The sequence below is a fragment of the Antechinus flavipes genome, chromosome 1 (genome assembly GCF_016432865.1).
Source record: "Antechinus flavipes isolate AdamAnt ecotype Samford, QLD, Australia chromosome 1, AdamAnt_v2, whole genome shotgun sequence".
NCBI lineage: Eukaryota > Metazoa > Chordata > Mammalia > Dasyuromorphia > Dasyuridae > Antechinus > Antechinus flavipes.
The window spans coordinates 334938535-335010623 of record NC_067398.1 but is presented as its reverse complement, the minus strand read 5'-3'; the positions used below and the strand labels follow the sequence as shown (position 1 = coordinate 335010623).

Sequence of the window (72089 nt, the reverse complement as noted above, 5' to 3'; positions counted from 1 at the left end):
TGCACATTTTCTGTGGTCTTCAACAAGTCTTTAATTTTTCCGGACCTCAGTTTCCTCCTAAGTATAGTCCTAATCCTTTGAGCCTATGGTGCAGACTTCCCAACCATCTTGTGGGACTACTACTAAGGACTTTCCTTCTCCATGGAATGGGGAGAAGGATTGCCCTTGACCTTCTCATCTTATCCTATCTATCCATCCTATCTATCGCCTTGCTCATCTTACCTCCTTTGAAAGCTTACCTAACTTACTCTATTGCTCAGTCTATAGCACTTCTATGGTATAGTGGACAGAGAGTTGGACTTAAAACCAGGAAATTCAAATCCTGCCTCTGACCCTGGGCAAGCTACTTAATCTCCCTCAGCCTCAGTTCCCTTACTGATAAAATAAGGAGATAGGATTTGATGGCTTCTGATGTCCTTTCAGTTCTAAATTTGTCATACTATCATCTATGACTCCTTCGTTCAATTGGAGTCAAACTGTGTTATTCTACATTCTCTTATCTTTTCCTTCCCTTTCCTAGTTTTGGGTATTTAAGTTCACTGTCCCCCATCATTGTACTGTACTCCTTCCTTATTTCTACCTTTGATCTGGAAGGATCTTAGAGATCATCCAATCCAACTCCCTTAACTTAGAGAGGAGAAAATTGAGCCTGGAGAGATGTGATTTGTGTCAAGTTCCAGGCCAGTTTGTGTCTCCTTCTCATGAAGGTCTTTCTTGATTCCTCCTAGCCACTAAGGGAAGCTCTATACTTTCAAATACCTGTTGGTTCAGTTCAAGTAGGATACATTTAAGAACTTTTTTTTTTTTTTTTAATGCTGTATTAAGAGAACCCACACTGATGAGACTGATGTATTGGAGAGTATGTCTAACACTGTGCTTAATAAGAGAGAATTAAGAAAAGGCTCCTGATCTCAAGATTATGCTCTACTATTCACTTTTTTGTATCCCAGTTTGTCTATGTAAAATGAAGATAATATTAATATGTGAACTCCTTATCTTACAGTGCTGTTGTGAGAATCAAATGAGATTGTGGATGGAAAAAAATCTTTGTAAATGTGTCTTCAATGTAAGGGATTAAAAAATGCTTGATACATATATTCTTTTATTTTTTTCCCCCCAAAGCATAACACTGAGGTAAAGCTCCTTAAGTGAACTCTCCTCAACCTCAAAGTGCCAGTCAGACACTGGATAAGCAAACCTAGGTTTACATCATGGCTTTCCTAGTTACTTCCTCTATTAATGGAGGTACTTCCCTCCCCTGGGGTCATGCTCAGCCCTGAGTTTGCATTCAGCTCATATAACCAAACTTTTTGCCTTATCTGATTGTTTCTTCCTTCCCATTTCTTATGGGAAGCTACCCCATCACAAATCCTCATCCCTTTCCACCTGGACTGTTGCAGTAGCATTCTGGTTGATCATAATGCTTTAAGTCTCTCTCTGCTCCAATCTATCCTCCATTTAACTGGAAAAATTATTTCCCTAAAAAAGTTGTCACTCTCACTCAATCAACTCCAAGGGCTCTCTCTATCTCTAGGAACAAATATAAAATCCTTCTTTACAACTGACCCCCTTTTCAGTGTTTTTCTACTTTACTCCTTTTTATATATCCTACCAGCCAAACAGTCAACTGGTATTTATTAAACACCAGGCAATTTGCTAAATGCTGTATTACATAGAAAGACAAAAACAAACCCTGCTCTAAAGAAAGTCACAATTCAGGGGGAGAAACAAGATGCAGACAGACATATATTGGACATAATCTACAGAAAGAAAACACTAAAATAAAGTGGACTGGGCAAGGTGTCTTGAAGAATATAGAATTTGCCCTTACCATCTAGCTTTGTTGGTCTTTCTACCTCTCACACATGAGATCTCATACCCTGGATCTAGAAGGCTTTTTCTCCTCTCTCTCTTGACTTCCCTAGCTTGATTCAAGATTCAGCTCAAATATCATCATTATCAAATATCTTTCCAGCTTCTTTCCTCCACCATGCCTCCTCTCAATGCTTTGCCTCTGGGATGATTGGGCTTTTCAGGGAGAATCAACACCTCTAGTATGAGGGCATGCCCAGTTTTTTCAGGACTGCAATTCATTTTGGGGGTCTATCTGTCCCCTAATTCTCACCTATAGGTTCAAGAAACTGTAGTTGGTGCATCAGCCCCATCCTGGCAAAACCATCTTGGTTGATAGGCTAAATCAGGTTAGAGATTTAACAGGGGTCCTCAAACTACAGCCACTGGCCAGATGCAGCAGCTGAGGACATTTATCCCCCTCACCCAGGGCTATGAAGTTTCTTTATTTAAAGGCCCACAAAACAAAGTTTTTATTTTTACTATGGTCCGGCGCTCCAACAGTCTGAGGGACAGTGAACTGGCCCCCTATTTAAAAAGTTTGAGGATCCCTGCTAGAAGAATGGACAGATGAAAACAATTTGTACCAATGGCCATAAAGGCTATCCAGAGTTAAAGAGGTAGCCAGCACAATGGAGTACTTACAACTTGGTCAAACAATGAAGATGCCAAGATCATCACTGCATCATTAGCCATCTTGAATTTTATCTTGCCACTGGATTTTGATAACTTTGAAAAGAGAGTAAGACTGACAATTTTCTTTCTTTCTTTCTTTCTTTCTTTCTTTCTTTCTTTCTTTCTTTCTTTCTTTCTTTCTTTCTTTCTTTCTTTCTTTCTTTCTTTCTTTCTTTCTTTCTTTCTTTCTTTCTTCTGAGGCAATTGGGGTTAAGTGACTGGCCAAGGGTCACACAGCTAGAAAGTGTTAAGTGTCTGAGGCTAGATTTGAACTGAGGTTCTCCTGACTTCAGGGCTGGTGCTCTATTTACTACATCAACTAGCTGCCCCAGACTGTCAACTTTTTGCCACTCTCTGTCCCCAGTTCACAAGCAGATCAAGAACTTACTCCATGATGTCATGGGTCTTCTTAAAAAACAAAGGACGAACATTTGTGTTGTATATATCTTGTCTACATTTCTTTTGCATGTTGTTTATTTCATTAGAGTGTAATCTTCTTGAGGGCAGAGATCATGATTTTGCTTTTTTGTTGTATCACCAAAGCTTAACATAGTGCTTGACACATAGTAAGCATTTAATGGAGGGAAGTAGAAAGGGGAAGAGAATAGATATTGTGTGCCAGAGATTATGCTAAATGCTTTATAGATATTATCTCATTTGGTCCCTACAAAAACTCTAGAAAGTAATTACTATTATGCTCACTATTTTATAGTTGAGAAAAGTAAGGTAGATACAAGTTAATTGACTTGCCCAGTCACAGAGTTAGTAAGTGTCTGAGGCTGAATTTGAATTTCCGTCTTCCTGACTCCAGCCCTAGCACTCTATCGAATTCACTCCTTAGATGCTTCTCAATAAATGCTTATTAATCGACTGGTTCCATGTTGTCAAGAGACAATCACATATGATGGAAGGAACCCTAGTTTGGGAGTCAGGAGACATGAATTCAAATCCTGTGACTGATACATAATCTTGAGGAAGTTATTGTGCTTTCTCCCTCAAGGAAATGCCTGAGGATCAGGTGTTTTGTAACTTTAAAAATGCTGTGACTAAGTATTTATCTTGGTGTGCACGCGTGTGTGAGTTTATGATTTTGGTTGAGGTATCATCTCTGTATTTCTTGGAGGACCAAATGTGAGCTGTTATTCAAGCAATGTTTGTGAAAGAAAGAAAAATTCACAAGTGATGAGAATGAAGCATGTGGCTCTCTCATATATTGTTAATACTCAACAAGGAGAGTGAGATTTTTAGCATTGCTGATGATCCCTCCCTTCCTGGGACTGCTTTCCTTGGCTCTCACAGGGGCACATCCTTTTAATCCCCTGGAATCTTTCCTGTTCCTCATATATGACATAGTCCATTTCCACTTACTAAATTGTAAGTTCCATGAAGGCAAGGTATATTTTATCTAAAATAGTTATCTTTTCCTGTCACTAACAACAGTACGGGCACACATAGCAGGCAAGATATTGACAATAAAATTGACATTTTTATTTGTTTATTGGTCTGGTCTCATGATTCCTCATTAGACTGGCAGTTCTTCAAGGGCAGGATCTATCTTTTGCCTTATATTCCCACAGTTCCTGTACCTGTTGTTGTTGCTATTGTTTAGTCATTTTTAGTTATGTCTGACTCTTTATGACCCCATTTGGGTTTTTTTGGGTAAAGATACTAGAGTGGTGTGCCATTTCCTTCTCCAAATTATTTTATGGATGAGAAAACTGAGACAGAGTTAAGTGACTTGCCTGGGATCACAGAGCTAGCAAGTGTTTAAGACTGTGCCACATAGCTGCCCACCTGGTACATAGAAGACAGTCTGACTGATTTATTTTATTGCTTTGGGAAATTCACAGGGTAGAAACTCCTATAGTAATGAAGATCGACAGTTTTATGTAATTTAGCGTCTTAGAGAGTTACTTGGGACATTGAGAGATTCAGTGTTTTCCTGTGGCCACAGAGCATAACTTGAACTCAGGTCCTCCTGATTCCTCTGTCCATTGTCCCATGCTGCCCTTTCTTTATATAATATCTCAAAATTTGCAAAGCGCTTTAAATATATTGCTCATTTGAATTTCACAGCAACCCTGTGAGATGAGTACTTTCAGACGATTATCATACTAATTTATATAAGGAAACAGGACAATATTTTCAAATACATTAAATAAAATACCTAAGATTAAAAAAGGAAATTAGTAAATTCACACATCCCAATTTACTCTAATTATATAATTTTATAGATAGGAAAACTGAGTTCTCAAGGGGAGAAAAGCCTAGCAAGACGTCATGTTATATCTAGAGTTTTCAAGCATATTCCATCATGGATGAGACAGAGATTTAGTGACTGTATAGGAGAAGCAGCCAAGGCTGTTTCAGAGAGTCTTATCAACCGACCCTTTCTGCCCTATCCCACAACCAATAGAGTGATATCATGTACATTTTTTTTTTTTGACTAGGTGAAAGAAATTCTCCTATCTCAATTTCCAATCTAGCCTTAATCATCGAATGGGTGTGATATCAGTCAAACTGAGACCAGTTCAAGACCTTAGTTTAAAAGGCTAAGGTTTCCCACTGCATTCAGGGCCATTTCCAGTTGTCCTGATGTATCTGGCTACTGGATCCAGATGGTTCTGGAGGGGAAACTGAAGCAGGTGACCTTGAACAGCCCTCTCTCACTTAAATTCAATTCTCTTGCATGTCATGTACCTCCTTGATTCTTAGAGAATGGGCAAACAACAGCCATGTAGATTACAGTAGCATACAAAATGCCAAAGGACTAAATACACACACACATACACACACACATACACACACACATAGAGGTATCTTAGGGGTTTATCTTCCTAAGGGAAGAGATATACACAGAAATACCTATGGCCAGGATAACTCCTTGGGGCCCCAAATAATAGTCACATCTTTCTTGAAACCTAAAAACTCACCTAGAGTTATATCATTCTGCAAGCAATTAAATTTTCTAGAAGGTTACAAAGGAGCAGTCAACTTTTTTGTTACTCCTGGCAGTAAGAATTTTCTTTCCCTCTCTAGTATTTTGAAAAGAAAAAAAAAACCCCACAATCTGTGATTTGGGGTTGAGGAGACTCTGAGATGTAAAGTTATTACTTATCTCTCCAGTAACTGAGACTAAAATGTATCTTTTGCTCTAAATCCCTTTTTCCTTGTCTTACCATCATCTACCAGGTGTTTCAAGTTAGACTTTATGCCTTTTCTTCTGTGAGTTAAAACATAATAAAGACTAGCTTCTTTTGGCATCACTAGTTCATGCACTCCTTCAGCAAAAACCTTTTGAGTTCCCAAACTGCTGCAACAAAGTGGAATATCCTCTTTGAATCTTTCCTTTGAATGCTACCCTGTGTATTCACAATAGCCACAAAGGACAGTTCAAATTTGAACAACTCTGCACTCTCTTTCAACTCTGGTGCTGACCCAGCTCCTGGCGCCCAGTTTTATCCCTGACCTTGGTGCTGGTGAGTATCTCAATGAGGAGCAGGGTTGAATTTAAATGCCCCAATCCAATTCTGGGATTAAGAGTATAGTCCTAAAAGTCATTGAGGCAGATAGAGACTGGGAGCCAATGACACCTGGAAATTGATCTAGTGAGTTTTTTTTTTAAAGGTCTTTAATAGATGATGGAATGAGGGGCAAGAGTTTAATTTTTGGATATAGTTGATGTGAGAATTTGTTTTACTTGACTATTTATACACACATACATGTGTGTGTGTGTGTATGTGTGTGTGTGTGTGTGTGTGTGTGTGTGTGTGTGAATTGGGATTAAGTGACTTGCCCAGGATCATGCAGCGAGTAAGTCTAAGGCCAAATCTGAACTCAGATCCTCCTGACTTCAGGACCAGTATTCTATCCACTGTGTCATCTGATTGCCCCTGACTATTTTTATGAGGATTTTCTTTTTTCTTTTCTTTTTGTTCAGCTGGGGGAAGCATGGGGGAGAAAAAGTAAATGGTAGTTATTTTTAAGTCTGTATTTTTTTAAAGAATGAAACTTAATTGGAATAAATTTTGGGTTTTCCATTTAGGGATGCAAACCATAGTGGTCTTAGGGGATCATAGATGAAACTGAATCATCAGTGTGACAAATTCTGCAAAGAGTCATCCTGTAAAGTTTGAAGAAGTGGTACTAGAAAAATCAGTTTTCAGTACTCTATGAAATAGATATTTGAATTAGATGATTTTTAAAAAGGTTTTATTCATGACTTTAAAAAATATTGCTATCATTTCCTAATACTTTTGGCAATACTCTCTTTTGAAACAAAGAAGCATAATTAAGCAAAACAAACCAACATATTAATCATATCTGACAACATGTACTTCATTCCAGACCTGTAGTCTATCATCTCTTTACTGAGAAGAGAGAGGAATGCTTCACCTCTGGAACACATACTATATATCTCTTTGTATGTATGTATGATATATGCATGTATACATATATGTATAAAATAAAACATAATAGAAAAAGGAGCAGAAAAGAAAAATAGATACAAAGAGAATATACTTTATCATTTCTTGATTACAATGGCCTTTTTTATTTCATTACTAATCTTTTTTTGATCTGTCAAGATCAATTTATTTCTAGGGGTCAAGTCATCAAATCTCCAGTCTTCAAATCTTATAAGCACTATTTTACTTTTTATTAGAATATATATTATTTCATAGGGTCATTGGAAAGAAGTTTAGAACTAGAAGGAGTCTTAGAGGTCATTTAGTCCAGATCTTTTGTTACAAATGTGTAAACTTACTGAAATGTGAATCTTCCTGAGGCTAAGTGATTTTGCTTAAAGTCAACCAACTTTCTTAAATTCATCAGCAAGGCACCCTGAAAAAGAGACAGAAGATAGCATAAATAGGAAAATTAAATCACCACCACTATCTTGGCCACCATCTCTCTTTAGATCCTGAAGAGGACAGCTCCAAAGCCTTGGGAATAGTGGTGTCCCTCAAAACCAGATCTTCTTCTAGCTCGTTCCCCAGAGCTATTGTGGAAAGGAGAAACTATAAAAAAGGGGTTAATCTATCTCGTTATCATACACAAAAGCTGCTGGGCAACTGCCATCACCAGCCAGACAGGCACAAAAGTCCTGGGTGTTGCAGTGCCACCCACATCTCTGGTGCTCATTCCAACCTAGCCATCATCTGGGGAAGCAACTCTTTGGAAAATGGGAGCCAATAACTGCCAACGAACTACTACACACAGGGAAAGCAAGCTGGCCTACCTGAGGCAGTGGGGTATTCTGGGGAAAAGAAAATTGCCAGGCAAGTCAAATCAGCACTTTGACAGCCATTTCTCTTCAGACCCTGGTAAAGACAGTCAAGGACCCTAAAACCCAGGAGCCCTGGGAGTAGTGACATTAAATAATGATGTTAAATATTAAAGTATTAATATTTGCTTTGTAGTATTCTAAAGACTATTGGACTCTTCTATCTGATTTGTAGCTAAAACCTTCCTTATGTGTTGTCTCTTCTATTAGAATATGAGCTCTTAGAGAGAAGGAACTTTTTACTTTCCATTGCATCCCTAACACTTAGGACAATACTTTGCACATAGTAAGTGTTTGATAAATGCTTTATCTATTCATTCCTTGGAACTGATTGGTCATTTCATCTGCCTGAATTCTAATGGTTTTTAGTATTGTTTTTCTTTATATTATTTTGGCCACTTAAGTGTTGGTTTTCTCTTGGTTCTACTTCTTTCAGTTGACAAGGTCTTTCCAAGTTTCTCTGAATTTCTTATATTCAGTTTTTCATACTGTATAATAATATCCCATTACATTTCTATACTACAATTTATTCAATCATTTCCAAATTGACAGACATCTGAACTTTGTTTCCAGGTTTTTTTTTTTTGTTTGTTTGTTTTTGTTTTTTACTACTACTACAAAGAGTGCTAATAGGGCACAGTACTTGTGTGTTCCTACTTGAGTTATATCTCCTTACTCCTCTGGACAACAATGCTGAACTGCCTGCAGAATTTGGTCACAGATTTGCAAGGCAGTCTGGATGTTCTATCTCTTAACAAAATGTCACAATACTGAGGGTTCCAATCCCTTTTTTTAGATTGGGAAAGATTAAATACAGAGGCCAAGGAATGAGGCCTTGATGGGTAGAAGGCCCCAAGGCCTCTCCCCTTACAACATAGGTATAAACAGCTTAGTCACTTTTATAGTTTATGAATGAGGTGATTTCTCAGGTCTCTTTCAGCTTTGATAGTCTGCAATTATATGACTCCAGAAGTCATTGTGCTTTGGACCAGCTGCTACAAGTAGCATATGGTTATAATAGGGACATTTGGGATAAACTACCAGATCTTTTTGTTGGTGGGGATGGACAAGTCTCTTCCTCTATTGGAGCCTCAGTTTCCCTATATGAAAAATAAGGGAGTTAGACTTAATCTTTCAGGCTTGTGCTTTGTGAGCTAAAATTTTACCTAGAAAGTCTGGAACACAGGTTTAACTTCTTCATTTTGTAGATAAGGAAATTAAGACCCTATGAGGCTTAATGACTTACCCCAAATCACCTAGGTAATAAATAGCAAAGGTGGGATTTGAAGCTGGGTTCTCTGATCCCAGATCTAGCACGTTTCCCAGGAGAATGTGTAGCAAGACTCTCTGGCTCGCCTTCTTAGAACCAGGTAGCCTATCTCTGCCTCACTCCTCTTCCCTTTAATCACTTAACATCAATTAGCTTTTACAAAGGTGTATTTGCTTGTCCCAAGTCCTCTCCTCTTGCAACATTGACTCTCACAGGATGCTGTCATAGAAGGAGCCAAACCATTAGAGTTCAACCACAGAGAATGAGGCAAAAAACTGGGATGAGGTTGACTCATGTCTTTCTGAGACATCCTGAATTGTGACTATGTAGCTAATTAAAGCAGGCTTCTCCAAACCACTTGGTTAACAGACAGGAACCAGTTACAAAATGTCTACACGTGTTCCACAGTCTCTCCAAGGCAGTTCTGTTCACATTATCACAACTCTCCCAGGAGAATGTTCATCAGTTTCTAGGGGGAGATGTTTTCAAGGTCTTTTGTAGTTGTTACAAATGTAAGCTTTTTGAAGGCAGGCACTATTTTATTTTTGTCTTTTTATGTCTAGTTTTTAGCCTTGGGTAACTATGTGGCAGTGGATAGATTGCTATCTTGGAGTCAGGAAAACATTTTCATAAGTTAAATTTGACATCAGAAACTTACTCGCTCTATGATTCTATTTGTCTCAGTTTCTTCATTTGTAAAATGAGCTGAAGAAGGAAATGGCAAGAAACGCCAGCATCTTTGCCAAGAAGATCTCAGATGGGATAATGAAGAAACACCCCCCCACACACACACACAATTTAGCTTTGTGCCCAGCCCATTAATAAAAATAATACTTGTGAGTAAAAAGAGCTCCCATGAGCTCTATTGAAGACCAGCATATTCTCTCAAATGTCATATAAGCAAGTTGCCAGAGGCACTTAAAGGCTAAATTACCTAACCATGCCATGTAATCAATATATTTCAGAGGTGAGACTTGAACTTGACCAGGTCTTTTCCATTAAGTCATGCTGCTTCTCATGATAGGAGCCATGCAACCTGATACATAGTAAGCACATAATCATCCATGAATTATTACTATAGAATCTAGAGAAGAAGCTTTGTAGTTTATGGTTAGGAAGATGAGACCTAGAATCTATGAAGAAAGAGAGGAAATTGGGAGCTTAAATTTGGAGAAGAGAAAACTTTGGGTGTGGTGTGGTGGGTAGAATTCCACAAAAAACTACGGAATTTTAGAATTGGAAGGGACCTTAGTGACCATCTTATCCAAATCAGACCTGACTCAGAATTTCTATCCTTGGGAGAATGTTTTTCTTTCTTTTAAAAAAATTTTAAAAATTAATTGTTATTTTTTCTGGTAATGCATGTATATTAACTTTTTAAATGCACATTTCTTTATGAATCATGTTGGGAGAGAAAAATCAGAATAAAAGGGAAAAGGTATTCCTGGTTTCCTTGTTATGCTCATTATCAGTTCACACAAATCTTTCCAGGCCTTTCTAAAATAAGCTTGTTTATCATTTTTTTACAGAACAGAACATTTTACAGAACAATAATAATTCATTACCTTCACAACTTATTCAGCTATTCTCCATTTGGTGGCTATTTACTCATTTTCCAATTCTTTGGGAAAAAAAAAAAAACTCTTAATAGATTCAATACACTTTTGGACAGCAGCTAGGTAGTGAAGTCTATACTGCCAGACTTGGAGTCAGGAAAATCTGAGTTCAAATTTGGCCTCAGGCAATTTCTAGCTATGTGACCCTGGACAAGTTTTTGTTTTGTTTTGTTTTTTAAAACTCTGCCTCCTTTTATTTATCTATAATATGAGCTATAGAAAGAAATGGCAAACTATTGCAATATCTTTGCCAAGAAAACCCCAAATGGGGTCATGAAGAATTAGACATGACTGAACTAACTAAACAACAACAAAATTTTAAGGAAGTTTTTCCTTTTAACAAATTTAAATTTTTTTTCTCATCCCCTAATGCTCCTTGTTCTGGCAAGTAAATTCCTCTCCCATAGCACAGCCCTTTAAGTACTCAAAAGCAGCTATTTTCGTTTTGAAGGGAAGACCTTAATGCCTGGGTTTTTTTTAAACCATCTATGCCTTATGATCTGAGAAGCTTGTCCATTTTAACTCTACTATTTTATGTTCTAATGCCTCTTGCAGTTCTGAAATTCTATGTTCTGTGTTCTAAGATTCCTTTTAGTTCAGACTTTGTGTTCCTTGTTCTGAGTTCTCTTCAAGTTTTAGTAGGTTGTGGCTTTATGGTTTTCTGGAACATATGGATTGAGGACGGAAAGAAGGGTGGCCAATTGCCCAATTTCCTCAGAAAGCAGAACAGAGAAACAATATCCAAATAAGAATGAAAGGAAATTTGATTAGATGAATGAACTTCCCTCTAGATGGGAAGGGTGAAGAAATATTGGATGAGGTTGACAAGAAATCACTTCTGGAACTTTAATTGTTAGCCAGGTCAATCAGGAAGCTGTTTTGAAAAAATCATTAAGACCACATAAATAATAGATGTAAAAAGACTTTGAAAGGTATTGGGTGCCATTTCAGAGGTAGGGCTTCAGTATGATGACACATACCTGGGAACCTTATAGGATAGGGATAATGGCACAGTACAAATCACAGGGGATTTCTGTGGTCTTAAAGACAAAGATTGTTAGATCATGCAGGGAACTTAGAATGTTAGAGCTCAAAGGAACCTTAGAGGAGACTACTAAAATTGAAAGGGATATGAAATATTATCCAGTCTAAGATCCTCATTGTATGGATAAGGAAACCGAGATCCATATGACTGAACTCATAAATTAGTGACAGGTTGAAGACTAGAATCCAGCTCTTCTGACTTCTGTCATAGCATCCTTTTCTCTAGTTTTATTTATTTGAGTTCAATTAGAGCAAAACTTCCTGAAGATACAAAATTAAACTGAATGAACTCTAAAGTCCCTCCAACCCTTTGACTCTCAGGACCCCTCCAACTGGTAACATTGAGGGATTGAGTACATGGGATAATTCTATTATTACCCAGCATACTCCTTAAACACTGCCCCCCCCCCAATCCTTATTTTTTCCTTTCCTTCCTTGACTAACTATACTACTAACTTGCTATGTGATTCTGGCTAATCTTTGCTTTGTGAAAGGTGGTTTAGAATCCAGCTTTTTAAAATGTGGCTCGTCACCCCATATAAGAGTAAGGAGGGAAAGATATGGCTCAGGGCTATTCCTATTACAAGGAAGAGGAGGGATTCAGTTATGTGATCATAGCACCTGAAATGCTTCCATAAGTAATTCATCCCTTTGATTTAGCATTATTCTTCATATTCTTTTTAAATTGTAAATATTTCCTGGAACTGTTGAAATAAGCCCTAGAGAGTCATTAATACCTTGGTAGGAATTTGATTTACTAGATCCTTTCTCAGGGCATGGGCACTGAGTAAAATCATAGAATCAAAGGATCTCAGGGTTGGTAGGGGACCTCCAAGGTCTTCTTACCAATATTTGCCCAATCAAGACTCCGATAATAGGACATCTCCTATGTGTGGTCATGATAGGGTGTGTGTGAAATTGTGTTCCCTTTAATCTGTATAATTAACACTTCAAAATTGTGTACCCTTTGATCTGTAATGAAGGGTGATTTGCTTCTCAGGCCCTCCTGGGAAGCATATCTCCTCAGACTCCAGAGAGTCTATGAGAGACAGCATATCTTCCTGGTTGGCCTTTTCTAAGGCAAATCACTCCATTGATACCCTTTTCAGGAAATTCCAAATTTTAGAAGCCTTCAAAAATGATTTACCATTCAATTGGAGATCTAGACCTGGGGACTTTGGATTTCTTTTCAATCTGAAACCAGAGCCTCAAGATGCCCTATTAAAAGTCAATTTTAAACTCATTTTTTGGCAGAATGTCCAAAGCAGGATTATGCCTTGTCCCTTGGTATAGCTGCCTGTCAGGACCCTGCCCACTGAGAAGACATTCTCTTCTCAGTGCTAGCCTCCATTTCCCTAATAGGACTTTGCCACTATGAAGTCAGTCTATTAGCAAAGCTGACTTCTCATCCAATGATAATTTCCATTTTTGCCACCTAAAACTCTTTGGGTTTGTGAATTCTTTCATGAAGAACCTCCAACCAAAAGTGGATTTCCACAACTCTCTGACTGCCACTAGAATTCCATCAAATCCTACTTCCTCTGACAAGAAATTCATGACTCTCCACTTTGGAGGTCCACTTTGGGACAACTCAATTGCTGATCTCATTTGTTGAGTCCAGATCTGTTTTCCCTTGACTTTCTGGTTACAGTACTTAATTCTGCCATCCAGAGGCACATAAAACAAGTTTAATATCTTTTTATCCTGATAAACATTTTTTAGATATCTGAAGCTAGAGTTGATGTTTCTTCTAAATCTTCTCTTCTCTGGGCAAAACATAGTTCACTCATTGATTTGATGATTTATCTGTTCTTTCAACAGACATTTATTAAGTGTTTACTGTGTAGAGTATCAGACTAGGTACTAAGGGAGATACAAAGTTTAGGAAAGACAGTACTTGTTCTCATGGAACAGTCTAGTAGCATATATTGGGGTAGAAAGGGTAGAATATGAACAAACACAGATAACTATCTGAGCAAAAAAAAATGCTATGTGAGGTTGACTTGAGTGAAAACTGTGTAAAATAATCACTAAAACCATGTTCCCTGTGATCTGCAAAGAAGAGAGATCAGGTTTTCCCAGGCTCCAAGGAGTCTAGAGAGGGGGCTCATCCTTCCAGGATGAGACAAGCAACATTATTCAAGGGCAAATCAACTCCCACAGATCTTTTGGAAAGTCACATCCTCATTCAGGAAATTCTAAATTTTCATTCAATTGAGAAATCCCAGTCTGATTATCAATTCAAACTGCCCCAGATTTGCTCTTAAAGTGGGTCTTTGCCAGTCATTCTTTGCAAATATTCCTTCAATAAGAAATAAGCCCACTAAGAGGAAAGCCTCTTAGTGTAAAATAAAATCTCTTTTTGCCACAACCTCTGAGGCTAGTGAATTCTTTCACTTCTGAAACTGTCTCCCAGCAGAAGGGATCTCATTCATTCATTCACACATCTCATCAAGGTCAAAGGAGGAAGGTCATTACCAATTAAGGATTATGAGGAGAGGATTCATGGAGGAAGCTTGTCTGTGACTATCTTTAAAGACAAAAGATGTTGAAAAATTTCACTATCTAAATAATTTGCTCTGTGTTAATCTGGATTCAAATCTTGTTTCTGATACTGAATAGATGTGTGACAATAGTAAGTCTCTTTGAGTCTTAGCTTCTTTATGTTTCTCTTAACCTCATCTAAACTGGAATGAGAAGAATAATTCTTTAGTACTTACTTCACAGGCTCAAATTAGATAACATGCAAAATACTTTGTAAAATTTAAAGCATAAATTCCCAGTTTTATTATTTAGACAAGTTCTATGTTTTCTATCAAGCTATTTTTTAAAGTATTATTTATTTTTAACATTTAGAAAAAGAATTTGAGTTCCGAATTTTCTTCCTCCATCTAATCTCTCTCCCATCTACCAAGAAGGCAAATAATATAATATATAAAACATACAAAATCATACATGTAAAATCATACCCAGACATTTTTCAAAATGCAAAGATAAGCAGTTTCATTCTTTTTTATTGTAGTAAGAAGGGGACTCGAGTTTGAATCATAGATCCAGTATTTATTTCCTATGTGAATTTGAGCAAATCAATTTAGCTTTCTGTGCCTCAAATTCCCCAGGTGTATAATGGAGGGGTTAGATTGATAATCTCTAAGATTCCTTTCTGCTCTAAATTTTCTCATACTAATGCCAGGGGTAGGATAGGAAGTAGAATTCTCTTGGTCCAGTATTCTCTTGCAATAGAAAGCCCAGTGCTTTATAGCTGGGACTATAGAATGTCCCGAGCAAGGTCCCTTGGGAGAATTAGTCCTTGCTTTTAGTCTTTATGAAATACCAGTCAACCACTTAATTATTCTTGTAGGCCTGGCTCAAATGCTACTTACTTCATGAAACCTTTCCAGAATCCTCCCATCTTTATCTCTCTGATCTCTATCTCATCCCATCTCATTACTCTTTGCCTTCCTCTTATGCACTGATCATATTCTAATGTGTTTTCTTGTTATCCATACAAATCTGGGTCTAACCTTACCCCCAATTAGATTGTGAAGTACTCAAGGGCAAGTATCATCTTTTATCTGCCTTATGTTTCCTTTCCCAGTTGGAAGGAAAGAATTTTGTAAGCCTTTTAGCATTATGCAAATGAGAGCAATTGAGAATAATAAAAATTATAATTGTAATTATAATAGTAATTATTCACAGAGGTGGAAAAAATATGGGTGTGGAAAATTGGATATAATCTCAGATGTTTTCAATGTGTTAATTAGTTTTGCTAAACTTTACCCCCTCTTTTATCTTCTTTGTTATTGGGCATGGAGAAGGGAGGCATTTATTGGGAACTGTGATACAAAACACAAAAGGTGCAATTAAAATTTATTTTTTTAAAACAAATCAAGTGAAAACATTCATTATTACCATGATTATTTTGATCTTTTCATTTCATTTTGGTGGAGTTCATATAGCAACAGTGCTGGGATAGGTTTTGTCTTTTTTTTTTTTTTTTTAAAGGTTAATGTTTGACAAACAGCTGAATAAAACATCTGGGTTGCTTTTTTTTTTTGTAATTGAATTACATTATTGTAAACATGTTCCTCTTATCATCATCTAATCATAATTATTATTCTCAAAGGCCTAAGGTTCAAATTGTTCTTCCATTTCCATTGAGGGCCCTTGGTAGTCCAGATTCAGGATCTTTTTCAATCGTGAGGTCCCATATAAACCTGGCCATATGTACTTCAGAGCTGATGATAGTTGGTCACAGATGGTGCCCAGGGACCAAAACACAACTTCAAATAGTGCAGTCTTCCTACATAAGCTTCCATGTGGAAGTGGTTACCACAATGCTTAGAAGTCTAGGAGTTACATAATGTCACCTAAAGGCTCAATAGAAGAGAAAGAGCTATGGGTTAGATTTCTTTCTAAAAGACCATACTTTAAACCCAAATAAGTCTGGTTCTTGTTGATTAGCCAATAAAAGATCCTGGTTCTTAAAAGATAATAAAAAATATCTTTCAATAAAAGATGTCTCTCTCTCTCTCTCTCTCTCTCTCTCTCTCTCTCTCTCTAATTTTAAACTAGGTCCCAGAAGCCATTCTCTGGCTCATTTCTTATGCAGCCTTAATTAATCACTGAATGGGTGCAACCTTAGCCAAACTAAGACCTGGGAAAGACCTTAGGGTAAAAAGGCCGTTTCTCCCACTGCATCCAGAGCCATCTCCAGTCATCCTGATTTATATCTGGCCACTGGATCCAGAAGGCTCTGAAGGAGAAACTGAGGCAGGTGATCTTGCATAGCCCTCCCTCACTTCAATCCAATTCACTTGCGTGTCATGGCGTCACCTCCCTGAAGTCTTGGTCCTTTTTGAGAATGAAAGGCAAACAACAACAATCCAATAAACCAGTGCTGTGCCCTGCTCCCCAATGTGATTTAAGAGTCTGGGGAAGGCCAAAGAACTACTGAAGGTTTTCTGCATCAAATCCTTTGAATGTTAAGTGACCATATACCCAGAAGCAGCCAAGAAGTTCATCATCCCCAAAGGCCCAAGTGTTGAAGCACCCAATTTTTGGAATCTCCTGGAGGTTTCTAGTAGAGTTTAGGACCTACACTCTTAGGGTAATTCCCATTGTCCAATTCAATACTCCACTCTGTAATTATTACTGATTAGAAAAAGCTTTAGGCTAGGTAGGAGTCTAGAGTCAGGGTGTGAGCCCTAGGGATCTACTATTGTGTGACTTTGAAAAAAGTCTTTTATCTCACCTGTCAAATTAGGGCCTACAAGGCATTTAATTAATTAATTAATTTAATAACAGGGAAGTCTTTGTAGTGACAACAATAATTTTATCAATTCCCAAGGTCAAAGCGCTTAAAGTTTTAAAAATGTGGAAAGATGCTGGGAAAATACATTGATTTATTTCATTAGTCTGCTAGTTAGAAACATCCTGTCATAACTGCTGGTCATGTGGAGCAGCACTGGGCCTGCAGGAAAGGCCCTTACTATCCCTTCACTTCTAGTACACTATCTCCCAAAAGGACAGTGAAAATAACCTTCCTTTTCCTAATTAGGCTAGGGAATAAGATACTTTGGTCTCTCTTGCTGGACTTTTCCCATTCCTCCTTGGGATTTAAGGAATAGCCTCTCAGGGCAATTTTCCCCAGGCTGCTTCTGAGAATTTTCTCCATAATTCCCTCTTACCCTTTTCTATTATTTCTGGACTATCCCTTATCTTCATCCCCTCTACTATCCCTCTGGGCAAGGCTCTTTATCTATTATTTCAAGGCTGTCCTGCCCCAGAACCTGTTCCATTTTTGGGTAGCTGCCTGCTGCATTCATCCCCACTTCAGTTTGCCTAGAATCTGGGAATGAAGCTGGTTAGGGTCCCTTTAAGAAACTGTATTTCCTATTGATCTGTGATTCCTTTCAGATTCCCAGCGCCTCCTGGCTGAGGCATATCCTCCCCAGACAAGTTGTCTTTCCCGGATGCCAGAGCCTCTGATTCACAAATCCTGGTCAAAAGCATCCCTTTGAATTCCAATAGGAGATCTGGGCTTGTACCAGCCCCCAATGGTTCTGATCTGCTCGGTTTCCCAACCCCTACCAAGACACACCAATATAATGAGCTTCGATCAACTAAAGTCTTTGCAGACGGACCTCAGTAGCTCACTCAGCTACCAGGGCTTTCTGTCCACTAAGAACTGCATTCTCAGTACAAAACTCTATTTTCTATAGATCTGCCATTATAGAAGTCAGTCTCTGGGTAAACTGATTTCTATCTAACAATAAACTTTCATTTTGCAACTAATATTTAGGAATAAGTGGAATTCTTTCACTCCTATAACCTGCAGCTTTAAATGGGATTCTTAACAACTCTCTTGTAGCCACTAAGCTGTAGACCACCAGGGCTCTAGACCACTCAAACAGCATCAGAATGAAGGCCTGTTAGGGAGAGGAGTTGCTTAGGGTTATGAGTGAGAAAGAGATAATGGGGTTAGAAATGGGGCAGGGTCCTGGGTTTGGAGGTGGGAGTAATGGCAAACACTTAAATGTCTGGAAGAAAACAAAAAATGTCAGATCTCGAATAGGTTGTAAAGATCAATATTAGTCCAATATTCTCATAGATAAAGAAACTGAAGCCTAGTTAGGGACTTGTACAACTTTATGCAGCAAGTTAATGGTAGAATTTCCTTTTTACCTTTGCTGTTTGTTTGTTTTAGCTTATGGTTCTCAAGGGTTTTATCTATGTGATCTCATTTTCATGCTAGTACTATTGTTAAAATTTTACAAATGAGGAAACTGAGGAACAAACAAATGAATGATTTATTTAAGGTCCATAGGATTTGGACCCTACATATTGAATTCCAGTGCTTTTGTGGATAAGAGTAGGTGCAGAAAGCAAGCATCTGGGACACAAACTTTAAAAGAATGGAATGGCTCTTTTCCTCCTCACCCGCAAAGTCTGCTTTCTGTCCATCTGGCTGTCTGCCTGTCTGTCTGTTTGAGAGTAGAAAAGGTTAGTCAAAGGACAGATCCTGCCACAGATTTGACCATAAGTTTCTCCCGCCCATTTGGTCACAGCTGACTGGTTACTGGTAAACCCTATTGGGGAAAAACCTCCAACCTGAGCTCACAGCAGACATAACACAAAGCCCAAACCATCCCCAATTTCCCCCTAATTACGTCCCTCCCTCCTTCCTTCCTCCTCACTGATCAGTGTTGAGGTCATACTAATGAGATCATAACAAGTAAGCCCTTTGACCCTTGGAGGGATGTGTTTTGCAGGTCTGAGAAATCTTAGAAACTTAGTGCTCGGAAGGGCTCAAGGCAGGGCCCTCAATCCTTTCATTTGACAGGAGGGAAGGTCAGGATCAGAGATGGGAAATTACTTGCTCAGGATCACATGAAGTTAGTGGCTCAATTAAGACTCAAGCCCAAATCTTCTGATACCTTGGTCAGTGAATAAGAAATTTCTGCTATATCATGGCTGTCTCTCCTAGACTAATGTCCAAAGTGGGGAAGGGGCTTCCAATTCTTCCTTCCCTCATGACTCCCAATCCTTGCTCCCCTACTCTACACTCAAATTTTCCAAACTAAGAGGCTGCTGCTGGTAAAGTGGACAATATACTGTGCCTGGAATAAAAAAGATCTGAGTTCAAATCCACTTACTGTGTGACTCTGGCCAAACAACTTAATCTCTGTTTGCCAAAGAATTTATAAAATAGGGAAAATCACAGCATCTATGTCCCAGTGTTGTAATGAGGATCAAACCAGGTAATCATAAAGTACTCAGAAAACTCAGCACCTCAGCACACAGTCAGTGCTATATAAATGCTTATTTCCCCATACCCATTTCATTGTTCCAAGAGTTGAGGACATCACTGTGGTCTGGGCCTTGCCCACAGGTCTCCATTACCCCCAACTTTCCTAGTATCACCTAGGATCAGTGCCCTCCCCCATGGTAGATTCTGACTCTTATCATAGCTTCTTAGTCTCTTCTCCCACTCCCACTCCCACTCCCACTCTAAAAGGTTGAGGAACAAGTGACTCCTCAGAATCTGGCAAATGATTGGTCCAAGCTCCACCCCTGCACACCTAGAGCAATAACAACAGGAAGGAGACCAGTTGGGCCACTTCTGGGAAGGTGTTCAAACTCTGGAGAAGGTGTCCTGCCAACCAGGAGGTGGCCCCGGCTTCCCTCCTGTGGGCTGAGTTTTGGAAGTTGGGGGACCTGAATCACAGCTTTCTGGGAAGTGGGCTAACGGGATTCCAGAGCTAAGGGTTGGGTCAAGTCCACTGAAACTGAGTCACCTAGGACTCTGGCCACCAGAGGCCAAGGGGCCGTTAGAGGTCAGACCTAACCCTATCCCACCCCCTGCCTCTATGTCTCAGAAGCCATCACTCCTTGTACACATGGGCGCTTTCATGCATGCACACACACCTACTCTGTTCCTCCTGTTTTTTAGCCCTTACTCCATGGCTCTTGTCTCTTTCTCCTTTGAGAAAGGTGTCTATAGGTGGCACAAAGCCAGGAGGGATAGTTAATATATTGTATAATAAAGATCTAAAAGTCTTGTTTTAGACTAGACTATAATGCCAAATCTAGTCAGATTAAATTTAATATGCATAAATGTAAATTCTTACGCTCATCAACTTTACAAGCATAAGTTAGGGGAGGCATTACTAGAGAGAAATTCAACTGAAAACATTTCCTAGTGGAATTCAGAGCTCATTATGGATAGTATGCTGTGTGTCAACTTAAAAAAACAAAAACAAAATACCAAATCCCATTTCTTAGGCTGAATTTAGGGAACTAGGGATGGTGATAATATCAATCATCATTGATCAATCAAGCATTCATTAAGTACCTACTATGTTCTGGACATTGTGCCAAATAATGGAGATATGAAGACAAAAATGAAACATTTCTCATTCTCAGGACCTTTCATTCTATCTCTAAAGACAGTGTCTTGCTTTCTTGGTCTTTGCAAGGTCTGCAGAAGGAATCACCTTTTGGAGAATAACCCATAAGAAGGGCTTACAAATCACGTCATAAGATTATTGACTCAACACTAAGCTCAACTCTTACCTTTTACTATCGACCTTTTGTGTCCCTTTCTATTTTCTGCCTCCAGTGCTTTCTTCCTGAGATCACTTCCCATTTACTTGGTCTCCCCCATTGGAACATGAGCTTCTTGAGGGCAGAGACCACATACTTTTGCCTTCCTTTCTATCCCTAGCACTTAGCACAATGCCTGGCGCAAAGAATGAAAGTAATCAATGTCTGTTGACTGGTGAAGGAATTGGAAATGTTCAGCTTGGGGAAGAGATTTATCACGGAACATGATACTTTGTCTTCAAGAATTTGAAAAGTAGCCACATGGTAGAGGGATTTGACTTGTTTTGTTTGATCCTTACAGAACAGAACTAGGAACAATTGGTGGAAATTGTAGAGATAGACTGAGGTTTGATAAATAAGGAAAAATTTTGGAAGGACTGGAGCTATCCCAAACTGCAGTGAATTGCCTGAAGTAGGGAGTGCCATCCCCTCATTAGACCAGCAAAAGCTGAGTGGCTTTTTAGGGTGAATTCTTGTGCAGGTATGTGTTGACCTAGAGAGCCTCTAAGATCCCTTCTAACTCAGATATTCTGTGATTCCTAGACTCTAGCATCTGCCCTCCAGCCTCTGCTGGATCACCTTTTTTCTGGTACTAGCTAATCTCCCTAGCATCCCCCTCCTTGAATCTTTTCTGTACCTAGTGAGACTGTTACAGGCTAGGATAGGAGCTAATAGGGTTCTCATCATTTTCTGGGAGACACTGTGGTAAGGTGGATCCAGAGAGCCAGAAGATATTCTCCCTGTTCTACTTGACTCACTATGATATGTTGGAAAGACTATTGGCTATAGAGGAGGTGAGTTCAAATCCTTCCTTAGAGGTTTATGAACTTTGTGAGCAATACACTTCTACTTTCTAGACTTGTTTCCTTACCTATAGATCAAGGAAGTTCACATAGGACTATGTGGAATACCTTCCAGCTCTAAATCTATGATTCTAGGGTTCTGTCTATGGTAAAATGGATCATGGGCCAAATCACTTCATTATTGTAAGCCTCACTTTCTCCATCTATAAAACAAGGGTGTTTGATCAGAAGGATCACTAAAGACTCTTTCAGTAATTAATTTGACTGGGCTCTGGCCCTGGCTTTGTCCTGTTTGAACTTTGGCAAATCCTTCCCTCTCTGACACTCAAGTTCCTCTTCATGTCCTCCTAAAATAGGATTTGGGTCTAGATTAGGGGGTTTTTAATCTGGGGTTCATGAATTTCTTTTTTATATTTTGATAACACTATTTTAATATAATTGGTTTCATTTGTAATCCTATTTTCTTTTATGCAACTAAAAACATTATTCTGAGAAGAAATCCATAGGCTTGACTAAATTGTCAAAAGAATCCATGACACAAAAAAAGGTTAAAAACTCTTGAACTAGATCAGGGCTTCTTAAACTTTTCCCCACTTGTGACCCCTTTTTACCTGAGAATTTTTTACATGACTTGGAGTATATAGGTATGTAAAATAAGTATATAAATCAAACATTTACTAATAATATATCATAATTTCGTGACACCCACATTCAGTTTATGTGGTCAGAACCCACATTTTAAGAAGCTTTGAACTGAATGATTTCTGAGCTCTTTTCTCAAATCAAGTTAGAGAACATTTATTCAGCATTGTAATGTGGCTGGGTACAGTGGATAAAGCCCTGAACCTGAAGTCAAGAAGATCTGATCTCAATCCGAGTCTAAGAATTTACTAGCAATGTGAGCAAGTCATTTAATTTCTTTTGGCTTCAGTTTCCCCATATGCAAAAAAGGATAAGAATAGACCTACCTCCCATGGTTGTTGTGAGAATAAAATGAGATAATATTTGTAAAACACTCTTTAAACCTGAAAAAGTGTGTGTATATGTGTGAGAGAGTGAGAAAGAGAGAGAGAGAAAAAGGGAGAGACACAGTGAGAGAAAGGAAAGAAAGAGGAGAAGAGACTGGGGGGAAGAGAGAAGAGAGAGAGAGAGAGAGAGAGAGCGTGCGAAAGAGAGAGAAGAAGAAGAAGAAGAAGAAGAAGAAGAAGAAGAAGAGAGAAGAAGAAGAAGAAGAAGAAGAAGAAGAAGAAGAAGAAGAAGAAGAAGAAGAAGAAGAAGAAGAAGAGAGAAGAGAGAGAGAGAGAGAGAGAGAGAGAGAGAGAAGAGAGAGAAGAAGAAGAGAGAAGAGAGAGAGAGAGAGAGAGAGAAGGAGAAAGAGAAAGAGAGGAGAGAGACAGAGAATTGGAGATGGAGACAGAGAGGGAGACAGAGATAGAGAGACAAAGACAGAAAATGTGTGTGTATACTTGTTATAATTATTATTAAGTGTCTACTATGTGGTAAGCATTGTACCAAGCAATAAGATTACAAAGAAAGACAGAAAACATTATTTTCTCTCAAAGTCTAATTGGGGAGACAACAGAAAAAATAACCACAAGACATACGCACACATATGTATAAATATATATATGATGTATAATATATATGTATATATTTTTAGATGTATTATATATTATGTATAATATATATGTATATATATACAAGATGTATAAATATATACACACATATATACATATATATTATATGTACATAATATATGTGTATATAAATATATATATGATTAATTGGTGATAATAACCCAGTGAGAGCATCAGGGGGATCAGGAAAAGCTGCTTACAGGTTGAACATTTCAAGGTCCCCTTCTGGCTTGGAGTTCTAAGGTTCCTTCCAGCTCTGACTTTCTATTTTACTCTCTAAGGCCCTGTCCTAAGTTGACCTTCTGGGTTCTAAGGTCCTAACTTAACCTTTTTTGGCCTTTGCTTCTCCTCTTCAAGGCCAGGGAGCTTGCCCCAAAGCCAACCATTCCATGGGCCTGAGGCAGGTGGAGGAAGCTGGTTCTGCCCAAGGCCACATTAATGACCCACAGCCTTGGGACAGGGCCTTAACCAAGAAGACATTGAGTCAACTGGTCCAACAGCATTCCACCTTCTCCACAGATAAAAACCTAGGGCCTGCAAGCCAGGCCACACACTCAGTCTGGAACTGACTGGAACACACAGCTCCTGTCGCCTGGTGCCAGGGCCCTGAGCCCTCCTTCCTCACTTAACCATGGGATTTTCCAGCAACTGCTGGGGCTGGTTCAGGTTTTTGGCCTTCCTGTTGCTCCTGATGCATTCAGGTGAGTTACTGAGTTGGGTTCCCTAGGCTAGACTTGCCATTTCTCTCTGATCTCCCCATGTCACCTTCCTCTTCTCTTCTGCAGCGTTTTCCTCTTTTTCCCTTGAAAGCCCTAGCTCTAGCATCATCTTCATAGCCTTCTACCTCAACTTCCCATTTCTGACTATCTCTCATTCCTTTTACTCCTCTTTCTCTCCTTCTTCTTTGGTCCTCTTTTCTTTTATTTTTAATTTAATTTTTATTTATTTCTCTTATTCCCTTTTCACTTTGGTATCTGTTTTCATTTTTCTTTGTCTTTGCATTTCAGCTTCATGTTGTCTTTAATTTTATTATACTTTCTAGCTCTGTGTGTGTGTGTGTGTGTGTGTGTGCAGCTGTGGTCCAGGAGTCAGAAGCCCTGGCTCTTAGTCCCGGCTCTGCAGTTGACTAAATGTATGACCTTGCATGAGACATTTCCCCTCCTTGGGTCCCTTCCAACTGTGACATCTTATGAGTCAATGAATCTGTCAGTGTCTCTGTCTCTGTTTTGACATATCCGCCTTTCTGTAATGTCCCTCTATTGCTCCTTCTTCTATTTTCACAGAACGCCCACTCTTTTTTCTCATCTTGTTCTTGCCCCAACTTCCATCTGAAAGAGGGTAGAGATTCTGAAGAGGCATATTAGGCAGACTCAGCCAGAGGAAATGGATTATTAAAATTCTAGAGAGATACTATATTGCTCCAAGGGACATCTGAGGTAAAGAGAATAAATGTTGGCAGTTAAAAAAAGTCTATGCTGGAGACTCAGACATAGGAGGAAGGTCAGGAGGCATGGTTCCCTTGCATCTGATTCCCCTTGCATCCATCTCTGAATCCTTTCAGAGAGCCTGTAATCATTGAACTGAACAACCTGTAGATGCAAAGGTTTGGTAGGTAGAGAGCGAATGGACAGAAAAGTACTTGGAGATACAGAGGTGTAGGAATACCAGGATATGTTCCTTTCAGCCTCCAAGCAATATCTCTCAGAGGATTCCTGCCCTTTAGTCCCTGAGGTGCTTCTCAGATGGAGAGGAGCATGGGGAATGCACCTGTCTTTGGGACAATATGCATGGGTTTAGAGCCACTGGCCCTGTTCTGTTCAGTCATCCTGACTTTTTCCTTTTTTTTTTTTTTCCTAGTAGTCACTTCAGAAGCTGCTGAGATGCCAGGTGAGTAGGAAATATCAAGATATCTCCATGAATGGGAAGGGAAGGAAAGGAAGAAATAGAAGAAGATAGAAGATCAAGTGGAAAGGTCAAGAAAGTTTGAGAAAAAAAGAAAATTTAAGAAAAGTGAAAATGTAGAAAAAAGAGAGAGGGAGATGAAAATGGGGGATACTGGGGAGGGAAGGGATGGAAAGAAAGAGAAGTATGTTCCAGGTATTGTACTAAACACTATACACATAGCTATTAATTGATTCTCATAACAATTTTGTGAGAGATGCTATTATCCCCATTTTGAAGTTGAGAAAACAGAGGCAGAAGTTAAATGACTTGCCCTGATTCCAGTTCCTATACTTTATCAACTCAGCCACCTAAGCTTTCTCTAAGGGAGAAAAGGGATTCTTATTACAGGATGAAGGAGATCAAGAAAAGCTCAGAGAGAAGGATGGAGTAAAACCTCAGAGGAGGTAAGGGAACAGTAGCTAGTGAAGAGAAAGGAATTCGAATTTCTCCCTTTCCCTCCAGCCTGTGGAAAACCTCAGCAGCTAAACCGAATTGTAGGGGGTGAGAATGCCATGGAGGCTGAATGGCCGTGGATTGTCAGCATCCAGAAGAACGGGACTCACCACTGTGCCGGCTCCCTTATCACCAACAGATGGGTAGTCACAGCTGCCCATTGCTTCAAGGAGTATGTTTTTTTCCTATCTCCTCTCCCAGAAACCAGTCATTCTATCTCCAAGATCTCTCCTTTTCCTAATAAATACAACTATTAGTTATTTTAGCTAGCATTTAAAAAATAATTTTAAGGTTTATAAAGGACTTTACAATATTATTTCATTTCTATTCTATTATTTCTCATAACAACTCTTATGGTTATATGCTTCTATTATTCTCTTTTCATAGAGAAGGAAACTGAGGCTGAGTTGTGACTTGTATTTGAGGCAGGATTTGAATTCAGATCTTTCTTACTTCAAATACAGTATACTCTCCACTATTCTATCTAGCTATTTCACAGGTATCCTGGCATCCAGACCTATGTATCCTAGATCATCTTCCTTGTTCCTTTGTCTTCCCTCAGACCCTAAGAAGTCACCTAACCTTTTTCCCTAGAATCCAGGATCCTGTTCTTCACGCCTTTTTGCCCTAGAACCCAAATATCTGTCTTCTTGTTCTCCCTCAGAACATAGGATACTTAGAGCTAGAAGGCACCTTTGAGATTACCTTCATTTTACAGATGAAGAGCTTAAGAAGCAGGTTAAGTGGCTTGTCCAAAGTCATACAGATAGTAAGTAGCAGACTTGAGATATAGACTAAAGGTCTTCCACTCCAAATCCAGGGATTTTTTTCATTATACTATACAACTTCTTTTATGCTTTGGCATCCTGTCCCCTATATCTTTCTCCTAGGAAGCACATTCCTTGTCCCCACCTCCTTCCTTAAAAACCGAAGCTTCCTCTATTCCCAGACTCCAGTACTTCAAGAACTTCAGCATACTGCTTCCATTGAGAGCAGGGGATGGGGAGAGGAGAGAGTACTGATCCAACTAGTACCTGACCATAATCCTCTCTACATCACTCCTGACCAGTAGTCATCCTTCATTCTCTTAAAGGCTTTTAGGGAGGAAGAATACTCTGAGATGGCTTATTTTACTCTAGAGTGTAACTTGTTTGAAGGCTCTCCTTATATTAGTCCTGTCTCATCTCTCTGAGAACTAAGAATTTTGTCCTGTTGTCCCTTCAGAGCTATCCCCGACCCCTCTCCTCTCACCAAGATCCCAGGCATCCTTACTAGTTCTGAACCAACTATTTTTCTTTTTCCAGTTCTGTGGAGCCATCTCAATTTTCTGTGCTTCTGGGAGCCTGGCAGCTGGGAAACCCTGGTCCTCGGGCCACACGAGTGGACATGGCCTGGGTATTGCCTCACCCTAAATACATTTGGCGGGAGAGCAACCAAGGGGACATCGCCTTGGTGCGCCTCGATCACTCCATCAAATTCTCTGAGCGCGTCCTGCCCATTTGTTTGCCTGACAGTACTGTGAAATTCCTTCCTGGTACCTCCTGTTGGATTGCTGGCTGGGGCAGCATTGGAGATGGAGGTGAGAGCCCCCATGAAACATCCATGTTCACTTAAAGGAGAAAAGGGAAGCTTTTATAGGTAGCTATGGGTGCTTGGAGGCAGAGCAAAAAGAGGGGAGATGATTCCAAAGCTGTTCTTTCCTGCCTTGGTCATACTGTCTCCAGAGTAGGGTTTAATTCTGGATTTCATTTTAAGAAGGACTTGGACAATCTAAAGCTTACCCTGGGAAGTGTAAATAGGAGATTGAAGACATTACTCACCATGTATGAGACTGCTTAGAGGAACTGGGAATGTTTGAAAAAACTAGCGGAGAACATGATAATTGCCCTCTAGTATTTTGAGGATTGCAATATGGAAAAAGATTTACAGTCATTCTGCTTGGCTTTAGAGAGCAGAACTGAGAACAATAGGTAGAAGTTAGAAAAGATTTTAACTTAATTTTAAAGGAAATTTTCCCAACAATGAAAATTGTGACAAAGTAGAAGGGGCTGCCTTGAGGGGAGTGATGTAGGAAATGTTTCATCACTGAAGGTTTTCAAGGGGACTTGAGATGATTACTTGTTAGAGATATTGCAAAAGTAGTTTATGCTTCAAGCAGGGAGTGGATTAGATGACCTTTAGGAATATTTCCCACTTTGAGATTATGTGATTATTTGAAAGATGTGAGGAGACAGAGCAGCAAAGACAGACTTAAATATTGCCAAAATGTCAAGAATTCAAGGACCAGAGAGCCCCATATTCAGTTGACCTAAATACAAAATTTATTGATAGTATTCAAAGCTCCCAGTCTAGACACACACAAAGGATATAAGGAGACATGTTGTAATTCAATTCATTTCCACATGGGTTTCAGTGTTGGTTCTGATCCAGAGGTAGGGAGGCAGTAAAAGTTCTGGTTTTAGGAAATCAGTCCTTCCCAGAATAATAAGGTGATTTTAAGTGGCTAACAATCATTAGAATCTGCATAGTTTTATATCCCAAACAGATTTCAATTTTACAATTGTCCAGTCACTGAGCTTATATCAAGACATTTTAGCTGTTTCTATCTCTCTCTTTTTCTGCCTCTCTTTCTGGAGACTAAGTGGGAAGCAGCCTTTTTAAATCAAAGTGTCTTAGGTTCAGAGAAGCAAAAATATGGGAAATCTACTTTATATCCTTGCTTTTAAATGTTATGGCAAAATGATAGAATGTTTAATCTGGAAGTCATTTTTCAGGCCTTTTAGTCTAACCCTGACCTAAATTGGCATCTTAAATAAGATCTCGAGGAATGGAAAAAAAAATGCTATTGCATTGCCACTCATTCTTTCTAAGTCTGATCTTTTTGCTGTTGTTTTTTAATCCTTTTTCAGTCATATCTAACTATCGTGACCCCTTTTCTTGTAAAGGTACTAGAGAAGTTTAATATTTCTTTCTTCATATCACTTTACAAATGAGGAAACTGAGGCAAATGGATTTAAATGATTTGGCCAAGGTCAAAAGTGTCTGAGGCAGTATTTGAACTCAGAATTTCCTGACTTCAGGTCTGGTGGTCTATCCACTATGTCACGTAGCGGTTGTTCTGGTTTTTAGGGCCAAACAATTTAAGTCTAGTCCTTAATCCTCTCCATCTCTCTGTTGCCCATGACAGTCCTTCTTATATTTGAAAAGCACAATCATACTCCTTTTAAGTCTTGTATCAAGGCAGACCATTTCTGTTTGTCATAGTTTTGTGTCATCATCTCTTCATCAAATTAAGTTAAAAAAGACTTCTTTCAAGGAACTGCACAAAGGGCTAGAATGTAAACACAATCCACCTGGTATCAGCTGCCAAGGAAGAGATATGGGCACAGACTGGAAGACACAGAGGAAAGGAAAGACATTCAGGTCTAGTACTAAATATAGGGAGAAAACAAAATGGGCAAAAAAATGAAATAGACAAATCAAGATTCTGAGTCTAGAATGGGGCATCGGGAATAGCCTTAAATTCTGAAGTTTCTTGCAGGGAGTCTTCTCCCAATCATCAGTGATAAGAACCTGAGGTAGAGACCCTGCTGCTGAGGGATGTGTGTGAACTACTTATTGTCCTGATAGAGATGGGGAAAATCAAGGGCTTCTAGGCAGCTGCTAGGGATGGAGAAGACTAGGTGGGTGTATTTCTCTCTGAGCCTGACTCACTTTTTTTTTTCCACCTTTCTCCCTCTTAGTTCCCCTGCCATATCCCCAGACTTTGCAGAAGTTGAAAGTTCCCATCATCTCTTCTGAGACATGCAGTCGCCTCTACTGGCGGGGCGCCGGACAGGAGGCCATCACCTCAGACATGCTGTGTGCTGGCTACCTGGAAGGCAAGAAGGATGCATGTCTGGTAAGCTCAGTCACTAGGGCAGGTGATTGATCCCTCCTGGAGGGAGCCCTTTTCCCTCCCTCCCCCCAACCCCGGAGCCTGCTAGAGGTGCCATTGCAGACACACAGGGACAAGGATCAGGGGCAAGAGGCTACCGGACCAGAGCCGGCCAGTTTAGCCAAGTGATAAAACCCATAAAGGGGACTTAGTGTATTGTAAGACTAGAAAGATCAGTTGGGGTCAGATTCCAAAGGGCTTTGACGTAAACAGAAAAGAGAAGTTGAGTTTTGTGAATTTTAAAAATGGTCTCCCACCTGATTTTCTTTAGATACCATAGTGACTGCTTAGCTGTTCTTGTTACTAATCTCAGAGTATGTTAATAGGGTTGAGGGAAGGAAAGGTGACTGGGCCCCAGAGCCAGACATTAGAATGGCCTGGAACACTCAGCTGACTAGGTTCTACTCCAGATGGTCATCCTTTCACCTCCTAAATGTATGCAACTTTTCTCCATCCCCACAGGGTGACTCGGGGGGCCCCTTGATGTGCCAGGTGAATGGGTCCTGGCTTCTTGCCGGCATCATCAGCTGGGGAGAGGGCTGTGCTGAGCGTAACCGGCCTGGGGTCTACATCAGCCTCACTGCTCACCAGGCCTGGATCCAAAGGGTAGTGCAAGGGGCACAGTTCCGAGGACAGCCACGGGGAGACGGCGATGGCGTCAGGCCTGGGGGTGGCAGGGATGGGCGAGGATACAGGCCGCAGCCCTCCTAGGGGTGGGAGACGAGTCTGGGACCCGGGGACCAGCTGCGGGCTCAGCTAGACGCCTGGATCTTTGACTTCTTGTTGCAGTTTGTCTTATTAAACACGACCTACCTCTGAAGGATGGCAGAGTTCAGGTGCCCAGCCAGCCTCATGCCCCAGCTCCGCTGCCAAGTAGCTTTCCCCTGGGCCTGTATCATCTTTCTATGGGATTAGGCACTCTCTCTTCTGACCTTCCCTAGGCCCTTGGGAGAAAGCAGGGTTATGGGTAGGAGGTGATGAGCCTGAACTGCTGGGCCCTATCCCGGCTGGCCGGTGACCCAGAGCTGCTTCCATCTCACACCATGGTTGGGTAGAGAGGGGTGAGGAAAGAAGACTATAAGGCTCAAGAAAGCTTATGTTTGAATGTTAACTGATAATTAATTTTTATAGTTATTTGTAACCACTTTCATGTATCTAATTCTATTTATTCCTCTAATTTCAATAAATTTTTTATTCACCTATTCTGGGGTTATTCTTCTACCCAAGCTTTCTGCTTTTCATGACCTGGGATCTTGACCATAACAGAAATATCTTTTCCATTATCCTTAAGTGAGAGCTTCCAAGGCCACCAAGATTCTCCTAGAATCCAGATCAACAAGTCCCAATGTCCAGAAATATTATGGAACACGGAATAGTTGGACTATACTAGAGTTCTATCTCAGTTTTGTCACTAATCAATTGGGCAAATTCCTTTCCCCCCAGGATTCATTTTCCTCATCTTTAAAATAAAGATGTTAGACTAGATTATTTATTTATTTTTTAAGTGAGAGAACAATAGTCCTCCCAACCCTATTGTTCTCTTACTCCAAACTGTCCTAAAATAAATTACATTACTATTATGGAACACAGGGAATAGTTGGACTATACTAGGGTTCTATCTCAGTTTTGTCATTAATCAATCAGGCAAATTCCTTTCCCCCAGGTTGCATTTTCCTCATCTTTAAAATAAAGGGTTCTATCTCAGTTTTGTCACTAATCAATTGGGCAAAATCAATGAGATCTCTGTCTTTGGGATGTCAATGGAGACTATATGCATACTATATATAGAAAGAGGAAGAATAATGACATTCTAGAGACTGGAGTTCTAGATGATCTCTCAAGGAAGTTTATCTTGTGTCCCCAAAAAACCTGTTTGGTAGTCCTTTGAAATCTACTATTTTCTGAATAATTTTTTTAAAGTACAAAATGAAATACATTTGATCACAAAGAAAAACATTCAGTGAAAATAAAGATGTAGAGTTTTCTCCTCATCCTGCTTTACAACCTTTTAAAATCCATTCATGGATCCCAGGTTAAAACTGGTTAGGTGTCTAAGTCTCTTCAAACTCCAAAAACTTACTGGCTCATATAATTTGACTGAAATATCTTTCAAGGCCTAAATTTAGGGTTGGGGTCCTTGATGATATTAATGGTCATTTGATAATTTTGTAGTATTTGTTGGTTTACAGCAATAGATAAGGCAACAAGATGAGTGATTTGCTTATGTTTGAACAGCCATTCAATGTAAGAGTCTAGATTCAGCTTCAGGTTTCCTGACATCAATGCCAGTTCTTTTCCTATTCTCTCCATCATCACACCATAAACTGCCTTTCTCAAAGCATTCAAATTAAACATTTATTAAACACCTACTTAAAAGGTATATGCAGTTGTGAAGCATTGTGAAGGACTAGGTACTGAGAAAAATATAAAATTTCCATGAGATCTAGGATTGCCTTCATGGAGCTTAAAGAAGTGCTTTTCACACAATACCCCCATGAAGTTGAACAAAGCAATATTATTCCCATTTTATAAATGTCATGGTCTCAAATTGCTAAAGGAAATATTATTTCAAAGGTGTTGCTTTGAGGTGGGAATAGATCATCCAACATTTCAATTCAATAAGGAAAATGCGCTAGGGACAAAAACCTACCCCCCAAACCTAAACATTACTCAGGAACTACATGTTCTGAAACCAGTTCATTAGGGATGATTCTAAAACGGTGGAATAGATTGGTAAATTTCAAGCTCTTCTGATTTCCCCCATAAATAGAACAAATTTGTGTCTCAGGGAGAAGATAGACTTGTGAAAAATCAAGAAGACTTGGGGTGGAACAGGGGTCCTCCCGACATAACCCAAGGAGATCTGAAGAAAGACCAGAGAAGATCCCAAAAAAGACCGTGGCTGGGATTAACCTGTTATGAAATGCAAGCATCTGGGGATAGTTCCACAGAAACAGCAAGTGGAGAGTCCTTGGGCCGAGCTGGGTGTGGCTGGAGCCTGGGCAGAAACCATAGAGACTTTCACCTCCTGAGTTATTGGTTGACTTGGGGTCTGAGTCTGGGAAGACTGAGTGAACCTCAGCCAATTAGGAATGCTAAGTCCAGTTGTGCTGCTAAAACGCAGTTGGCTAACTGGCCGAGAAGGAACCTGGCGAGTGCAGATGAGTGGGGCAGGGACAGTTGGCTGTGGGCACTTGCAAGAGGGGGGAGCTCTTGGTTTGGGGTTCCTGGTCAGAGAGGAGAGCTGAAAAGAAGTCATAGACACCCTCCTTTTCCCGCCCAGGGTTAGAAATGCTTACACTAATACATCTTATTTTTTAAAAATGAATCGGCAAAGAAGAAAGAACCCCACCATAGAAATATATTACGGGAACAGGCAAGACTAGGGTTCGTCTTCAGAAAACACTGAAGTTAAAAAAAAAAACAAAAAACTTTCTCTCCAAAGAGTAACGTCAAATGGCTCCTTGCCCAGAAAGAATATATTGAAGAACTCAAAAAAGAATTTAGAAGTCAAATGAGAGAGATTGAGGAAAAACTAAAAACTAACTAAAAACCATCCAAAAAAAAAAATCCAAGAAGATTATGAAAAAAAAAGTTAACCAGCTAGAAAAGGAGATATACATCCTCAAAGACTAAAATAACTCTGAAAATTAGAATTGGGCAAGGGGAAGCCAGTGAAACTATGAGACCAAGAAATAACAAAACATATGATAAAGAATGAAAAAATAGAATATGAAACATCTTATAAGAAAAATGACAGATCTAGAGAATAGAACAAGAGAAAATATAAGAATAATTGGATTTTCTGAAAGTTGTGACCAAAAAAAAGAATCTTGACATAATAATGCAATAATCCAAGAAAATTGTCCTGGAGTGACAGAACCCAAAGAGAAAGTAGAAATAGAAAAAATCCAGCAATGACCATCTCAATGAGATCCTTTTTAGAAAACAAATAAGAACATTATTGCCAAATTTTGAAACCCCCAGATCAAAGAGAACATTTTGCAAGAAACAAGAAAAAAACAATTGAAATATGTTAGAACTACAATTAGAACTATATAGGACTTATCAGTAGCCACAATAAAAGACCACAGGTCCTGGAATCACATCTATTGACAATCAAAAGAACTAGGCTTGTGGCGAAAAATATCATAACTAGCAAAATTATTTGTAATATTGAATGAGAAAAAATGTACATTCAATGAACTTGCAGATTTTCAGGACTTTCTATCAATCAAACTCTAACAATACAAAATTTAACATACAAGAGCCAATGTCAAAGATCAATTTCAAGGAATTCAACATGGATAACTTTTTTTAATATGGGAAATTTATAGCATATGTTTAAGATTGGCATCAATAATACAACAGCTAAGAAGAAAGATTGGAACAAAATTAAGGAAAAAAAGGAATTATGTCATACAAATAAGGTATAGAGGAAGAATAGACACAGGTATTAAAAGAAGGAAGAAAACCTACACACATTGGGAATGGATTAAATAGGCAACACTACATATATCCTATGAAAAGTATAGCACCCTTCCAAGTTTATTTCTATAAAGAAATAAGTGAAGAGAGATAGGTGGACAGGGATGCAAAGGGTGAGGGAAGAAGACCAGGGAGGAATCCATGGGCAGGGGGAGGTTAAATAATAGCAAGGCAAATTAGAAGCAGAATTAAAGCAAAGACTCAGAAGGGATAGGAAAGATATATGTGTGTCTATGTGTGGGAGTATGTGTATGTGTATGTGTGTATCTACATATGTATATATAAATATATTCTTTCTTAAATATAGCCTGCTTGGGGAGAATGTGGGGATAAAAGGGTGGGGGAATAAAGTAAAAAAGGTGTACAGTAGAGAACAAAACAACAATTTACAAGGAAGTAAAGAAAAGATGGACACTCATGAATATAATTCTACTTATTATATGTATATATATATATATAATATATATATATATATAATATATATATATATATAATATATATATATATATATACACACACACTTTCTTGAACTGGAATTGCTATATATTTTTAATCCTCCCTGATATTCTATTGGGCACATGACGATGTTCTCTTTTATTTTGTTAAGTATTTCTTGTCTGTTTTTTCTTTTTTCTTATTTGTTTCTTTAAATAAAATAAATTTGGAAAGAAAAGAAAAGAAAAATCTGTAATAATAATAAAAAAACCCAGTTCATTAAGTATTGGTTACAGGTAAGGAAACTGAGGAAGAAAAATGTGTCTTAGCTAATCAATTTTGTCTTTCAACTTCTTACCTTTGGGACCAATGAGGACATCCTCCCCTGACTTTGTACTTTTTCATTGGCTGTCTTCCATGTCTGGAACGTTCTTTCTCCTTACTTCCTCTTGGTTTCTTCAATCCTACAAAAGAACAGTGATCCCACTTTCTGCAAGAGGATTTTCCTATTCTCTGTCTCTCCCCCTCTCTTCTCCTTCTGAGACTTCCATTTATACTGCATATATTTTGCACATACAAAGTTATTTGCATTTTATCACCCCCATTAAATGGGATCTTTTTTTCTGAGGCAGTGAAGCACCTGATACAGAGTAAGCAATTCACTGACCCAAATGAGAACAACTCAATTCAGTTGGAGGACATTCGGTGACTCCATCTATAGAAAACCAAGTTAATCTCAATATCTTGCTCTGCTTATTTAAATATTAAATTAAAAATTATTTAAAAATTCAATAGATCCAATATATACAAAATCATACAAAATAGATTCTGGAAGACACAATTTCATACTGAAAATCTTCATAGAGACTTAAAATGTGTGCTCTTTACTCTGGGATTGGGCCTGAGAGGTTCAGTGAACAAAAATCTGTAGGAAGAGCAGCCTTTGTTGGAATCATTGGTCTGCATTCAAAGTACTATGAGTCTGAAGCAAATGTACTGAGTCACTAGGCATGGTATTTAGTAATCAATCTATTCAAAACAATATTTTTATTAGAAAATATTTAAACAGCTGTTTGGAAGATGGTCATAGTTTAGAGACTTCTTCCATGAACCAAACACACCAGTTTGATAACAAGAACTGTGGGGTCTTATCTACTATTGTAAAACTCTTCATGGGAATTTTAGAATTACCTCAGCTTGTATAGTTTTATGTTCAAAGTACAAGGTGTTCATGAAAGATACATATTAGATGTTAAATCCTAAGAGTTTCAAATATCTTCAAGAACATATTTTCAAGTTCCAAGGAACTGAACAACCATTTATGAGAATGAACCACTCTATCTCCTCATTTATGCTGCATATGTATGTATATATGTATATATCCTATGTAGCTTTACATAAAATGTTAATATTTTCTGATAATTTGTGTATGTTGCTAGTATTTACATATAAACTTTATTTTGATCACCAACTAGTAGCCTTTAAATTTAGAGGTTTAGTAGGTTTCTAACCTAATGTAATACTTCATTCATTCTATATATTTGAGATCCCAGTGTCTTATTTCCATCCAGGTAGGAAACTGAGTCTGATAGGTATTAAATGAATTGGGCAAGAACACATAGCTGGAAATTACAAAGTTGGGACTCCAGCCCAGGGCCCAACAAACATTTCTTAATTGCCAACTATTTGCACAACACTATGCCAGGTGCAGGAGGTACACACACATACACCCCTCCTTCCCAAGCCCCCCCCCCCCCCAACAGTCATTGCCTTCGAGGAGTTTACATTCTACTGAGTCTCCATTGAGCACATACATGGTCTGTTGCTCTTCCACGGGGGTCTGGATGGAATCTCTCTCCAACGTCAGAGAGATATAATGTGGAGAGAGGGGAGGAGGAGGCAGAGACCTCGTTCTGAGCTTCCTTTTTGTTGACACCCAACCCTTCATTCAATGTGACCCTGCCTCAGGCTCAATCCCAATCCCTGGGCCATGGTGCCTCAGAGATTTGGGGTGAGTCGAGCCTTCTCACCTGCTCCCGACTGATTCATTGAAGTGAGTCACTTCAGATTCTAGAAATTCCTCCCCAGCGATGAGTGTGAAAACAATGAGACAGCTGGATTCTTGGATTTCCCTTCATCACGAACTCCAAGTCACCTCTCCTGACCCATAGCTTCCTCCTTGTGCCCTATGTTGGCAGGCAGGGAAGGGATTCTCTGGGCAAAGAAATCAGGAGGAAAGCTATTCCACACTCTGGGAGCCCCTTCCCACCCTGAGACTTTCCTATTCTCTTGTTCTGCTCCTTTCAGAACTCAGGTTGCCTTTTCTGGGTCTTAGTTCTTCCCTTCCTCTCAATCCCAAAGGCTTCTTTACCCTTACTTCTTCATAGCAGGCTAGCAAAAGCATTTTGATTCTTGTGCTACCTTCCTCCCTGCCCTGCCCTGCCCTGCCCTGCCCAACTCAACCCAGCCCCCTCTCAGCTCTTAATAACTCTAATCCAAAAGTGGTGGTTTGGTCTAAAGAGAACTTTTTCCCTCTGGCCCTGAGCACTCCTGCAGTACCTATAGGGGCCCTGAGTTGACAATCTAAAGACATGAGTCCCAAGTCCTCTGAAAGACTTGCTGTAGGAACTTGGCCAAGTTATTTCCTCTTCCCAAAAAGATTGCCCCATTTGTAAATTGAAAAGCTCAGACTATCTGTCTATCTGTAAGGCCCTGTTCAGTTCTTTATTGTATATCCTTTCCATCTACCATGGGATGATTGGGGTTCTTTCCATCCATAGTTACAACTAGAATAGGATGACTGGGATTTTACACAAAGTACCAATACGAGGTGTGAGTGCTTCCTCCCCAAGGTGATTGTTGGTATGAATTGATAAATAATGTTACCTCCTCCTTACCCCAAGATAAGGACCCTGGTCACTGTAGCACTTCTCTTCTAGGGGCCATCTCCCTTCACCCCATTTTTCAGGGATATGAAATAGACTCTCTTGTGGTTGGACCATTCCCTCTCCTAGCACCCACTGGTTCTCTGTGATGTTTGTACTCTATTTTTGATCTGGTTGAAAAAAAAAATTCCCAGCCATATCTTTGCTACTATTTCTTACACTGTGTGTTCCCAGATTTAAAAATTTTATTTTTCTGTTCTAAAGTCCCATTTGGCTCTAATATTCTATATCTTCTTCTTGTGATTCCAACTTCTCACTCCCAATCCAAAGGTCTGACCTCTCCAGGCCCAAATCTATTCTCTAATACTCCCTCTTCCCCACTCCCCCACCTCTTCACCTTCTCAATTTCATCCAGGACCAGTGTTTTCCCACCCCACCTCCAGAGCATTCTTACCTGGGCTGAAGAACCCCTCCCTGCTTCACCATAACAGACTAGTCTCCTGCTAACAGAAGCAGAAAACCGGTCTGGGGAGGGAGGAGGTGACTCAGAGGAGAAGGAGGGTTGGGCAGGGAAACTCAATGCCAGGTGTTCTGTGTTCTCCTATCAACCTGTAAACCACAAGCTCTTACAATCTCTCATCTGGAACCCAAAGTCCACATTCCTGGCATCCTTGCTAATTTCAGTGCTACTTTGGGGTATCATCACTCAGACTCTGATCTCTGTCCCTTAGTCTCCTTTCTTACCTATACTATTCCTCCAGACCCTTCTCTTTCTTCTCATTACATTCTCCTTTTTGTTCTTCCCTCTGAAATTCTTTTATGTTCTGTACTTTTCTCCTCGGGATACTCAGTTCTCCCCTATGTGGGTGTCCCTCAGTCTATCCCCTCTCTCTTTGAACCTTTTAGTTTCCTTTCCCTATATCTTTCAGTTTACTTCTCTTTCTGGTCTCTACTACTTAGAGATTTACCGAATAGTTCAGTAATAGAGTATTATTTTGTGTCTTCTCTTGTCTCCCCCCAAATCAGAAAACACTTAAAGATACAAACAACTTTCTTCTCTTCTGAGCCCCACCTCCCTGTGGACTTATATATAGTCCCCCAGACTTAAAATAGTATTATCTTGTTATTTTTCCCCAAATGCTGTTTGTCACTCCTTTTTATATTCCAAATCCAAGGATGTAGCTCAGATGTAGGAAATGGCCACGAACTATGTCAAGTGAGGACTGGTTGGAGATATTTAGCCTGGAGAAGGGAAGATGGGTAGTAAGGTGGGGAAGCATAGATATAATAGCTATTTTCAAGTATTTTAAGGGGTGTCACTTCAGGGAGATTAGATTTAGTCTTCTTGGTCATATATTGAAAATCTAGAATGATTGTGGTCTAACATTTCACAGCATATACTAAGATAAGCTCAAAATGGGTATATGATTTAGACATAAAGAGTGATGATAAATAAAGTAGGGAAGCATGGAAAAAATTCTGGCTTAGAGCTATAGATAAGGGAAAAGTTCATGACTAAACAAGAGTTAGAGAGGATCACAAGAGATAAAATGGATAACTGTGATATAAGACCATTCCTGACAAGACTAGAAGGAAAGCAAGAAACTAAGGGAAAAAATTACAGCAATTTTATCTGATAAAGATCTCTTTTCCCACATACATAGAGAGTTGAGTCAAATTTATAAAAAATAAGAACCATTCTCCAATCGATAAATGTTCAAGCAATTTTCAGAAAAAGAAATTAAAGCTATCAATAGTCATAAAAACATGCTCTACATTAGTAATAGCCAGAGAAATGGAAATTAAAACAAGTCTGAGGGACAATCTCATACCTATCAGATTAGTTAACATGATAGAAAAGGAAAATGACAAATCCTGGAGGGGGTATGGAAAACTAGGCATATTGACATATTGTTGTTGGTATTATGAACTCAGCCAACCATCCTGGATAACAATTTGAAACTATTGTTTCAAAGGGCTATAAAACTGTGAATAACTGTTAACTCAGCTAATTTATGCTTGTATTCACACCACTGAGCACAGTACCTGACATTAGTAAATATTTAAAAATGTTATCTATACTATGATAATGATTTCCTTCTGTTTCCTGATCCCCAACCCAGCTTCCCAGTAGTAGTAGAAGGTTGAGATTGAACTCCCTCCCTCTCTTTTGGCTAGGTTTTTATTCCAAAGATATCAGAGAAAAAGGAAAAGACATATATGTACAAAAATGTTTATAGGAGCTTTTTTCCATAGTGGTAAAGAATTGGAAATTGGGGGACTTGAAACTGAGGAATTTGAATTTGGAAATTGAGAACTCATCAACTGGGGAATGGTTGAACAAACTGTGGTATATAACTGTATTATAAGAAATGATAAAAGGGATGGTTTCAAAAAACCTAGAACAATTTAGATGAAGTGATGCAAAGGGAAGTGAGCAGAACTAGGAAAACATTGTACATAGTAATAACAATATTGTAATAATAAACAACTATGAAAGACTTAGCTGTTCTGATCAGTGCAATGAATCATAACAATTCCAAAGGACTCATGATGAAAAATTCTATCTCCTTCCAGAGAGAGAACTAGACTTTAAGTTGACATATTTTTTCCTGTATTTTTCCTGGTTTTTTTTTTTTTTTTTTTTTTTTGGCAATGTGGCTTATGTGGAAATGTTTTGCATTACTTTAGATTTATAATAAGTATCATATCTTATCTTTTCAATAGGTCGGGAAATGGTGGAAGGAAGGAAAAAATTTGCAATTGAACAATTAAAAAATAGCAATAAGAGAATGATTGTAGTTTGAAAAAAATTTTTTTTTCCTTGGCTTGGTTTTACTCAGTCCAAAAAGCTCTTTATGTCTCCCCATATCCCTTCCCTTTAGTATATCTTCTCTACTCTAAAGTCTCTTCTTTGGAGAACTAGTTGTTTTGTATTAGAATTTTACAGTTAGAAATTTCCTTGAGGACTGATCTTGCTAATTTATTCTTGTATTCACATCATTGAGCACAATACTTGACATATAATAAACATTTAAAAATGCTTTATCTATCCTATGATAATGATTTTCTTCTATTTCCTGACCCTCCAACCCAGTATCCTAGTAATGGTAGGAGATTGAGATTGAACTCCCCCCTTCTCTTTTGGCTTCATAATCCACAAGGATCTAGTGGCCAGGGAAACAAGATCCGATATACTTATTCAAGTGGCCCGTACCTAGCCTGAGGGATGATGATGAGGAAGAGATAAAGCCCATGGAATATGCAATGTGCTCTGCCTAGTGAAAGTTCATGAAGAATAGTCTGGGGAGTTCTAACAAATCATGATGAAATATAATGAAATGATCTTACTTTCCAGTTCAGAGCATGCACAGGTATTTTAACCATATTTTAACTAGTCCCCTTGTTATTTTGTTGTTGTTCATCCTTCATTCTTTTTTTTTTTAAATAATAGCTTTTTATTTTCAAAATACATGCATAAATAATTTCCAACATTCACTCTTGCAAAACCTTGTGTTCCAAATTTTTCACCCTCCTCTGCCCCCATCCCCTCTTCTAGACAGCAAATAATCCAATATATGTTAAACATGGGCGATTCATCTGTACACATTTCTACATTTATCATGCTGCCAAGAAAAATCAGGTCAAAAAGGAAAAAAAAAAACCACAAAAAAGAAAAAAAGCAAGCAAACAACAACAACAAAAAATGAAAATACTATGTTGTGATTCACATTCTATTCCCATAGTCTTCTCTCTGGATGCAGATGGCTCTTTCCATCACAAGTCTACTGGAGTTGGTTTGAATCACCTCATTGTTGAAAAGAGCTGGGTCCATCAGAATTGATCAACAAATAATCTTGATGCTGTGTACAATGTTCTCTTGGTTCTACTCACTTCACTTAGTATTAGTTCATATAAGTCTTTAGGATTTTCTGGAATCATCCTGCTCATCATTTTGTACAGAATAACAATACTCCATAACATTCATATACCAAAACTTATTCAGCCTTTCCCCAACTAAGTTTTTAGTTCCTTGCCACTACAAAAAGAGCTTCTACAAACATTTTTGTATATGTGGGTGCTTTTCCCTTTTTTATGATGTGTTTGAGATATAGCTCCAGTAAAGACACTGCTGGATCAAAGGGTGTGCACAGTTTGATAATCCTTTGGGCATAGTTCCAAATTGCTCTCCAGAATGATTGGATCAGTTCACAATTCCACCACCAATGTATTAGTGTCTCAGTTTTCCCATAATCCTCCAACATTTATCATTATCTTTTTCTGTCATCTTAGCCAATCTGAGAGGTATGTAGTATTACCTCAGAATAATCTTAATTTGTATTTCTCTGATCAATAGTGATTAGAGCATTTTTTTCACATGACTAGAAATGATTTTAATTTCTTCATCTGAAAATTATCTGTTCATATCTTTTATGATGTCATTATAAATTTGAGTCTGAATTTTAGAAATGAAGCCTTTATCAGAATCCTTGGATGTAAATTTCCCCCTAGTTTTCTGTTTCCCTACTAATTTTGTCTGCATTGGTTTTGTTTGTGCAAAATCTTTTAAATTTAATATAATCAAAATTATCCATTTTATAATGTTTTCTAGTTTTTCTTTGGCCATAAATTCCTTCCTTTCCCACAGATCCAAGAGGTAGACTATCCTTTGTTCTCCTAATTTTGCTTATGGTATCACCCTTTATGTCTAAATCATGAACCCATTTAAACTTTATATCTTGGTATAGAATGTTAGCTGTTGGTCAATGCCTAATTTCTGCCATACCATTTTCCAATTTTCCCAGCAATTTTTGTCAAATGAGTTCTTATCCAGAAGCCGGAGTCCTTGGGTTTATCAAACACTAGATTACTATAGTCATTGACTACTGTGTCTTGTAAAGCTATTCCACTGATCTAATTCTTAGCCAGTACCAAATGGTTTTGATGACTGCTGCTTTATAATATGGTTTTAGTTCTGGTACAGATAGGCCAACTTCATTTGCATTTTTTCCATTAATTCCCTTGAAATTCTTGACTTTTTTATTCTTCCAGATGAACTTTGTTTTTATTTTTTTTTCTAGCTTTGCAAAGCAATTTTTTAGCAGTGTGATTGGTATGGCACTGAATAAGTAGATTAATTTAGGTAGTATTGATGTTTTTATTATATTAGCTCTACTTACCCATAAGCACTGATATTCTTCCAATTGTTTAAATCTAACTTTATTTGTGTGGAAAGTGTTTTGTAATTGTGTTCATATAGTTCCTGACTTTGCCTTGATAGGTAGATTCCCCAATATTTTATATTATCTACAGTTATTTTTAAATGGAATTTCTCTTTGTATCTCTTGCTGCTGAACTTTGTTGCAGCATAGAAATGTTGATGATTCATGTGGAATTATTTTATATCCTGCAACTTTACTAAGGTTGTTAATTGTTTCTAGTAGTTTTTAGTTGATTCTTTAGGATTATTTTAGTATACCATCATATCATCTTGCAAAGAGTGATAAGTCTGTTTCCTCATTACCTATTCTAATTCCTTTCATTTCTTTTTCTTCTCTTATTTAATTAACATTTCTAATACAATATTGAGTAGTAATGGTGATAGTGGGCCACCTTGCTTCACTCCTGATCTTAGTGTCATCTTTTATTCTTGAAGAGGAACAATGATATCAGGAAAGTGTAACTTGACTTGCAAGTGAATTGAATTTAAGTGAAGCTATGCAAAGTCTTCCCCCTCATTTTCTCCTTTCTCCTTTTCCTTCCCTTCTCATTTCTCAATCCAATGACTAGATATAAATCAAGATGATTGGAGATGACTGCAGTGGGAGATTTTGGTTTTTTTTAAACTAATGTCTTTTCAGTTTGTCTGAGGCAACACCTATTCAGTGATTAAGGCTAAGGAAGAAATGAGGCAAAGAATGGCCTCTTTTGCCTAATCAAAAAAAAAAAATAATCTGGGAGGGTAAGACCCTTAGGGTTTCTGGGCAAAGGAGCAACAACAGCTATTTACACTCTGAGCAATTAGGGCCTGAACACTGACTAAATGAGATTTGACACATTCCTTTAAGAAATATCTTTCAAATACTTGCTGACCTATAACTAAGAATATATTAAAAATGAACTAATGGTGAAGACCTTTTCTGTTTCCTGGCTATGATGTCATTTATGAGCCAAATGATGTGATTTACAAGAACAATTCCTGGTTCCAAATAATGTATTTGAGGTAGCACCAAATAATAAGATTGATGTAGGCACCATATGTTGGGGATTGATCATGTGAAGAATTCACACCTTTGGCAAAAGATAGGTTTATTTAGGAGAAGAATTTACAGACAAAATGAAGAGATATAATAGACCCCAGAAATAGTAAATATGAAAGCGTTGGGAGAGCATATAGTTAGCAACGAGAGGGGTTTTAACAATTAATTATGGGGAAAAAAAACAAGTTCCCTAGGAATCAAGAGAAAAAGAATACTCCATGAGATTGGAATATGCCCTTAGCTGACAGACTAAATATATAAAAGGAGTTTAGGACCCTAAAAAAGTCAGTTAGCTATAAGGAGAAAGACACCATGAGACATCAGGAGGGATGAGAGGAAAGACACCAAGTAGCATGGGGGAAAGGGAAGGGGAAAGACACCACAAGGCAGAGTGCTGTGGTGGGCTATAATTCCAAAAGGGATTCAGGAAAGATTCAGGATCCATGGACAGATTTATAGGAGAAATTTAATCTCAGGGGTTTTCACATAACTCAGATATCTGACCAAAGCAAGGGAGGGCTGCCCCTAACCTCCATAGAGGGTGGGACTGTAAGGCTAAACTGAGGCCCATCATTGCCCCTCTCTGCCTGCTCCAGGGAGCAATTCCATCAATATTCCAGTCCCTCTGCCAATCCCACACAAGTTATTCAGGACTTATTAGCTGCATTAGACTGAGAGAGACAAACTGTAGGCCTCTAAATGGGGAAAGGCTTCAGACACTTTCCATTTGAGGTTAGTATGTAACTGGCAAATTTGTAGTTCTATTCTTTGCATTTGTTCTTTCCTGCTCTGAGACAATGTTTGTCAGAGACAGCAAGCATTTCAGCTTGGAGAAAATTCCAAAATGGTAAAATTCACCCTGTTAATTGAAATTCTCCCCAAATAATCCTGTTATATCACAAAACTAAGAACTAACTTCCTTCTGTAAGATAAACCAAAGATACAAAGTTTATTTAAGATTTTTGATTTATCAGACAAAACTCTAATCATATTAATGTTAGCGTAATATTGTCCTGGAACCAGTTACTTCCTCATTAGCTACTACATTCCTTTCACTCTGGCCTAAAGTGAACAAAGAGATTTCTTTTCATCGAATTAAACAGACAGTTCCATTCTTAGTTTGATTACCACAAGGAAAAATCAAGTGTCTTAGCTTCAGGAAATTGAGACTCCTTCCTGAACTAGATTGAGAATTCTATTAATTTTTTTTTTTTTTAAGCTTGAATAGGTCTTTGATTCAAGTAAAACCAAGGACTTCAGAATAGGATAGAGTTTCCTTGGCACCTTCTTAAGTCTTTTGATAAGGTTTTGCTAATATTTAGGTGACACTGAAGACTTTAAGCTGTGATATTATTTCTTAATATTTAGTTTTTTAAAAAAGAGATGTAATATATGCTTGCACTGTTATGCTTAAAGGTCTTTAGATAAAAAAAAGAATAATAGATAATTTATAACTGCTACATCATATAGCAACTGTATTTAAAGGAAAACTTAATCCCCAAAGAAAGTAAGACGAAAAGGCTTGATATATATAATAATATTTATAGGAGTTTTTTTTTTTTTATGGCAAAGAACTAGAGGTAAGGAAGTACCCATCATTTGGGGAAAAACCAAATAAATTATGATATATTCATGAATAGGATTTTATTGTGCTGTTAGAAATGTTGAAAGGGATAATTTCTTTCTTTTTTTTTTTTAATAACTTTTTATTGATAGAACTCATGCCAGGGTAATTTTTTACAACATTATCCCTTGCATTCACTTCTGTTCTGATTTTTCTCCTCCCTCCCTCTACCCCCTCCCCCAGATAGCAAGCAATCCTTTACATGTTGAATAGGTTACAGTATATTCTGGATACAATATACGTGTGCAGAACCGAACAGTTTTCTTGTTGCACAGGGAGAATTGAATTCAGAAGGTATAAATAATCCGGGAAGAAAAACAAAAATGCAAGCAGTTTATATTCATCTCCCAGTGTTCTTTCTTTGGGTAGCTGCTTCTGCCCATCTTTGATCAGTTGAAACTGAATTAGCTCCCTTTATCGAAGAGATCCACTTCCATCAGAATACATCCTCAAACAGTATCGTTGTTGAGATATATAATGATCTCCTGGTTCTGCTCATTTCACTTAGCATCAGTTCATGTAAGTCTTGCCAGTCCTCTCTGTATTCATCCTGCTGGTCATTCCTTACAGAACAATAATATTCCATAACGTTCATATACCACAATTTATTCAACCATTCTCCAATTGATGGGCATCCATTCATTTTCCAGCTTCTAGCCACTACAAACAGGGCTGCCACAAACATTTTGGCACATACAGGTCCCTTTCCCTTCTTTAGTATCTCTTTGGGGTATAAGCCCAGTAGAAACACTGCTGGATCAAAGGGCATGCACAGTTTGATAACTTTTTGAACATAGTTCCAAATTGTTCTCCAGAATGGCTGCATGTGTTCACAATTCCACCAACAATGTATCAATGTCCCTGTTTTCCCACATCCCCTCCAACATTCCACATTATCTTTTCCTGTCACTCTAGCCAATCTGACAGGTGTGTAGTGGTATTTCAGAGTTGTCTTAATTTGCATTTTTCTGATTAATAATGATTTGGAGCATATTTTCATATGTCTATAAATAATTTCAATTTCTTCGTCTGAGAATTGTCTGTTCATATCCTTTGACCATTTATCAATTGGAGAATGGATTGATTTCTTATAAATTAGAGTCAATTCTCTCTATATTTTGGAAATGAGGCCTTTATCAGAACCTTTGATTGTAAAAATGTTTTCCCAGTTTATTGTTTCCCTTCTAATCTTGTTTGCATTTGTTTTGTTTGTACAAAAACTTGAAAGGGATAATTTCAGAGAACTAGCATACTTAATGAGTGTTGATACAAAATATTGTATTAAATTTTTCCAAAGAAACTACATTAATGATAAATGTTGGAAGGTATGTGGGAAAACTGGGACACTAATACATTGTTGGTGAAGTTGTGAACTGATCCAATCATTCTGGAAAGTAATTTGGACTTATGCTCAATGGATTATCAAACTGTGCACACTCTTTGATCCAGCAGTGTCTCTACTGGCTCTGTACCCCAAAGAGATCATAAAAAAGGGAAAAGATCCCACGTGTGCAAAAATATTTGTAACAACCCCTTTTGTGGCAGTGAGGAACTGGAAACTGAGTGGATATCTCTCATTGAGGAACGGCTGAATAAATTATAGTATGTGAATGTTATGGAATATTATTGTTCTATAAGAAATGATCAGCAAGGTAATTTCAGAAAGGCTTGGAGATACTTATGATATGATATGAACTGATGCCAAGTGAAGTGAGTAGAACCTAGAAAATAATGTGCACATTATGTGATGATCAGTTCTGATGACTGACTGATGATGATGGCTCTTTTCAACAATGAGGTTGATGAGGTCTAGATTTAGGGTGGTCAGGGAACCAAATGATAAGATTAGGGTTTCTGGTGGTCAGGGAGTTAAATGATAAGGTTAGTAACAGGTTCAGGGTTCAAGGAACCAAATGAAGAGATTTGTCTCCCTTAAATCCCTTTGGGATTCAGCTCATGGGTAGGGAGTTTGCCCTCTTCTGGCATGCAGAGTTCCTTCATAAAGGAATTTATGAACCCCAAAAAGCTAGACTGATAAAAAGAAGTTTATTATTGGCATTGGGAAGTCAGCCTTTGCTATGCATGAATAGAAAGGCTGAATTCCTTAGTAACAAGGTCCTGACAGACAAGTAAAGTTTCTAGTAGAGAAATCCTAACAAAGAGATATAAAGTCTCATTGGAGAAATAGGTGGAGATAAAGAGAGGGTAGTGCTGAAAGAGACTATCATTTTAGCAGACAGAGGCTTGCTATGCCAGGAAGAGAGATTCTTTGGCATATTAGGTCCTCTGCAAGGATTGAGCCCCAAATTGCTGTTTTTATAAGGAAATCTGAGACAGAAGTTTCAGTTGAATGAGATTCCCTCAGTGCTGTCACTGCCCCCAGGCCTAGATGAGACCACTTATTGGGAGTGGTTTCAAACCAACAGTAGGGGTAGAATATCTTGGAATTGAATACTTTAACTAGTCCCACCAAGATAAACCACTTTATCTTGGTTCCTTGGGTTGGGTTTCACAGAGCAGGATTCAAAGAGAATTTCTCCTTGAAGGAGTTTCCAAGTGCTCTATCTCATGGCTCGTTCCCATTTTTATGGCAAAGAACTAGAGAAAGAGAGTTTGGGGGCTCCCCTTGTCAAGGTGATTCAAGCTAATTCCAATAGACTTGTGATGGAGAGAGACATATGCATCCAGAAAGAGGACTATGGAGACTGAATGTGGATCACAACATAGCATTTTCACTTTTTTTATTATTTGCTTGCTTTTTTTCTCATTTTTTTTTCTTTTTGATCTGATTTTTCTTGTGTAGCATGATAAATGTAGAAATATATATAGAAGAATGCACATATTTAACATAGATTACTTGCTGTCTAGGCAAGGGGATGGAGGGAAGGAAGGGAGAAAAATTCGGAATCCAAGGTTTTGCAAGGGTTAATGTTGAAAACTATCTTTGCATATATTTTGAAAATAAAAAGCTATTATTAAAAAAAGAAATTACATTAACAACTAAAAAGTTGATATATTACAATAAAGTTATATTTTATCAGGAATGTGGGGTTTTCTTAATATTAGGAATTATAAGGACATATAGTTATCTTTTTATATAGGAGACATTAGCTAGACTTGTGATTTTATGAATATAGGGAGTGCTTATATACAGAAACTTTCTACCAATTCAGTTTGACACTTTTCTATTACTTACAGTCTTAGAAAGTTTCTTAGAATGCAAGTTATGACTTGTTGTGAGTCACATAGAATCAGAATTTGAATTTATGTTTCATGGCTCTGAGGACATTTCTTTATACTCCATGGTATAGTACCTCACAAATATAATAAAACTATGTATATATGACAGAAACAATAAAATAATAATTACATCAATAGATATGGAAAAAGGTTTTGACAAATGACAATATTCCTTTTATTTTAAAAATATTAAAAAGAAATGTGACAAAAAGTTTGAAAGACATAGTTTCTGGATAATTAATCATTTTATTAATAATATTACCATGTTATAAATAAAAGGATGGCCATTTGGCCATATGTCTTAGGCCAAAAGACAAATTATGGAGCCCCCTCAATGCTTGTTGTGTATGTTCTTCGTTCTTGAAGAAGATCATGACATCATGGAGGCAATGCCATGAGATGCAAGTGAATTGGATTTAAGTGAGGGGAGGTTGTTCAAGGTGTTCATTGCCTCACTTTCCCCTCCAGAGTCATCTGTGTCCTGTAGGAAAATAGAAATCATGACAACTGGAGTTGGCCCTCACTCAACACTTACATGCCCTTGGAAGAAGGCAGATTCCTGAGGGTGGAATTCAACTTGGATTGGTTAACAATTAATGAGAATGAATATTAAAATGATAGGTGGACCTATTCTAATGAGGGTCTCAGGTAAGTGACTCTGAACATTCAGTCTTGGTCAAAGAGACTTATTTATATTAATGTCACAAAAGGGAGATTGTCAGGATCGGTCCTCTGAAATTGTAGTTGTTCATTGCATTGACTAGAATTCTTAATTCTTTCAAAACTTTTAAAGTTTTAAGTTGTTCTTATTCTATTCACTTTATTTTTCATATTCATATAAGTTTTTGTAGTTTTCTCTGAAATCATCATTTCTTAGAGTGCAATAGTATTCTATTATATTTCTATATAATCCAAATAATAATAGTTTATTTAGCCATTATCCAATTGAACCCTTAGAGTCCAAAAACAGCTGCCACAAATATTTTTATACCTAGAAAACCTTTTCTTCTTTCTTGATTTCTTTGCAATTTAGGCCTAGTAGTGGTACTGCTAGCTCACCGGGTGTACATAATTTAGTAAATTTGGGGATGTATTTCAAGTTGCTATGCAGAATGACTATGACAATTCAATTCTATCAAAAATGCATTGATATGACTTTTATCTCCAGCCACCTTTGAAATTTATTATTTTCTTTTTACATGATCTTTGAAAATTTTGTGGATATGATTTGGAACCTCAAAATAATTTATATTTGTGTTTCTTTAATTATTGATGATTTAGATAATTTTAGATGACTATAGATAGTTTGAATTTTTTTTCTTTTTTTCTCCACTTTTTTTTTCAGATTATAAATGTACATACTTTTTTTTTTTTTTTACACATATCTTTATGAATCATGTTGGGAGAGAAAAGTCAGAACAAAAAGGAAAAACCACGAGAGGAAAATAAACAGAAGAAAAGGAAAAAAATGAATATAGCATATGTTGATTTACATTTAATCTCTATAGTTTTTTTCTGTGGATGTATCCATATCCATAAATGGCATTTTCCATTCAAAATGTATTAGGATTGCCTTAGATTACTGAACTGCTGAGAAGCAAGTTTTTTTATATTCGATCATCACACAATCTTGTTGTTACTATGTACAGTGTATTCCTGATTCTGCTTGTTTCACTAAGCATCAGTTTGTATAAATTTTTCCAGATCTTTCTAAAATCAACTTGTTCATCATTTTTTATAGATCAATAATATTCCATTACTGTTATATAACATAACCTATTTAGCCATTGCCTAATTGATGAGCATCTACTCATTTTTCAATTCCTTGCCATCACAAAAAGAGCTGCTACAAATATTTTTGCACATGTTAATACTTTTTCCTCCTTTAGAATTTTTTTAGGATACTTGAAAACTGCCTATTTCTTTCTATATTTCAACCATTTATCAATTGGACAATGACTCTAATTCTTATGAATTTTAACCAGCTTCTTATCTATCCTGGAAGTGATGCTTTTCAGAGGACCCCAAAGATTCCCCCATTCCCATACCTAGCTTACTCTTTCCCTTCTAATCTTAGTTATATTTGGATTTGTTTGTACAAAATATTTTGCAATCAAAATTGTCCATTTCATCTTTTATCTTCTTCCTTGTTTGATCATAAACTTTTTCCATATCCATAAATAATAAAGGTAATTTCTTCCTTGTTCTTACAATCTTTTTTTTTAAGTAAATAAATCAATTTATTAAAGAAAATTTAAATAAAAATAAAATTTTGTTTTCCTTCGATCTAATTTATTTTTATATGATTGATATCTAGATCCTATTTGGTACTTATCTTAGTTTGTGTTTTGAGGTATCATTCTAAATATAATTTTTTCCATACTATTGTCCAATTTTCTAAGAAATTTTTGTCAAAGAATGAATCTTTACTCTAGTATATGGAATTTTTGGGTTTATCAAACACTGGGCAGCTAAGTTCATTTGCTTCAATTTGTTGTGTAGACTATCAAATTTACTGATCAACTTCTTTATTTTTTAACTATAAGAAAATGTGTCTATGATTATTGTTTTATAATTTGGTTTGAGATCTGGTACTGCTAGGCTTTTTTTATTTTGTATTTTTAAAAAATCATTTCCCTTAAATTCTTGATTTTTTGTTCCTCCAGTTGAATTTGTTATATTTTCTACTTCAATCAGATAATATTTGACAGTTTGATTAGAATTAAATAAACTAATTTAAATAATAATGCCAATTTAATTTTATTGGCTTGTCCTACCTATGAGCAATTATTTAGATCTTTATTTTCAATCCCCATCAATTTTCTCCAGTGGTCTATCATATCTAACTTTTCTAAAATTCTATTTATCTTCTTAACTTCTTTCTTGTTTGTTTTGTGGTTACATTCATCTAGTTCTAGAAGAGGGAAGTTGAGATGCCTCACTAACATAATTTTTGCTTCTATTTCTTTCTGAAACTCACTTAAATATGGATGCTATACCATTTAGTACATTTTTGTTTAATATTGCATTACTTCATTATCTATGGTACCCTTTAGCAAGATGTAATTTTCTTCCTTATCTTTTAATGAGACCTATTTCTGATTAATTGACATCTCACCATACTTTTTTTGTCTAGGACTTTAGAGTAAATAAGAGAATTACTGATTTTTTGGAAAAAATGATTTCCCAAAGCAAAGAGAAGCAGAACTTCTGTCCAGGAAAAATGAGTTGGTAGTTTTTTTTGACTGTGAAGAGGCTGTGATAAACTGACTGGCATTGGGAAAATACTTAGGCTGGAACTTGGCCTTTTTGCTTTCCATTGTTTTCTTCTTAGTGCTTTGAAAGAAAAACCACTTCTTCAGAGGGAAGGCACTGGACATTAAATTCTGATAGTAGAACTTCTGCAAGGATCTGGGAAGGAGTAGCAAGACCCACAAAAGTTATTTAAATAATCTCATTGTCATTGAAAAGACATTGAAAAGAACCTAAGGAAAGACTGATGAAAATGTTGTATATGCTACAGTAGTGTTCTCCAAACTATTTTATTGTACATCCCAACCAGAAAAAAAAAAGAGTTTTGAGTATGTCGCCACAATAGATGAATAATTACTTTTTTGTAAATTACATACATGTCCAGCAATTATATAATGTTAGGTTTGGTTGATGATCAGGGTTGTCAATTAGTATTCCTTCTTATTTACCTCCATACTTCTGTGTATGTGTTCTGATGAGAGGCAATAATTCAGAGAGATGGGAGAAGAACCTCAAGAAAGAATTCTTATTTGTAAGAATTCTTGAATAGTTTAAATGAGGGAGAGATGACAATTTCATATTTACTGGAAAAAATGAGCTTTGATGGCTTCCATTAGAGATGTTGACAGACTTTGGAACATTCCATTTGGAGCTGAGAGAGCATCAGATGCACTTGGATCCCTCTCCAAAGGGGAGTCCTAGAGAAGGGTGTTAATTCCAATATTCCCATTTCTTAAAATCAAATTATTTTAGAGTCAGGAGAATACTTACAGAGACCACCTAATTGAACCTCACATTTTATAGTGTTAAAAGTTAGGAGATCAAGAAGGAAAGTGACTTGTCCAATGGTTTACACCTGTTTACTGACAGAACAAAGACAGAATCCAGATTTATTGACTCATAATCCATAACATGTCTATAATGCATCTGTAACCGGGCTATTGTTTCCTCAGACTGCTCTCTATGCTAAGTCAACACCACATGGTTAGAAGTAGGGGTCACTAGCAGGATGAATACAGAGAGGACTGGCGAGACTTACATGAACTGATGCTGAGTAAAATGAGCAGAACCAGGAGATCATTATATACCTCAACAATGATACTGTTTGAGGATGTATTCTGATGGAAGTGGATTTCTTCGACAAAAAAAAGATCTAATTCAGTTTCAATAGATCAATGATGGACAGAAGCAGCTACACCCAGAGAAAGAACACTGGAAATGAATATAAACTGCTTGCATTTATGTTTTTCCTCCCAGGTTATTTATACCTTCTGAATTCAGTTCTCCCTGTGCAACAAGAAAACTGTTCAGTTTTGCACACATATATTGTATCTAGGATATACTGCAACCCATTCAACATGTAAAGGACTCTTGCCATCTGGGGGAAGGGGTGGAGGGAGAGAGGGGAAAAATCGGAACAGAAATGAATGCAAGGGATAATGCTGTAAAAAATTACCCTGGCATGCGTTCTATCAATAAAAAATTATTAAAAAAAAAAAAAGAAGTAGGGGTCACTGCAGTAGGTAACAATGAGTTGTGTATATGCATGAATCTTGGAATGTTTTAAGGAGTAAAGTTAAAGCCCAGAAGGACCTGCAGAATCTGCAAATCAAAGTGCCAGAATCACAGTGTTTTCTTATTGGTAGGATGTCTCAGGGAATCTGAGATCAAAATGATTGTCTCCCTTCTGTGTCTTGTAGGATTAATTTAGTAATAGTAACTCTACTCCTGACTCTCCAGGGAGCCTTGTCCAGTTTCCACAAGGAAAGTGTTAAACTTATCTAAAGAAGGATATCTAGCTATCATTTTGTGAAAAAAGCAAATTGAGTTGGTAAGTTATCATCTAGTCCAACACATAAATGATAGAAATCTGTGACAATTGGTCCTTCAGCTTCTGTTTGAAGACTTCCAAGAACAGAATGAGAGGATCTAAATATGTAACAATAAATTTCTATTTCAAGAAAATGCAGATGATATAGAACACATTGATCTATATTGTCCATTTTTTCTTTGCTTCTTTATAGGTTTTCTTTTGGTCTCTGCTGTGCACTTTTTACTTTATTTTTTCTCTTTTTTTTGCTTCCTCCCCCAAGCAGGCTACAGTTAAGCACAGATATTTCTATGTATATATACATTTGTACAAACAAACACACATAAATACATACAGATACTTACACACATAAACACATGCATATATACATCTATGTACATAGATACCTATAATCATAGACACATAAGCACATATATATTCATATAAATCAATGTGAGGTTATACTATGCTTATTTGCCCTCTATTTCTTTAAAGGTGAAAAACATCATTCTTCTTAGGTCCAAGTCCTTTCATTTTTTCTGAATCACTAACTCATTTCCTCTGCTACAGTAATATTCCAACCTTATACTATCTAGTTGTTTTGAATAGTCTAAAACAATATTGATATAGTTGCCTTATATATAGATTTCTCTCTTTTGATTGAATCTTTTTTAACTTTGGCTTTGTCTGAGATCAATGATTATTATCCCTACTTTTTTTTCCTAATAAAATTCTACTCCTGATCATTATTATTATTATGTTTGTGTGTATCTTGTATTTCTTATCCCTGTTAACTCTTCTACTTTATTTTTACTCACTACCTTGTCTTGCTATTCCTTAACCTTTTTACTCCATCACCCCAACCTTCTCTCTTCCTTTTTATCCCATTCCCATTAATCCTGTTAATATACACACCTTTCTATAGCTTGCTTTATTCTATTCCCTATCTCTCACTTCTTTATAAATTTTGGAGAGTTTGAACACATACACAAATACACATGTATATGTATTATAGTGTATCTTTATGTATTGTGTACATATGTATACATGTATTGTTCCCTCTTTAAGCCATTCTCAGTGTGAATAGGAATTCAGAATTATCAGCCTTCCTCCCTCTATCCTCTTTCCCCTTTATGTTAGTTCTTGCTTTTCAATTTCAGTTATATAATATAATTACTGTTTTTAACTTTTCCTATACAGTTTTATTTTTTAGAATCACATCATACTTAGCTTATCCCAATTTTTCTTTTGAACTATCCAATTACTAATGACAGTCTTAGACATATAGTTTACTTTTCCACATATAAATCATAAACAGTTTGTTCTCATTGATTCCCTTGAAATTAAACTTTGATGCTTACCTTATATTTCTCTTGGATCTTATATATCAAATTTTTGTTTTGGCAACAAAATCCTGAAGGTTTGGCAATTAATTGAATCTCTGTTTTTTTTTTCCATTCAGGATTATAGTTAATTTTGTAAGATATAATATTTTTGTTTTCAATCTTAGTTCTTTTCATCTTTGATATATAGTATTTCAAGACCTGTAGTCTTTTATTGTAGTCACTTATAAATTTTGTGTAATTCTAATTGTGGTTCCAATGTTTTTGAATTATGTTGTTGATATTATTGCTTGTAAAATTTTCTCTTTGATTTGAGATTTTTGAAATTTGTCAATGATGCTCCCATTGGTTTTCCTTTTAGGATCTCTTTCAGGTGATGCTTAGTGAGTTTTTTTTCCATTTTTACTTTCTCTTCTTGTTCTAACACTTCTGAACAATTTTCTTTAACTATTTCTTGCATCAAGATATTTTTTTAATTATAGCTTTCAGATAGTTCAATTACTTTTATATTTTTACTTCTTGATCTGCTCTCCAAACCTTTTGTTTTTCTCCTGAGATCTCTCACATTCTCTTTTCATTTTGTTTTATTATTTCTTGGTCTCTTATAACTTCATAGACTTCCCCTTGCCCAAGCCTAATTTTTGAAAAGTCATTTTCTTCCTAAAGATTATGGTTCTCCTTGTCCAGTTAGTTGACTTTCTTTTCAGAATCACATTCTTTTCCCTAATTTTTTAATTTTATATTAATCTCTCTCATTTTATTTTTACTTTTGTTTTTGAGTCCTTTTATGAATTCTTTTTGGGAAGATAATCATTTAATGTTAGTTTTAGGCTTTTTAAAATTCAGTATCCTGCTCTGAAGATGAACCTCAGCCTTCTCCATTCCCATAATATAGTGGTTTTTTCCTCCTTTGCTTGCTAGTTTTTTTTTTTTAAATAAAAGCTTGTTATTTAATCTTGGGGTGTGTGTGTGTGTGTGTGTGTGTGTGTGTGTGTGTGTGTGTGTGTGTGTGTATGTGTGTGTTGGTGGTGGTGGGAAATGGTACCTCAGGTCCTCCTTCAGTTCTCCTCTCTAGTCTGGAACTACAAACCAAAAATACCCCTTTCCTATAAGTGCTGCAAGCCAGCAGCATCCCTGCTCTACTGTTTCTATACTCATGGCTTGAGAGTTGGTTCCTTCTCATCCAAGGCAGCACCTCAGCAATATAGCTAGACCTGACATTCCTTATCCATAAACGTTCCCTCAATATTCTACAACCCAGGTACTAGATTCCCCATACTGTTTGGGAAGTGAAAATTCCTTTGGCTAGGACTAAGATTACCTCCCAACCTAGCCAGCTCTAGGATGTATTGTTTTAGTAGAACTAAATTGGGAATTTTATACTTCACAGGGCCAAAAAAATTTTTTTTGTATCTTTCTTGAGATTTTCTACAATTGTCCATCACTGTTTTGCCTCAACTCCTACTTGGTTTTCATTGCTCTGTTTGCCCTGAGGTGCAGTTTTGTCTTGTTTGTGGGGGAAATCTGAAAAGATTAGAATCCCAGAATCTTCCTCCCAATTCTAGTTTTTAAGGAATTATTTTCTTTCTTTCAGTTCTTTATTTCCAGTTGATTGACTTTCTTTACATAATTTTTTTGATTTTCTACAATTGTTCTTATTTCCCCTTCTAATTTTCCCTCAATTTCTCTTATTTGATTTTCAAAGTCCTTTTTAAATTCTTCTAAGAAATCTTTTTTGGACTTGGATCTTTTGAAAAAAGAAGTGGCTTTTTTTTTTAAGCTCTGTTATCTTCCTCTGAATAGGAATCCTGATCTCTCTGTCCCCATAATAGCTGTCTATGGTTGGGTTCTCTTTCCATTGCCTGCTCATTTTTATTTATTTATTTTGTTTTATTTTATTTTTAGCAGTTATTGGTATGATCCAATTCTAGTCTCAAGGTATGGAGAATTACACCCCAAGCCTCAAGGGCTTTTTATTATTGTTTTCTGTAAAGTTTGTCCTGGGGCTCAAACTTGGGCTTTCCTCTCCATTCCAATACTATGTCTACAGTCTCCAACTCATCATTTCTTAAGACAACCCAATTCATTTTTGGAGAACACCAATTGTGAGAAAGTTTTTCCTGACATCCAACCTAAATGTGCTTCTTTGCCACTTATAACTTTTTTGTATCATACTAAACAAATCAAATCCCTCCTCCAAATGTCAGTGCCACCTCCTCCCCCCAAAAAAACAAACAAGCAAAACAACAACAACATTAGCAACACACACAGAGACAGACCTTTAGACTTCTCCTTTCCAGAGTAAACATATCTAATTCCTTTAACTAATCCTCATATGCCATGGACTCAAGGACCCTTCTAATGGACATTCCCTAGACATTAATAATGTCTGTTAAAAACTACTCTGCCTAATATCCCAAATGTGGTCTGATCAGGGCTGAGAACATTGGTGATATTATCTTCCTGTTCCTGGAAGTTATGACCCTCTTACTCAAGTCCAAAATTGTCTTATCCTTTTTCCTAACATTGCTGACTCATACAGAGTTCATTAAATTGCAATTCATTAAAATTCCCAGATATTTTTTCAGAACTGCTGTCTGTTTCTCCGCCATTTTGTGTTTTTGTTTGTGAAATTGATTTCCCTATTTTTTGTTTGTGAAGTTGATTTTCTATATCCAAATGTAAGACTTTTCATGTTTCTCAACTCATTTTCATCTCATTAGCTTCATTTCAATGTTCTAGTCTGTACAGCTCATTTTAGATTCTGACTCTATTATACAGTATGTTGACTATCCCTCCCAGATTCCTGTTCTCTTAAGCTGTGATCAATGTACCATCCATGTATTTAGCAAGGTCATTGGGGAAAAAAAAAATCAATATTTCAGGACCAAGGACAGAGCCCCATGATAGTTCTACCACCTTGGGCCACACCACTGATGAACCACTAATAACTACTCAAGAGTCTGGCCATCCAAGAGCTTGGAATCCATCTACTTGTATTCTTATCTAATCCATGCCTGTTTTCTCTACAAGAACTGTATTATACAGTGTATAAAATTTTTTAAATAAATTCCAGGTAAACTATTGTTGTAATAACTATTATTCCTCATTTATTACTTTAATAATACTTATAAAAATGGAAATAAAGTTAATCTGTCACGACCCATTTTTAATGAAAACACTGACACTTTATAACAACTGTTTTTCTTTTGTTTTATTTTATTTTGTCTCCTTCCCATTGTGTGTGTGGTAAACATGGTCAAACAAATTTCTTCATTGGTTACATCCAAAAATAAGTCTTACTCTGAAGTGAGACAGACAGAGAGAGAGAGACAGAGGCAGAGAAACAGATGGAAATGGAGACAAAGAGACAGAGAGACAGAGAGGGACAGACATGGAGAGAGAAAAGAATAAAGAAAAACTAAAGAAAAAAAGAAGAGAAGAGAAAAAAAGAGAAGAAACTCAGGACATTTACTCTTCTCCAATCTTGAAGTATTTTTTCATGATCTTTCAAATATTACTGACAGTGGCTCAGCGATCATTGCTCTTTGTTTTTGTAACAGTAGATTTAGTTCATCTAAGCCAAGTGAGGCCTATTTTATTGATTGATGAGTTCCTGGCTAGGATCACCATTTCATGAGGAGCCCCAGTCATCCTCATTTCACTCCCAGTCCAATTCATTGTGTTCTATGGTATTCTCCCACTTCTTAATCCGCTACCACCAACCCTTTTTCCATAGCCTTTTTAGGTTTTGTCTTCCCTGTTAGGATGTAAACTCCTTGAGAAAAGGAAAAGTTTTTTTTTTAATCGTCTCTTCAGTATTTAGTACATTGCTTGGTACATATTACATGCTTAATTAATGCTCTGCTTATCTGTTTATGTCTCTGTCTTTCTATCTCTCTACTTTCCTACCTCCCTACTTACTTGTCTTTCTATCTATCTATCTACTGTCTTTTTACTGGTTTCTTTGTCTACCTACCTACCTATCTACCTACCTATTTATCTGTCTACTTCTCTCTCTTTTTCTCTCTTTCTCTCTCTTCCTCTCTCCACCCCATCCTCAATCTATCACAGCTGAGTGCTATTTACCAAAGCCTTATCTCCTTATGTATTTCATCTAACCAATAATAATTTTTGTTTCATCATTTCTACAGCAAACATCAGTCTCACTGGCAGAGAAAATGGAAGCAAAGTAAACAATGGATCTCTGCCTTCTTTCTCTCTCTGTTGTCATTATCACCACCCCACCTTTCCTCCTTTTTATTCTCCTACTATATAGATTTTCAAACCCCAGACCTTTTTCAGTCTTTCATTTTTCTTGCCAATCTCAGATTATTCTCATTTCTAGCACTCTTGACAATTATTTCAAGATGCTCTTAATTATGCCACACGCTTGCATTCATCTGCTTTGTTCCTATGGCAACTTAAGGGAATTATTCCTTTGGCTTAAGCCTTCTGCTTTCCATGGTGGGTGAGGGGGTGGGAAGAAATCTTTTAAAAGGCAAATCCACAGGGGAAGGAGGGCTTCCTTGGCCCCAGAGCAGTGAAAATGACATTTTCATAGAATTTCTTAGTCCTCTAAGTTCTTCTAGTCCTCTCATTCACATATAAGGAAATTAAGGCAGATTGATTGATATTGTTGCTAGAATCTGGAAGCAGGAGTCCCAGGGTCAAATGCTGACTCACTCAGACACTGTGTAGTCACTGGCAAGTAACAACCTTTCATAGACTTCCTTGCCTCATCTGTAAAATGGAGATAATCCTATACAATTTTCTATCTCGTCGAGCTGCAAAAATGGGATTTAGGATTTGCTATACACGCCCTACCCCCAGCTGTGCAGAGTTTAGAGCCTATGGGAATAAAATATTGTCACAGTTAAGTTAGTTACCTCATTACTTCTCTCTATTTTGTATTCTTTGTTACAAGAGGTGGCTTTCTGAAGAGATAAGGAAGAAGGGCTGAATTTGGAAATGAAGGTGATATATAACATATAACATAATTAACATATTGATAAAGAATTTTTAAAAGGCTATTTTCAAAACAGTTATCCAGCATCCCAGGGGTAATAAGGTGAGATTTGAATGCAAACCTTCTGACTAAATTCAGTGCTCTTTTTACTTTATTGGGGTGTCTCTTCTTAGACAATTATACTCTAACATTGCAGGAAAGGTTGGCTGAGGGAATAGCATTTGGAAAAAAGGGAGTCATTACCTTTCCATTCTTTCCACTACATTCAGATATCCTTTGTCCAAAAAGGGAAAGGAGGCAACAGGAGCTTGAGCAGCTGGTACTCATTGAACAGGAAATCAGTACTCTATTTTATGATCTATCTTGCCCCTCCCTGGTGGTAGGAACCACCCCAAGGACTCTGACCTGGGAAGGTGAGCTCCTAAGTGCTTTTGTTGTTTGGGGTGCTCATGGGACCATCTGTCTGTTCTTTCCTGCTCTCCCCACCACTGCTGCTACTGTTCCATGGTGAGCTTCTTCTGGGCTTGAGTGGATCATCTAGTTAATCTAGAAGTCCCCTCAACCACCAACACTTTCTTTTGTATGTACCTGATCTGTGATCTCTCATCCCTTCCTTGAGAGGGGATCCTGTGAAACTAGGTTGCCACACAGTCTGGTGAGGACCAGAGTGGCTGAGGAGGGGAATGGGACTGGATGGTCCATCCAGGGGAACAATGAAAAAGATCTGGGATGGAAAGCTGGGAAACCCTCTTGCATTGGCCTGATCTCTTTTCCCTGGCAGCTGGGATGCACCACCCCCCTCAGCACCTCCTAAATCTGGAGATGTTGGAATGATAATTAGACCTTAGCCTCTTTACTTCTTTTTAATTTCCCTCAGGTGTCCATGGGAACAGCCTGCCAAAAGGTAAGGAGCTAATCCTGGAAAATATGTTGAGAACAGTTAGTTTATTGGCCTAGTCCTTGGAACAGCAATATGGAGAGTCCAAAACAGAGGGGATCAGCCACATAGTGTCACAGAATCAGAGGCCCTGGCTTCAAGTCCCAGTTCAGATACTTGGGTCCTTTTAGGTGACAGATAATTCTCAGATAATTGTATTCTCTGAGCCAAACCTTATCATCTATCAGTGCTTCCATTTCCTTATCTATGACATGTAATTAATAATGTTTTATCTATTCACCAGTGTTATTTGGGAGGAAGGCACTTTGTAAATTGTGAAAGACTGTGTGACCTAGAATTATTACCTGAGTGCTGGGGGTTTAAGAATCCTTAGGTCCCAGGAGGGAATGGTGGTTTGTAGGGAAAAAGTAGGAAACAGAAATGGGTTAGAAAAGCAGGAAGGCCTGTGGGATGTCAGAGAGTGGTATTTGGGCAGAATGGCCAAGATGTCCAGTATCAGAGAGAACAACGAAGACTGGAAAGACACTGATTTTTTGAGAGGGAAGTGGGATTAAAGGGGAAGTCCTAAAGCCTACATGTCTCATGCTCCTTGGGTAGTCTCACAAGATATATCTCTCTCAACAGTATGTGGAAACTCTAAAGTAGCTGGGAAAATTGTAGGAGGGCAAAATGCCCAGAAAGGACAGTGGCCATGGCAAGTCAGCCTAAGAGTCTCAGCAGGGCTACATATCTGTGGAGGCTCTCTCATCCATCCAAGTTGGGTACTGACTGCAGCTCATTGCTTTAGCAGGTAAGTAAGGTCCTTGGCAAATTGAACTGGGTGTACCTAAACCTAAAAGTAAGATGTGGGGCATGGGGGATCTTAAATTTCTACTCTACAATTCCCATGTAGAGTTATATAGCTTGGGAAAGGGACAGAAAAGGGGGTGGAAAGAGAAGAGGAGGGAACAGTCTCTCCAATAATTCAATCATTCCCTAAAATCCATATAGGAAACTCCATTCCCACCATTCCTCCTCCAGATTCCATTATCTAGGCATGCATGCCCTTCCCTGGGTCTCAGTTTTCTTATCTATAAAATATGGGATTTTAGTTTAGATGACTTTTAAGGTCTCTTCCAGTACTAAATCTCTGATCCTGTAAGTTTTCCTTTATCTTTACACAGTAGGGGGAGCTTCCAAGTAACAAATTATGAAAGATGGAGAAGCAGTGGAACCTGGCGGGAGGGGTCTTATTCTGGGAGTCAAGTAGCTGGTTGCAGTTCCTTCTCTATCATCCCCTGGCTCTAAAACTTCAACTCCTTTCTATTCTCTGGGCCCCAACACCTAGCAGAGTGTCTTACACACAAAGATGACATCTGATATTAATAAATGTTTCTTGAATGAATGAATGCCCCCAGTTTGAGTCTTTCATTTTACAGACGGAGAAATGAGAACACAGAGAAAGGAAGTATTTTATGCAAGGTCATACAGCCATTTAGGAAGAGAACCAGACTATTCATGAGCAAATAACCTTTTCCCTATATCCAATAATACCACAGTAAATAATAACTCCTTTCATTTATAAACATAAAACCAGGTCTAGGAGAGCTAGGTGAGGGAAGAACTTATCACAGTGCTTAGGTACTCAAATAAATTCTTATTGACTTGAAACTTGTTCACTGTACTGAATCAATCAATCAACAGACACTTATTAAGAACCACATTTAAATAGCACTTTAGGTTTTGCAATGCACCTTATCTGAATTTATCCTCATAACAACATCCTCATTCTATAGATGAAGAAACAGACAGAGAAAGGTAACTAATTTGTCCAAGGTGATTCACCTAGTAAGTCTGAGGTAGGATTTGAACCCTGGTTTTCCTAACTCCAAATCTAACTCTCTTACCCACTCTTCCACCTAACTGCCCCCTACTATATGCCAGGCACTGTTCTAGGTGCTAGAATACATTCAAAGAATGAAACAATTCCAGTTCTTGAGGAGCTTATATTCTAACAGAGTAGACAACAAATACATATATAAGTACAAAGAGAATAAATACAAGTCTCACACCAAATGATTAAATTTCAGGTAGTTTGAGAAGAACACTGCTCTCTTTATCAAGCAGATCAGCTCCTCAGCTGGTCTGAGTTTTACTTCCCTTCTAGTTCCCAGCGGCCCTCATATTATCGAGTGATGCTGGGAGAGCTGAAGCTGTATACGTCCCCACCCAATTCCTCCTTTGCATCTGTGAGAAGAATCATCATTCACCCTTCCTACCAAAGAGGAGCCAGTATTCCCACGGGGGACATTGCACTGATACAACTGGGCTCTCCTTCTCAGGTCATGCCTGTGTGCCTCCCAGCACCCCAGACCCACTTTGTTAGTGGCACTCCGTGCTGGGTGACTGGATGGGGAAAAACCAATGAAAGAGGTAAGGGGAGGTATAGGGTAAGTGTGCTCACCCAGTTACCAAGCTTGAGCCTCTTTGAGTCCTAACCTCTTTTGAGCATTTCCTGACTACCCCGAATATAGGAATGTCTCCTTTTTTGAATTTGTGCAGCCTTGGCTGTCTGTTCCATGAATGCAGTCCTGATTGAACACTGCTTTATTTAAGGACATAATGTAGTCTCCCCAGATACTATATTCCTTGAGGACAGAGATTATATAGAGCCTTAGTCCTAGTCAGGAGACTTGGTTCTGAATCCCAACTGTTGTATTTTTGTTCAGTTGTGTCCAACTCTTAGTGACCCCCTTGGGGATTTTCTTGGAAAAGATGCTGGAGTAGTTTGCCATTTTTTCCTCCAGATCATTTTACAGATGAGGAAACTGAGGCAAACAGAATTAAGTGATTTGCTTAGGATCACACAGCTAGTAAGTGTTTGAGACAAGATTTGACTTCAGGAAAATGAGTCTTCCTGATTCCAGGCGGGTGCCACCTAGCTGTCTCATTCAACTCTGCCATTCAGTCTTCACAGAACTCTAGATTTCCCTTACTTTGGATAGGATACAGTATCCTAGAGTTGTCAAGAACCCTAGAGATCCTCTAACCCAAATCCCTAATTTTACAGATAAAAGAACTGGGAGCCAGAGAAGGAAAATGATTTGTTCAAGATCACAATGAATTGTGACAGAACCAGGCATATATTTTTGTGATCTTGATGCTATTATCCAGAACAGTCAGTGACTTAATAGTCAACAAGAGTTTAGTAAGCACTTGCTTTTTGTCAAGCATTGTACTAAATATTTGGGATCCAAAGAAAGGCAAAAAATCGTCTCTGCTCTCAATGCGCTTACATTCAAATGATGAGACAAATTATAAATGAAAAAAATGTGTATATATCATTGGGGACAGCTAGATGGTGCAGTAGATAGAGTAATGGGTCTGGAATCAGAAAGACTCCTCTTCCTGAGTTAAAAACCAACCTCAGACACTTGTTAGCTGTGTGAATCTGGGTCACTAATCCCTGTTTGCCTCAGTTTCTTTATCTGTAAAAGGAGTTAGAGAAAGAATTAGCAAACCACTCCAGTATCTTTGCCAAGAAAATCCGAGAAAAAATGGAGTCACAAAGAATCAGACACGACTGAACAACAATGACAACAACAAAGTTTGACCTGGGGGAATCAGAGAAGGTCTTGTGAGAGAAGGTGACTTGAACAATGCTGAGAATTGGAACATGCAAAAAACCAAAACAAAACAAAACAAAAAAACAAGGTGGGGAGGGCATTTTGAAAGTGAGAAAAAATGAGTGAAAGTAGATGTAAGAATGAGTAAAAAGACCATTGATTGAACTTAGAGACAGAAGTCTTCAGTTTGAATCTCAGCCCTACAATTAATTGGCTGTATGGCTCTGAGCAAGCCTTTCCCAATCTCTGGGCCTTAACTTCCTTATCTGAAAAATGAAGGCGGTAGGACTAGCGGGTTCCTTTCAGTTCTAAGATTCCATGTGATTCTGTGGTAAGTTAAAGCAGAATGGCGTAGGAGTTATGGAGACTAGCCAGTGAGGAAATCTGCTAGTGACAATAGGATGGGTAGGTAATATATGTGAATAAATAAAAAATTATTTACTAAGTGCTGGAAATACACAAGCAATACAATTCCTGTCCTTAAGAAGCTTATATTCTAACAAGTGAAGCCCACATCTAAAAGAGGTGAAGGTGGAAGTGACAAGATTTGGAAATTAAGGCCAGGAATGGACATGGTGGCCTGTTTCAGATAGGATGAGAGCTTGTTCACCTTTAGGTTAGTTAAGACTTCAAACAACAGTCAAAAAACAGTTATAATTCACTATTTCCCTCTCCTTGGAGTCAGTTTATAGGGTCATAGATATAGATGGGAAGGGGCCTTTAAAGATCATCATGTCCAATTCCCTCATTTTTCAAATGAGGAAACTGAGGCTGAGAGATTAAGTGATTTGCTTAAGGGACCACAGGTAGGAAGTAGCAGAGCTGAGATTCTAAGTCAGGTCTTTAGATGCCCAGGATAACCCACTTAATCACCAACCAATACTTGCTGCCTTTTGGGCAAAAAACCTTCTCTTCCCCAGCTGTTTCCTTGACCTTACAAGGAGTCCAGGTGCCCCTGATTGATGCCAAAACTTGTGATGCCCAATACCACATCAATAACCCCACAGATTCAGGACGACCTCTGGTTTTGGATGACATGATCTGTGCTGGGTACGAGCAAGGCCAGAAAGATGCCTGCCAGGTAAGAGCATTTCCTCTCCTTCCTCTCACAAGCTGTTCAGGTTCATAGACTAATAGTAGTTTCTCACTAAATTAATGGATGCATCATGTACATATGGGGAAAGCATTTATTAACTATCTGATGTGTGCCAGGTATGGTTCTGAGTGTTGAAGATAAGGCAAAAGTGTGATGTTCCCTGTTCCCAAGGATCTTATTCTAGGAAGGCTGATGTCTAAGGAAGTGGTAATCAGGGAAGAAAGTTTTCATATGTCAATTAGTCAATCAATACAGATTAATTAAACATTTAATATGAGTCTAAGCACTGGAGAGATAAAGAAAGGTAAAAGACAGTCCCTGCTCTCCAAGAGATCTCAAAAGAGTGCTTAATGGGGAGAAATATGCAAAAAACTATGTAAAAACAAGCATGTATATACAAGACGAACGGGATAAAAATCCACTGAGGGAAGGAACTTGAAATAAGATGGACAGGGAAAGTCTTTCTTCAAAAGATTTTTAGCTTGGATTTGAAAGAAATTTATGGAATCACAGGAATGGTAAGTGGAATCATAGGGAAGGGCAATTTGCTCCCTAAGAGGTAGAATGAGGGGTAGGGTATACAGCTGGTGATATGCACACACCCTGGCGGTGTAGATGGAAAGCTATTCCAGACTGTCAGAGTTGGATGGGTGGAAAACATGATCTAGTAGGCCCAGCTGGATGTAGTTCTTTGATCATGTTTGCATTAATTCACTAGCTAATCCAGTTTATATCCAGGGCTGAATTCCAAACTGAATAGAATGACTCACTTATTAAGGGAGGCAGTTATAGTCTCTGGATTCCCCCAAGACTTTCTGAATCCTTCTGGTTTTGTTGTTGTTGTTGTTGTTGTTGTTGTTTATTTGTTTTGTTTTGTTTTGTTTTCAAATTGATCCCAGACCCTAGAAAATTCCACCTCAGCTCCTGACTTAGAGAGGGAGGTTCTCTAAAGAATCATGAAAAGCAAGGAGTTCCCAAGAGGCTCTGGGAAAAAATGGTTCCAACTCAGATCTTGTCTTCCCCTGAGATTTCACCAAGTTTTGATGGCTGAAGCTGCTCCTTTAGTTTCTTCCCTATCTTTCAAACATGTGCTACCATCAAGACCTTCTTCATCTCTTTTGTTGAAACTCATCTTCCCTCCTTCCTCCCAATCTATACACTCATTTCTAATGTCAAGCCAGTCATGGTATCTAGCCAGGGTTTATCAATAATAAGGGAAGGGTAGACATTAATAGGGGTAAAGCACCAGATTAGGAGACCTGGATATGATGCCTAGCTCTGCTATTGATTTACCAAGTGACTATGAGTAAAATCACGATGTCAGTTTCCTCTTCTCTGAAATTTGTGAGTGATTAGATGTATTGGGATGGGAGATCTGACTTTGGAGGTTCTCTAGAGGCATCTCTGGGACAACTCTTACTGGGCCACCGCCCTGGGGCCAACACTTACTAGCTGAGTGACCTCAGGTAACTAATTTCTCTCACTCTGTCTGTGATCCCATGATATAAAACTTGTCCAAAGTCATTCAGTTGGTAAGTGGCAGAGTTGATACTTGAACTCAGAACTTTTAAATCCAAATCCAATTCTGATTCTACCATTCTGAGCCTCATTCCTTCTTAGTAGTGATAGTAGGCAGTCCTTCTATAGAATTGCCTCAGTCTTTTTAGAATATTTGCAAAACTGCCCCAGCTGTCCTACTAGGAAGAAGTCTCTTATCAAATGGGGCAGTTTTATGATATTTACAATTCAATACTTCCTCAAAGTACAACAGAAAAATCATAATTTCACAGGGTTCATATTAACCATATACTCTGGGACTGAAATAGACTCTGGAATCCTTCTTTCTCCAATCCCACTTCTCTTCATATCTCCAGGATCTAGATTCTAGATTCTTAAACTGTGGGTCACAACCCCATATAGGATCTTGCAACTGAATGTGGGGGTTATGAAATTATGATTTATTATCAGAAATTATTGATTTGTATACCATTTTATATATCTATATACCTCGTGTCATGTAAAAATTTCTCTCACCAAAAGGGGTCATGAGTAGAAAATGTTTAAGAAGCCCTGATGTAGATGGCCTAAAATCTAAATATACATCTATTATGACTAACTTTGCCTCCTTTTCCTTTCTCTCCCCTCACTGTACCTCCTCTTTGCCCTCCCTCCCCTTCTCTCTGTCTCTTTCTCTTTGTCTCTTCCATTTGTCTGTCTGTTTCTCTCTTTCTTCCCTCCCCCTTCTCTCTCCCTCTTTCCCTCTTCCTTTCTCTCTCCCTCTTGCCCTTGCCCTCCCTCTGTCTATCTCTCTCTCGTTCTCCCTCCCCCTCTCACCTCTTAGGGTGACTCCGGAGGCCCTCTTGTGTGTAAGGACAATAATACCTGGTTCCAGGTTGGGGTGGTGAGCTGGGGAGAAGGTTGTGCCCGACCCCACAGACCAGGAGTGTATACCCGGGTCCAGAACTACACAGATTGGATTCAAAGCACCATCGCCAATTTTGCTTCAGTTGTTCCTTCAGGACCTACTTCTCCTACTCTGCTACTGACGCTGGTTCTTCTGTGTGCGATGAGATTTTTCCCATAATGCCTCAATTTTGTAACTTCCCGGCGTCTTTTCTACCCCTTCATCTGGAGTCCTCATTAACCTCTCTGTACTTGGATGCTCTTTGCTCTCTGAGGGATGGCAGCTACTTCTGTCTGGAGGATGGAGAAAGGGGCATAAATTGCCATGCTGTGATACAGCCTTGGTCTTGGTGCTTGTGCAACCTAAGTGTAGAAAGAGTCCCTATCCAAAGGGAAGGAGGTCATAGTGTTGCTGGGAAAAGAATATAATATAAATATAAAGCTTCACAACAATAAAAGCGTTCATTCAGCAAAATGTCAATGTAGATGTGGATTTGTCTTTGCATGCGAAAGAAGCTCAAGGAAGAAGCTAGAGTTATTAGGAAAGGCTTCCTAAAGGAAGGAATGAACATAGAATTGGGCAGCAAGAGACCTGGAATTCAGTCCTAGCTATGTGGTCAGAGGCATGGCATTTTCCCTATTCCCTGTTTCCTCTTCTGTAAAATGGATCTACTTGGTTGGTGAGATGGATCTCACACTATATAAGACAGGTCAAAATGGAAATATAACTTAGACATAAAGGGTGATACATAAACAAATTAGGAGAGCATGGAATCATTGACTTGTCAAATCTATGGATAAGGGAAGAATTTAGAACTAAATAAGATAAATCATTGCAAAATGTAAAAATGTATATTTTGATTATATAAAGTTTTTTAAAGTCTTGGACAAACAAAACCAATACAAGCAAAATTAGACAGACAGCAGAAAAAAAAATGTGGGGGGGATTTTGATAGCAAATATCTCTGATAAAGTTCTCATTTCTCAAATATAGAAAGCTAAATGAAATTTGTAAAAATATTAGTCATTGCCCAATTGATAAATGGTCAAAGAATATGAAACGTTTTCAGATGAAGAAATCAAAGCTATCTAAAGTCATATAAAAATGTTCTAAATCACTGTTGATTAGAGAAATGCAAATTAAAACAATTCTGAGGTGTCACCTCACACCCATCAAATTGGCTAATATAAAAAAAAAGGAAAATGATAAATGTTGGAAGGGATATGGGAAAACTGGAATACTAATGTACTTATTTGTTTATTTTATTTTTAATTTATGGAATAAACATGTGTTTCTCTAACAGTATAATTAAAAAGATGATTGCACATGAAACTGCAACTCTATTATGTACAACTTGTTATTTTTAAATATGTAATAAAATTATCATGTAAATTTCTTTTATTGTTTTTTCTTCCTTCCTCCACCCAGTCTAGAGATGGCTACTATTGCATACAAATAGGTATTTATGTATATGTTTATGTGTGTATGTGTATGCATGTGGGGGTGGGTGTATATAATTTTTCTATACATATTTCTATTTGTCATTTCTTTCTCTGGATGTAGATACTATTTTTCTTCATTTGTTTTTTATAGTTAATTTGGATATTTATAATATATAAATGACATTCACTCAGTCATTCTTAAAACATTATTGCTATTACTATATATAACATTTTCTTGGTTCTGCTCATTTTGCTTTTCATTATTTTATGCAAGTCTTACTATGTTTTTCTAAGATCAATGAGATCATTATTTCCTTTAGCACAGTAGTATTTCATCACAATCATATCCCTAAACTTGTTCAGTCATTCCCCAATTGATGGGTATCCCTGTAATTTCTAGTTCTTTGCTACCACAAAGAAAACTCCTGTAAACACTTTAGAACATATAGATTTTTTTTTTTACTTTTTCTCTAATCATCTTTGGAATATACCTAGTAGTGGTATTGCTGGTCAAATAGTGTAGTTTCTCAAATAAAGGTCTCACAAAGAATTAATGCACTGATCCAATTATTCTGGAGAACAATTTGCAACTACACCTAGAGGACTACAAAACTTTGCATACCTTTTTTTATTATTATTAAAGCTCTTTATTCTCAAAACATATGCATGGATAATTTTTCAACATTGACCTTTGTAAAATCTTGTATTCCCAGTATCTCACCCTCCCCCACTCCCACCCCAAGATGGCAAGTAATCCAATATATGTTAAACATGTTAAAATATATGTTAAATCCAATATATGTATACATATTTATACAATTCTGTTACACAAGAAAAATCAGATCAAAAAGGAAAAAAAATGAGAAAACAAAATGCAAGTAAACCAACAACAAAAAGAGTGAAAATGTTATGTTGTGATCCACACTTAGTTCCCACAATCTTCTTTCTGGGTGTAGATGACTCTCTTCATCACAAAATCACTGGAACTGGCCTCAATCATCTCATTTTTGGAAAGAGTCACGACCATCAAAATTCATCATTGTATAGTCTTGTTGTTGCTGTGTACAATGATCTCTTGGTTCTGCTCATTTCATTTAGCATCAGTACATGTAAATCTCTCCATTCCTCTCTGAAATCATCCTACTGGTCATTTCTTATAGAACAATAATATTCCATAACATTCATATACCATAACTCATTCAGCCATTCTCCAATTGATAGACATCCTCTCAGTTTCAGTTTCTAGCCACTACAAAAGGGCTGCCACAAACATTTTTACACATGTGGGTCCCTTTCACTCCTTTATGATCTTTTTGAGATATAAGCCCAGTAGAAACACTGCTGGATCAAAGGGTATGTACATACCTTTTGATCTAATTTTACCAGTACTCGGTTTGTATCCCAAAGAGATTTTTTTTTAAAGGGAAAATAATTTATTTGTTTAAAAATATTTACAAAAGCTCTCTTTGTTGGCAAAGAATTAAAAATCAATTGAGGAGTGGCTGAACATGTTGTGGGTATATGATTGTAATGGAATATTATTGACTATAAAAATGACAAACAGGATGATTTCAGAAAAATCCAAAGTGATAAGGAAATGGAGGGAAGAATAGAATTTGGAACTCAAAACTTAAAAAAAAAAATCCAAATGTTAAAAATTGTTTTTATATGTAATTGGGGGAAAATAAAATGTTATCTAAAAATAAATAGGTGGATAATAAAAAGAACTGGAATAGTTGGTCTAGAGAGCAATTATTTAACCTTTTTTTGAGTATGTGAAAATGGTCTCCTTGACAGTTTGACAAAGTCTATGACTCTCCAGAATAATGTTTTTAAATGCATAAGGTAGAACAGGAAACTAAAGGTTAATAAAAATAAAAGTGTAATTTTTCCTTCCAGCCAAAATCATGAACTCCCTGAGGATTTGTGGAGTACAAGTTAGGAATTCCTTGACTAGATGATCTTCATGTCTTTTAGCTCTGGCATTCTATAACAACAAGAAGAAATGGAATAAAGTACATGTCTTCATCATCTTCATCATTTGCTATTGGATTTTTCCAGGAGATGCCTCCAAAAGAGGAATTTATACCCCTAGATATCTAATCATTTACAAAAAGCCATCATTTTATTCACCTGTGTAGTGGTGGATAAAAGAAAAATGGCAGATTCATGGCAGACAAGATCATTTAAAAAAATAGCCTTTTATTTTTCAAAATATATGCAAAGGTAGTTTTCAACATTTATCCTTGCAAAACCTTGTGTTCCAAATTTTTCTCCTTCCCTTCTTCCCTGCCTTCTCCCCTAGATAGCAAGTGATCCAATATGAGTTAAACATGCATACTTCTTCAAAACATATTTCCACATTTATTGTTCTGCACAAGAAAAGTCAGATCAAAAGAGGGAAATGAGAAAGAAAAAAAAAAAAAAAACAAGCAAATAACATCAAAAAAAGGTGATAATACTATGCTGTGATCCACATTCAGTCTCCAAAGTTCTCTCTCTCTGGGTGTGAATGGTTCTTTTCATCATGAATCTACTGGAATTGCCTCAAATTACCATTATTGAAAAGAGCCAAGTTCATCACAGATGATCATCACCTAATCTTGTTGTTGCTGTGTACAGGGGTTGTTTCTATACTTCTTCTTAGGAGATAGCCAGAGGAATAGAAGATGCTGTAGTTGAGAGGACACAAGATGGACCTCAGAAAACACTTCCT

At 37.6% G+C, this 72089-nt stretch overlaps 2 protein-coding genes and 1 long non-coding RNA gene across 4 annotated transcripts; 2 read left to right on the top strand and 1 right to left on the bottom strand.

The window, feature by feature from the left end:
- Window positions 1–23491: 23491 nt before the first annotated feature.
- On the top strand, window positions 23492–30824 carry LOC127542706 (brain-specific serine protease 4-like). The gene is made up of 6 exons (XM_051968473.1): window positions 23492–23989; window positions 25149–25175; window positions 25695–25857; window positions 26990–27264; window positions 29429–29586; window positions 30085–30824. The coding sequence occupies exons 1-6, from the start codon at window positions 23920–23922 to the stop codon at window positions 30331–30333; spliced, it is 942 nt and encodes a 313-aa protein (XP_051824433.1). The 5' UTR covers window positions 23492–23919; the 3' UTR covers window positions 30334–30824.
- LOC127542712 (uncharacterized) lies at window positions 27984–37947 on the bottom strand. Of its 2 annotated transcripts, XR_007948794.1 has the most exons (5): window positions 37885–37947; window positions 36576–36759; window positions 34904–35009; window positions 30436–30566; window positions 27984–29559 (listed from the first exon to the last, which is right to left on the bottom strand). It is a non-coding gene; the product is annotated as an uncharacterized LOC127542712 (long non-coding RNA). The 2 variants fall into 2 exon arrangements; XR_007948800.1 differs by lacking the exon at window positions 30436–30566.
- Window positions 37948–60354: 22407 nt separating this feature from the next.
- On the top strand, window positions 60355–69327 carry LOC127559824 (serine protease 30-like). Its single transcript, XM_051993921.1, has 6 exons — window positions 60355–60435; window positions 60806–60832; window positions 61451–61616; window positions 62973–63238; window positions 65352–65512; window positions 67869–69327. The coding sequence occupies exons 1-6, from the start codon at window positions 60378–60380 to the stop codon at window positions 68109–68111; spliced, it is 921 nt and encodes a 306-aa protein (XP_051849881.1). The 5' UTR covers window positions 60355–60377; the 3' UTR covers window positions 68112–69327.
- The last annotated feature ends 2762 nt before the right edge of the window (window positions 69328–72089 follow it).

Coding starts and splice junctions, on each gene's coding strand:
- LOC127542706 (XM_051968473.1), top strand. CDS start 23,920: ATGGGATTTTCCAGCAACTGCTGGGGCTGGTTCAGGTTTTTGGCCTTC. Junction 23,990..25,148: donor GTTGCTCCTGATGCATTCAG/GTGAGTTACTGA, acceptor TTTTCCTAGTAG/TCACTTCAGAAGCTGCTGAG. Junction 27,265..29,428: donor GGGCAGCATTGGAGATGGAG/GTGAGAGCCCCC, acceptor TCTCCCTCTTAG/TTCCCCTGCCATATCCCCAG.
- LOC127559824 (XM_051993921.1), top strand. CDS start 60,378: ATGGGACCATCTGTCTGTTCTTTCCTGCTCTCCCCACCACTGCTGCTA. Junction 61,617..62,972: donor GCAGCTCATTGCTTTAGCAG/GTAAGTAAGGTC, acceptor CTTCCCTTCTAG/TTCCCAGCGGCCCTCATATT. Junction 65,513..67,868: donor GCCAGAAAGATGCCTGCCAG/GTAAGAGCATTT, acceptor CTCACCTCTTAG/GGTGACTCCGGAGGCCCTCT.